This window comes from Histomonas meleagridis (genome assembly GCF_020186115.1).
Source record: "Histomonas meleagridis strain 2922-C6/04-10x chromosome Unknown contig_9, whole genome shotgun sequence".
In the NCBI taxonomy this organism is placed as follows: Eukaryota; Parabasalia; order Tritrichomonadida; family Dientamoebidae; genus Histomonas; species Histomonas meleagridis.
In genome coordinates this window covers 1,076,293-1,148,381 of record NW_027150923.1, presented here as the reverse complement: position 1 = coordinate 1,148,381, position 72,089 = coordinate 1,076,293, and the positions used below count along the sequence as shown (strand labels likewise).

Genomic DNA, 72,089 nt, shown 5'->3' with positions numbered 1-72,089 from the left:
GACGACGTGTGGCCGCGTAATATCTTTTGTTTGTTTTCGCTGATCGAATATGCCTTAAGTACACTTTCGTCAGATGCGGTGAACAAGTAGTTGTTAGTGAATACTATCGAGTTAATCTTATGCTCGTGAAGTTGTATTTTCTTTAGAAACGACTTTTGTTTAATGTCATACAAATATATTGTTCCATTCTCATAACCAGTTGCAACGTATTTGAGGTCATTAGAGAATGATGTATAGGTAGAATTTGAACTTTCGTTCTCAAATGAGCATATTTTGGTTAATGTCGGAAATTCACATATTGATGTATTGCCATTAGAATTTAATGTAATTAATGAACTATCATTTGAGAACCCAATGTAGTTACATTTCTTGATTTGTAACGTTCGTTCAATAGATCCGTCATGAAGATTTATGATGGTGATTTTGGAACGATAGCAGCAGATGAGATGTGAACTGTCATTTGAAAAGCGTATCGTCAAAACCGGCAAATTCAACGCTGTTTTGAACTTAACCGATTGGTCCGAAAATTTCAATACTTCAAGTAGACCTTCGGTTATGATCGATAGGTAGCGACCGTTTGGAGAGAACTTGACAATTTGAATTTGTTTGTTCCGTTGTATCGTTGTCAAAAGTTTGACGTCTAACGGTTTCGAGATGTTGTAATGTGGAATCAAAGAAGCAAATGTCCAATGGAAAGGTTTCTTAAGCTCTTCTTCTTCTTCGTCTTCATCATCGCTTGATTTGTCATTCAGTTCTTCTTCTTCTTCTTCAGTTACATATTCATACTCATAATCACTACTATCAAATTCGGTACTATTTTCGGAATATTCGGAATATGAAACCTTTGGTAAGTCACCGCCATAAGGTGTGTTAAGTATCAATTTAAAAGGTCTAATTATTTCATCATAAAATTTATTGTATTGTGCAAATAATTGTGTTGACTCTGAATCATGTGTTAAGATAATGATTTTATATAAGAATCCCCAAAACGTTGCATTTAAAGTTGATCGCTTTGAGTATAAATCAATTATTTTTTCGCGAATCTGAAGTTTTTCGACAATCGAAGTATCAATAGAAAATATCTCCTTGAATAAGGTATAAAAAGAATGATGTAATGAGGTGTTACTGGGCCGTAAAATAAATTGGTCGAATAACTTCCAGGTGAAGTCAGTAACGTCTTTTGTGGCGGTTGAATGGTTTCGTTTGATGTGAATTATGATCAACGAGATAGCGATTGATTTGGATTCGAGGAATGGTGTGTCCGAAACAACGAAGCTACAAAGATCATTAAAATGTTTATGAAGATGAACAAATAATGGAAATGTATTTTGTTTTTCATTATAATATTTGCAAAGATCAAGCATAAGCCTAAGTGCTGGCCCACTCTTGATAAGGAAGATATGATCAAGAAGTTGTTTGAGTGTGGGCTCATCTTCAAACGCATCTAATAACCGTGAACCCATTTTAGAAGCAGTAACAATGTTGGATAAAAGTTGATAGTAATAATCGTTAGAAGGTGCTTTTTCAATAAAATATGCCGTGGCTTTCGAATCAATTAAAAAATTTGATATTTCTTGTAACGGATTTCGTGTTAAATATTTTAAAAGATCAAACATTGAAATATATGATATGTATCTCGTTAATTTGGGAATCAATTGATGTTTATCTGGATATGATACTAAAGTTAATCCATTTGTTGATTTTATCAAAAACTCGAAAATCGCACAAAAAGTGTTGGTCATAATCAAGGTCATTTCTTTTTCTGGTGAAAGGTAATCGTTGAGCTGCTTTAAGAATGTTTGACTCATTGCTAATTGAGAAGAAAATAATGGAGATTGAGTTGTGAACAAAAATACTGCTGTTTCTCTTGCTTCCCCATCAACCTCTCCAGGGTTTCCGAATGCTATTGCTAAAATTTCTGAAATGTGTTGAAATAAAAATTTATTTAGCATACTGTTTTGTTTTCGAAATGCATTTTTTACAGCCTTATTTTTGAGTACTTTTGTGACATCGCCATCAGAAGTAACAAGTGATTCGAGCTGTTTTAAATCGTCTGCAAAGCCATCCATTTAGAAGACTCTGTTTTGTGAGCGATAACCGCCAAGGCGGGAGATCGCTGCTACGATCAATCCACTTTTTGAACAAATGATTCAAGAAACCCATTGAATGCATTTCTGGTGTTTACACATTTTCATTTTATCAGTGGTTCAAATTTCCAAACCACAATTTTTCAAATTCTCAATAAATTTATCATACTATCCCATTATACACATATAGACATATCATTATTGAATATTATACAATATACAAATAGTAATATGCTTAAATTTTTTCTGGAATTTGTACATATGTTTTAACAATCCCAATAAAAATGTTAATCACTGATTGCATAAAAAAAATAAAATTATTATTAATATTCATTTATTTATGTGGTAAAATCCTATATATTCGATTCTGATTAAAGAGATATGCCGATAAACCGATAACTTTAATTTAATAGAAAAAACCGATTGATTTTCAAAACATAACCTCAAGCGATACATATTGTATTGAATAAGTTACTTAAAAGTGTCCGGATCACATCATGATGCAGCATATCGAACCTCTTTGAGGTCATCTGCAAATAGATCCACTGCAACATCAGAAAAGTTCGCTCCATTATATATTGATACTTTATTTAGAGGTTCTTCTATATCTTCATTAGCTGCTATTTCTTCTTTAATATTAAAATTTTTTGTTTCTTATTTTTAATATTTTTCTCAGTAAAGCAGCTAAAAGTGTTGCTGTAATAATTATTACAACACAAGCGCCGCATAGAATTATTGCAATGAACACTGTTACTTTTAGTGTTAACTGTTCATTTTGATTAAGGCAATGGTGGCTTGGAGTGGAAAATGTTTGCATGAATGATATTGTATGAACAAATGAAATGCAAAAAACGCTTTATTTTAAATATATTGAAGAATTTAACAGCTATAAAATGCAGAACTTCTGATGTTTTCACCTGAAGATGGATACAATTTATTAATTTATAACACGGATGAATTTCATTGTTTCCAGTCGTTGCTACATTTTCACCATGTTATTTGCTTTGTCCCCAATGTTGGTATAAATATAAGTTGCCTTTAAATCAATCATATGGCATGAAAAAGTACAAAAATAAAATGTTTTTGAATCATTGTTTCTATAATTAAATTTGAGCTATAAAAAATAATTGAACTTGTTGATATTAAACCAAACGAAAAAGAAATTGTAAATGAATTTAATCTTGTAAATGTATTCGATTGCGAAAATGGATTCGAAGCGAAATTAAGTCGAATACTAAAGATTTTCCCCATGTTATTTGCTTTGTCAACTGGAGCAACATGAAGATAACTTTGATAAACAAAATCTTTTGTTGTAAATTTAAGAGTAGTATTATGTGCTATGTTTACCAAAGATTCATGATCACATTTAGAATTATCATTTATCAAAATATCTGATTGAGAATGAGTATTACTTTGACTGGATGTAATTGATTGAGAGAATGTAGTACTTTTGTAAATGTGTGTGTTGGCCACTATTGGTTTGACGTTTAATAAGCAAGTAAACATTTGTTTTATTTTAATAATCGTCTGATGTCATAGCATATTGTGTGCCTATGTTATAGAATTTACATTGACCAATTACAGGTTTTTTATAAACCTTAAAATAAATACATTTAAGTTCATTGCAATGTTGAAATGCATAACTTCCAATTGAAGGAATTTTAATTTGGAATAATAATATTATGCAATTATGTAAGGTTCTTCAATAGTAGAAATTTATTCATCAATATTAATTTTTTCTAATTTAGAATTTTACATAAATAAAGAAGGATTTAAATCATATTAATGATATTTTAAAAACAAATAAAATAAATAAAATGATAATATACAAACATTTATTAAATTAATTTTTTTTAGTTCTTTCAGAAGAATACGAGGTACGACTTAATCTTTTTGGTATCAAAATTTTTCTATTTCTATTTTTTTGTTTTCTAGGAGAGTTTTCAGATATTTCGTTTAAAGGGAAAATATCAAATGTATCATTTTTTTGGATCTCATTTTTTACTGTTTTGTTATTTATATTTGTGAAACCACCACCGAGTGTTATAATGTCCGGTTCAGTCATGAAGAACATTACGTTATTCGATGAAACATTTTTTGTCATTTTTTTATTTTTAAAACCGAAATAATTTGATTTTCTTTTTGTAATTTTATCTCTAATTTGATAATTATTATTATTAATTTCCTTTAAAATTTTTTGGTTTTCTTCAATTTCTTTATTCATTTCTTGAATTTTCTTTTCTTTTTCCATTAAATCATTTTTATACGTTTGGATATTCCTTTGAAAGTTTTTATACTCATTAAAACCATTTGGAATTATTTGTTTTTTCTTGTTTTCAAGTTGTTTTTCAAGATCATTTTTTATTTCTTTTAGTTTTATTAACTTTTTATGTGCTACATCGATTTTCGAATAAATTCTTGATAAGTATCGAAGCCTTTTAACATATTCAGGATCAACAGCTTTTAACATTTCCCAACGATGTATATTTCTTGGCAAAGAAGTTTCTTTTATTAAAATTGCGTTTTTATATATTTCTTGGTTGTTTAAATTGATCAAATTTTTATGTTCTAATTCCATAATATTTAACTTTTCGACTTTTAATTGTAATTCTTTATTTAGTTCTAATAAATCTTTTATTTCTTTATTATATTTCGAGATTTCATTACATTTTTGTTCATATTGTAATTTACATTTCTTTATTATGTTTATTAATGATATGATTTCGCTATGAAGATTTTGTATTTCTTTCTTCCGATCGATTAAATTCCCATTAAAAACATTACGTATGGAAATTGTTGATATATATTCCTTTTTTTGATTAGCAAAATCGACTTTATTTTCATGTAATACACGATGTAATAATTGATGTTGTGTTTCGAGGCTTGAAATTGAATGATTTGTTTTGGATAATAATTCTTTAAGTTCATTTGAACTTGTTGTTAAAAATAATATTTCTTGGCGAATACTTTTGGAATTAAAATGATTATCAATTGATTTCATTTCTTTTTCTTTTATGTTTTGTGTTATTTCATCGATTTGTTGTGTCAAATCTTTTATTTGATAATTTAATTCTTTGTTTTCTTTTTCAAGTTGATTTAGTTTTAATTTTATTTCGTTTTTCTCTTTGCGAATTTGTTCAACAAATAAATTTTGTTTTTGAACTTTCTTTTGTAACTTCTTTAAATATTTTGTATCATTATGATTCTTTTCATCATATGTTTGCTTTTCATCTGTTGCTAATTGTGAATGCGCATTGATTTGAATAATGTCAAGTGTCTTTCGCTCTATTTCACTTTCTAATGATTTTAATTTAACTTTTTGTCCTTGTAAATATTCTTTTTCGAGTTTGGAATTATGTGAAATGTTTTTCCCATCTAAAATTATATCTTCTGTTTGAAGTTTATTGTTTTTTAATTCGAGTTTCTCATTTTCATATGATTTTTGTGAATTATATAAGATACGAATTTTATGTGTCCTTTGATCTTCTCCAATAGTTTTCTCATTTTGTAATTTTTTAAATTCATTTTGTAAATCACGTACTTTAATCTGTAGATTCTTCTTTTCTTGCTGTGTTTTTTCTAATTTACTTTGAATGGATTGTAAAATAGATGTGTTTTGCTCAATAAAAGAATTTTCTTCATCAAGCTTTTGTGTAAAGATGTCAAATTCATTTTGACATAATTCAATGTCTCGATTAACTTTTTCAATAACATCGTTAATTGTTTTTGATGAGTGAATAAGTTGATCTCTTTGCTTGATTTTATTATCAATACTTTGTTTTGCATGCTTACCTTTGAGAGAAACATCAACAATTTGATGGTCAAGTTCAATGCTTGTCTTTCTTTTCTGACAAATTGTTAAATCTTGATTTTTGATCAAATTTGATTTTTCTTTTATTGTTTTGTGCTCACTGGTTATTTCTGGCTCACACGTTTGAATTGATTTTCTGTTTTCTTTTATTTCCTTCTGTGCTTTAGAAATCAGAGATTGATTTTCTGATATTTGTTGTGTATATTTTTCTGAAAAATTACGACATTTTTCAATTTCTTCTTTATTATGATTTAATGCTTTCTTTTTTTCAGCGATGCTTTGTTTCATATTTGAAATTTCATTGTTACAGCTTTGACATTCTGATTTTAAATTTGCGACATCTTGTATAATTGTGCCAACAGAGTCTTCTTCACCATAACAAAAAGCATCACCACTACCAATTTGATTTGATAAAGTAGTTATTGTTGCTCGTAAATTATTTACAATTTCTCTTGATTTTTTTTCTGACCCTTGAATAGATTGGATTACTGACTTTGCATTTTCATATTCACTTTTATACTTTTTTAATGTTTCAGAATCTGTTTGTGCAACTTTAAGAATTGTTGAAATTTTATATGAATTAGCTAATATTACTGCATTTTTTTCTTGTGATATCTGAAGGAGTTCTTGATTTTTTTGATATGCATCATAAAAAAATGAAAGTGATTTATCAAATTGATTTTTAAGATGTAAAAATGATGGATTTTTTTCAAAAACTTCATCAACTCTAGATGCTGCAGCTCTTACCTCTTCAAATTGTAATAATTCTGAATCAAAATTGATTTGATTTTTCTTCGCATCCATAAAGATTAACGGATTGAGTTGAATACTTTACAAAATTTTATCTGCTTCTCTGTTTCTTCTTTTATAAAATGGTTATTAATCTACATCCTGTATAAGAAACACTTGGGAACAAGAAGTTTTAAGAATTTTTCATATCAAATTTTCTAAATTAAAAATATTAGATTTAATTTATTTGAAATTTCGTTGCATTAGATCACTCGTTCTTAAAGAGGCACTGTCACTAGGTACAGTAATCTTGGAAAAATTCATTAAGAAACTGGGTTTATCTAAATTATTAAGTCTTTAGAAGAATGAAATGTTATGTGAAAAATTCTTTAAGGATGAGCAGAAGACTTCAGTCACAAAATTCTAAAAGAGCAAAGAGCACAGAAATTAATGAAGACGAGCAACTTCCAGAAAGTGGAAATGATACTTTTACACTGAACTCATCCACTTATATTGGCGATTGGAAAAGATTTGATGGCGTTGTTAAAAGACACGGGTATGGTAAATACACAGAACCCGATTTCTCTTATGAGGGAGGGTTCGAAGAAGATTTATTTAGTGGGCATGGAATTTTAAAATATCATGATTTTTTATATGAAGGAGATTTTTTAAAAGGCGAAATGACAGGAAAAGGTGAAGCTGTATTTGAAGATGGATCCAAATATAAGGGAGAATGGTACAATAGTAGAATGCATGGAATTGGTACATTCATTACCATTGATGGCAGCAAATGGACAGGCTCGTGGTGTCATGGAAACTCAACATGTCCAATATTTCCACAAGTACAAGAAGAGGAAGAAGATATTAAATCATTAGATGAATCTGAAGAAATCAATTCCGATTCAATTAACTCAATTCCAATATGATATTTCGCAAACATTTTTAAAATTTGTTAAATAATTTGTGAGTAAAAAATTTTTCTTATTCAATCATATTCTTTGTAATCGATTAAAAAAATTACTGATAATTCAATTTAGGTTGAAACAGTTTCAGCGATTATTTATTTATAAAAATTTCTGATAGGTTTGTCTTCATTCAAATTTTAGAGGACTAAAGTGTTATCAAAATTAATCAATGGTCAAACAATTGCATCCATCACACACCAAGCATAGTTTTATAGCAACTCAAACACAAATCCACACTTATTGATCTTATTAAATAATTTTTAACCAATTAAAAAAAAGTTAAAACCAATTTCATATTTATTGATTCCACTCCCAACCACAATGCCTCCAATAATTCTTAATTATTGATGGTTCAAAATTTGTGCATAATTCGCGGAATGCAATTTCTTTGGCTTCAGTGGTCGATGTATCTTTTTTTGTTAAACGATTTTTCAAAGTTGAGAAAAAAGAATTATCACATACACTGGCAAATTTCGCTCCTTGTGGAGGAAAGTGAAATACCTTAGTGTTGTACTTATTTTCAAGTTCATTAATAATATTCTGGTTAATATGACTTCTGAGTCTATTTATCAATAAGACATTCTTTTGAGCGCCATTAATAACTCCAAAATGTTTTATCCAGTCTTCCATTTGAGTTAATCCCATACCAGATACACCTTTACTAATTATTATCTTTTGACCATTTTTTATTTGTGTTTTTTGTGGTATATGTTGGATGATATATGGATCAACAATTCCACTTGCTGAAATTGTAACTACTCCCGTATCTCTACGATGATTTCCAAGTGAAATTACTCCTGAGTCCATAGTTGAAGGATCACAAGATGTTCTTTGAACAACATTCCCGTTTCATAAGCCAGTTTCATCCATTGCATGAATACGACTTAAAGGAATGTTATTGGAATGGACATCAATATTGTTGGACTTCTCTTCCAAAAGAATTCACTATTTCTAGAAGTGTTTTTCTAATTTCTTTGTTGTTCCTCAGCTGGACTCTTCTGCTTGGCCATCCATGCCTCTGCCAAAACAAAGATATCCAAGACCTAGAACAATTTGTCTCTCTTCATTTTGTAATTATTTCTATAATTTCTCTTGTAACTTGTATGGTTACGGCGAGATGTTTTTCCCTCATTTCTTTGGCAATTTGAATAACTTCTAATTCTTCATGGTCACTTAAAACTTTATTTCGCCTTGGGTGCTGCTGCCTCTGCTTTTGTACTATTGGTAACATGTCGCTATTCATCCATCGATATGTTGTACTAGGTGGCAGAGGTGAATATGCCATTATTTGGTTTACAGTACTTATGTTAGCAATACAAGATAATGATATTTATCTTATTAAATTACTTCTTGAACAAAAAGGAATTGATATTAATGCTAAAGATATTCATATGTTTTGTTTAAAATTTATTTTAATAATTTTATATTTCAAAATAATATTTGGAAATTATTTAAATTATTTAAAACAGCGCTGATGAATGCATCTGAAAATGGTTATACAGAAATAGTCAAATTACTTCTTGAACAAAAAGGAATTGATATTAATGCTAAAAGTATTTATTTGTTTTATTTAGAAATTATTTATATGATTTTGGAATATTTAATCATAATATTGAAAAATTATTCAAATTATTTTTGACAGCTCTTATGATTGCAATTAAAAATGGTGATACAGAAATAGTTAAATTACTTTCTAAACAAGAAGGAATTAATGTTAATGCTAAGGATGATATTTGTATATTTTATCAAATGTTTCAAAATAATATTTGGAAATTATTTAAAACATTTGAAACTATACTTATGAAAGCATCAAAATATTGTAAATTAAATATAATTCAATCACTCCTTAAGCACCAAGGAATCGATGTTAATGCTCAAGATATTTATTTGTTTTATTTAAAATTTATTTAAATAATTTCATATTTTAAAATAATATTTGGAAATTATTTAAAATATTTCGAACAGCATTTATGTTAGCATCAGAAAATGGTAAATTAAAAACAACTGCATTCCTTCTTAAACAAAAAGAAATTGATGTTAATGCTAAAGATATTTATTTTTATTATTACAAATTTATTTCAAGAATTTTGTATTTCAAAATAATATTTGGAAATTATTAAGATTATTTAGAACAGCACTTATTATAGCATCTAAAAATGGTTATACAGAAATAGTTAAATTACTTCTTAAACAAAAAAGAATTGATATTAATGCTCAAGATATTTATAAATATTATTTTATATATGTTTTAATAATTTTGGTCAATTTCAAAATAATATTTGGAAATTATTTAAGTTATATGAAAATGCACTTATGAAGGCATCTGACAAAGGTTGTGCAGAAATTTTTTTACTTCTTAAATAAGATGGAAATGATTTTAATAAAAAAAAATTATTTTGTTTATGCTTTATTATAATAATTTTATGTTTCTGGATAAGGAAAAACTTGATGTTTACTTCGTGTATATTTTCGTTTTCAAAAATCAAAAGGATCAACCACTGCCATTGAGCCAAATAGTATTCTCGAAAATATATGTTCACATTACTATTTAATTCTTCATCATCATTTGTCTAAAAATACACAAGGGGCTCAGTTATTTCGGCATTTTATAATGGTCATATATAAATAGTTAAATTACTTCATAAACAAGAAGGAATTGATATTAATAATATCATTAAACGAAAAAAATTCAGAAAATTTGCAAAAAATTGTTATTTTTAAAATATGAAAAGCATACCCCCCTACTACGGTACCTAGGGGTGCACGGGCTTTTTCAGTGAAATACGATCACAAGCGCACGAGTGGGTTGAAATGTTATTGAATAGTTTACATCAAAATTGAATGATTTTTTTGATTAGCTATAAATATATTTTCCTTTAAATATTTTCATGAAGCTTTCACTCAAATTCACAGGTGCAATTGGAATATATTTGGGAACAGTACGTTCTTGAGTTGGAGCCTTTGATAATGATCATTATCTTATCTCTCAAATGTAGAACCCCCTGTAAATCAGTTTTGAACGAAGTCTGTCAAAAAGTATACACAAAAAGTGGGTGATGGGATCAAATTTGAAATAAAATAGAACTGCCACAAAAAATGTTTTCAATTAAGGGGTTCATTGAAAGGTTTTGAATTTGAAAATACTTACCAAGTGACGGTTATTATTCGAACAAAAAATATATAAAAGCTCTCGATGAAATCTTTCCCTCTTGAGCCTTCTCAATATCAGCTAATGCACAAAATAGGAGTAGGGTCAAAATCTGATGTTTACGCAGCTCGCTGTCTTACAAATAACATTGTAGTTGCCGTAAAGATAATAGATATGGATGTTTTCCAAATAGACTTTGAAAAACTAAGGAAAGAAGTAACTTTTTGGGCAACTTCAGAACATCAAAATATGGTTCCATATTATGGTTCTTTTGTGGTTGACACAAAAATATGGATATTAACTGAATACATGGATGGTGGTTCATGTCGTGATATTCTTCAGTATGCCTTTGTTAATGGGTTTAAAGATGAAGTTTTAATTGCTACCATTCTTGAAAATGTGTTACAATTTCTCAAATATTTTCACTCAAATCACCAAATTCATCGCGATATAAGACCAGGAAGTATTCTTTTAACCAACACCGGAGAGATTAAAGTTGGAAATCTTGGTGTAGCCGGATGTCTAATTCAAGATGGTCAACGAAAGCGTGCTCGTTTCACGCAAGTAACATCCTGCTGCTACTCTGCCCCAGAGATGCTCAGGGAGAACAAAGGATACTCTGAAAGTGTTGATATATGGAGTTTAGGGATGACTGCAATTGAACTTGCAACAGGCAAACCACCCTACAGTGAACTTCGCCAACTCGAGCAGGTCAAAGCTATAGTCCAAGGAGAGCTTCCATCGATACCCAATACGATATCATCATCATTCACCAGTTTCATTAAAGCGTGCATACAATACGACCCCAAGAAGAGGGCCACTGCATCAGAGTTATTACAGCACAAATTTATAAAACTGGCGAAGGACAAAAAATATATATCAACGACATTGATGTCACAGTTACTCCCTTTAGACAGAAGATTCGCGATTATCAATGGCGGAGGGCAAAGCGATGCACCGAAACATGCAACGCCACCGCCACAATTCGTTTTTGAATTTCCATCTGACGATGAGGAAAAAAGTCAAGACGAAAGATCAACAGAACATACTTCACAACAGGAACACGACCCAAACGTGGTGCAATTTGGGCGATTTACTGTTTCGATAAATCAGAATAAATAAAAATAAAATAAAGCACTAACGTCCGTTAATTAGCACATGATAATTTTATAATAAAAGTCAATAAATATATTTGAAATATTTATATAGTTTTGTTGTGGTATTATCACAGATTTGATATTAGAATTTCTCTTAATGAAATAATTTTCGCACAAATGTTTTTTTTTAATAAATATTGATCCCATTCAAAAAGTTATCAAAACTTTAAGAGGTTTTCCGACCAAATAAGCATTCATAAGTTTATCAAAAAGTCGTGGCTTTTTGTATAGTATACATACTATCGTTGGTTGAAATAACCGTCACCCTTACAATTGATTTGAAATTTTTATCGACAGCGACAGAATACGTTATTTGAAGTTGAGGCAACTTTTTCATCAAAATTCGATAAAATTGTATACAATTTGATCGGCACGACACAACAATGTAAACTGGCATTTTTTCAGAACATTTTGATAGAATTAACAATATTGTTTTTCGTGGTTTGGAACTCACTTCACATTTGAGTGATGCTTGTTTCAGAAAGAAATGAACAAGAATTCACTAAAGAAGAACAGCGTCGTTTCATTGATTCTCTTGACTTGTTTGTTATCTTAGATAAAAATATACATAAAGGAGAATTCTGTATTGATAAAGGAATCATCAAATACACAGGACAAATCGTTGCAATGAAAAGAGCCTTAACAGGAGATTCATATAAATCACTTGTTAATGAATTCAAGACGTTATGTAAATTATCACATCCAGCAGTCCAATCATTGGTTGGTTTTTATCCCAATCCTGATTACAAAAAGGCAGTTCTTATTACCCCGTTTTATATTAATGGTACTTTACGTAACATCATTAATTCACCTCCTTCAGAATTGAATTTACTCACAAAAACTATAATTATCTTTGGAATTGCTACTGGCTTAAACTATCTTCATGAGAAAGGTATAATACATCATGATCTTAAAGTTGATAATATTCTCATTGATGATAACTTTCATCCAATTATTACAGGTTTTGGTGATTCACATAAAAATCCTAAAGGAGAACTAATGTTCACACTTCCATATATTGCACCTGAAGTTTTATCAGGAGGACAATATACACCAAAAACTGATGTATATTCATTTGGGCTTCTTGTAAATGAAATTTTTTCTGGATCTCCTCCTTATAAAGGTTTGAGTGATCAACAAATTAATGAGAACATAATGGATGGTAATCCTCCTCAAATAGCATCTGAAATGCCGGATTTATTCAAAAAAATACTTATGAAATGCATTAATAAGGATCCAAGTAAAAGGCCAAAATCAAAGGATATATTTAAGAAGATAAAGAATGGCCTTGATGATTTAAAAGTTAATAGATCAGTTCTTGACACATATAAAAATCAATTATTGGATTCAGCATTATGTCCATTAAATAATTTTATTATTCCAACACCTTTAATTGAACTTCCTGGAAAACCACACCCATGGAATGAAAAAGGAACTTATCCAATATTATTAGATGTATTTGAGTCTGTTTTAAAAAAAGCAGGAGATAGACCAATTGTTTTGGTGATGCTCTTTGGTCCATATCAATCAGGAAAATCTACATTTCTTCGGACACTTACAGGAAACGCAGCATTTTATGCAGGAAAGGGTATAAAAAGTCAAACACAAGGAATTTTAATTGATGGTCCATATATTGTTTCTGATTTAATTAATAGGCTTGATGATGACTATCGTCAACTTAAAGAAAATGTAATTCACTTGATATTGATAAGGATACGGCAATTTTTTTCATTGATTCACAAGGTATTGGCGATGAAGATTATGAATTTAATCTTAAACCAGTATTGGATAAAGTTAATGCAGTATTTACATCAATAACAACAATATGTCTTACTGTATCTAATTTCAATGATAAAGTTGATGATATGAAAACAATATTAACAACAATTCGTCGTGCACAACTTTCTTCATCTTTTCCATTATCAAAAGTTTATTTTCTTGTGAAAAAATATCAAGACCTAAAAAATGTTTTGCATTTAATGGATCCTGAAGAATATAAAGAAAATATTTCAGAATTTACAAAATTATGGTGGAATGAGCATAATATTGCAAAAAACCTTTATAGGCCAGATTCATTAATGCCATTGCCACTAGGAGATGTTGAACATAATTATCCTGGTTATGTTAATACAGTGTACCAAAGTTTATATTATATTTTAAGTTCCATACCTAATGTAAAATTTGTTCCCTCTCAATACATACAAGCACTGACATATAGTTCTTGTCCATTATTTGATCCATACTTTATGAACTTTATGGATCTTGTTTTGAAATTTGAAAACAAAAAAATACCAAATACACTTGAATCATCGCTTAGGCATTGTTGTGCGTGTTGTATGCTTCTTAATGCAGTTATTATAATAGAAATGAATTCAAATTTTGAATCTAAAAATCCAGAAGATATCATAAAGAAATTAGAAATATTAATTAGTTTTTATGTAAATATTATATTACCATACATTTTAGGGAAAGATGAAATACCATTCTTTGACTTTAACCAATATGTATGGGAAATTAAAAGTGATATGCGTTCATATGTTAATGCAAATAAAGCAGAATGGCAAAATACAATGTCACATCAAAAGTTTTTCGCCAATAAAAGATGGTATATTACAGGTGCATACACAGCAATAGCCATGACAATTCCTTTTATTCCAGTTATTGGGGATATTGCATTATTTGTATTTGTTGGATCATATGTTTTAGGAATAAAATTAGAAAGCAATAATATTTTGTCAGTATATAAAAAACTTGAAAATGATTTAACAACAACCTTTTATCCTTATATTTGGGAAAGAAACATTAGAGAAAGAAAATTTAGCGTAATTGATATGAATAGATTTACAAAAAGATTAGTTAAAAGTGATCAGCCTTTATATGTATTTTATGATCAACCGAATCATGATTCAACACTTCTTTTTCAATCTTTAACAGGTATAAAACTTGATGCAAAAGATGATAAATATATGATACTTCATGAAAATGTTACTTTGTCAAAAGTGATAACAAGATTTGAACGCTATGCCAAAAAACGAACATCTACACTTCCTTCACAAATAAGTTTCATCTATGCTAAAGGCATTAATGAAGAAGAACTTCGCAAGATCGAATCTACACAAGGAGAAAACACAATTTTTATTACGTCCTTTAAAGAAGGTGAGCGTTTAACAGTCTTACCGAAAAATGTACAAATGTTAAATGCTTTTATATTATCAGATAATTGTTTTCATTGGGGGGTAAATAAATTATTTTATAAGAAGGAAATGTGGCGCGTAAATAACTATTATAATGGAATCAATCGAAAATCTGTTCAATTTTTGCCAATTTATGCATCTGATTATCAATTTGATAAATATGGACCTCGATGCGTTACATCAATTAAATACGGGTGCAGATATATACTCAAGGATCCCAACTTAGTCTTGAAAAGTGATGAAATCAGTGAATTTGAAACAAATACACTGAAATATGAGCCAAATGAATAAAATGATTATCAATTCCTTTTTTTAATGTGTATGCAAGTAACGTTAACAACAAGCAAGAATAACATAACAAGAATTCATTTGAGTAATTATGAATAAATTTAAAAGCCTGAACTATACACAATTCAACGTGAAAATGCATCAGGTTCAACTTTAAAAAATGCTTTTTTATCTTTGGTAACATGTACTAACAATTTAGCATTGCATAAAAATCAAATTTAATATGTTTATGTTACATTATTATTATCAGCATTTGGATATAATTATTTTAATCATCAAATGATTACTTTAAAAATAATATTTTTTTTATTTTCCTACAAGTGTAACCTAAAAGAAAATGGAAAAAATTTATTTTTGCAATTTTGATGATCACAAAAAAAAATCTTAAAAAAATGCAAACCTTTTAACGATTAGACTTAGCAATGCGCTCGAGTTCATCCTTCTTACGAACAGCATAGCTGTCATTTGTATTTCCAGATGCAGCAATGAGTTCATCAGCGAGGCATTCTGCGATTGTCTTAGATGAACGGAAAGCAGACTTGCGTGCTCCTTCTGTGATGAGGGCGAGAGATTGGTTGATACGACGGAGTGGAGAAACATCGCATGCTTGACGACGAACTGTACCGCCAACACCAATACGTGTTGAATCTTCGCGGGCGCCACAGTATTGAACAGCCTTAACAAAGACAACAAGTGGGTTTTCGCCTGTGACTAAATTGATAAGATCAAATGCTTGGCGAACGATGCGAATTGCCATAAGCTTCTTGCCTGCGTTACGGCCGTGGCACATGAGGTAACAAACAAAACGCTCAACAAGTGGGCAGTTTACCTTGTGGAATTGTTGGTGTTGATAACGTCCTGCTGTATGTGGAAGAATGACTTGTTGCTTTTCGTGGACAGAAATGTAGTCAACGAGGGCTTTGTCGAGTTGTTCAAAATCAATATCGGAATAGGACCACTTTCCGAAGAGTTTTACGTCTTGCATTAGAAAGGCCACAGTCCCATTCAATTAAGGCGGGCAAAATTACCCCTTTAACCGTTATAATTTTGGGGTGGTCCAACTACATATAACTGGAAAAAACGGTAGTATCGGTTTCACTTTTTGAACGTGATTTTATTATAACCGATCGAAAAGTGCCATTGATTTTCAGAAACCAGTTGTACAATTGCTGATTGATATGTATAATTTATTTAAATTGCCATCATTTTACATATTTGCACTTATGATAAAAATCAACAAAACACAAAATATGATATTTTTAAGTTTCATTAAAAATATTTCATTTTCTTATCGCTATATAATTTAATAAATACATAATTAAAAAAAAAATAATGATAAGAAAAAGAAATATACATATATTAGATTATTATATTTATTCATATATATTACATAATTTATATTTTAAAAATAATTATTATCATTATTTTCATCATCAACATTTTCTTCACAAAATGATTTTTTGTTCTTGTGCGAGTAATAAGTATAATAAGAATTGTTAAAATTACAATTACTACAATTCCTACGCATACTCCAATGATAATAAATTTATTCGAATTATCATTTGTATCATTTTCATTTTGATTAAAGATTGTATAAAAACCTGAATAATATGAATAATAATAAGAATAATACACAATTGTATATTGATATGAAATTATTAAAGTATTAATATACGAATAATGTGAACCAAATAAAGAAATTGTTATTGTATTTGTGAAAGTAATATTATAAATAATTGTTTGTGTAATTGATTCTGATAATATTAATATTCGCATATATGTTTCATCGAATTGTCTTGAAGGTATAAATGAGTTTGATTGTGTAAATGTATTTGATCCAGAAAATGAATTACTTTGCGAATATGTATTTGATTGCGAATATGAATTTGATTTTATAAATGTATTTGACTAAGAAAATGTATGCGTTGACCATGGATATTGATCACATTCTTCAATGGATGAACCTTTTAACACTGAAAGAGATCCAAATGCTGCATCTTCATAAGAAACTGATGTCATCACATATTTTGCTGGTGAACTTGAAAATGCATTTGAACTTATACTTGTTGGTGATTTATTACCTTTGAAATAAATACAACTCAAATTGTAACAATATTGAAATGCATAATTTCCGATTGTCATAACTTTTTTACCAAATATAATTGTTTTTAATTTAGAACAGTAACTAAATGCAAAATCTCCAATTGAAGTAACTGAATTTGGAATTGTGATATTAGCCAATGATGAACAATCAGAAAATGCGTAACTTTCAATTGATATAACTGAATCTGGAATTTTAATATCAATTAATGATGAACAATAATAAAATGAATAACTTCCAATTGATGTAACTAAATTTGGAATTTTAATATTGATTAATAATTGACAATAATGAAATGTATGACTTCCAATTGCTGTTACTGAACTTGATATTTCAAATGTATTATTCGTGATTCCTGTTGGATAAAAAATAATTGTTATCTTTGCTTTATTATAAAGAATTCCATTGTTATCATTAATATAATAATTATTTCTATCAGATACTTCATTAAATTGAAGTGATGTACAAAACAAAAATGCACTCGAATCAATTAAAGTAACTGCTTTTGGAATTGTAATATTTTTTAATAATGAAATTGATCGAAATGCAGAAGTATCAATTGTTGTTACACTTTCACCAATTTTTATTGTTTCTAAATTATAACATTCTTCGAATTCATTCACCCCGATAGGTGTAACTGTATCACCAATAATAACTGTAATTAGTTAATTCCAAATATAAAAAGCACCATACTCGAATTCCTCAACACCACTTAAAATTATAAGATGTTGTGTCTGGCTTTTATATGTGCTTCTCCCTGAATATTCACTTGATGTGGAAATAGTAAGCGTTGAAGTTGTTGGGCTGTTTCAAACGACTGAACAAAAAATAAAATAAATAAAAATAGATAAATTTTGTTTTTGATGATGTTTTTTTCCTTAATATTTTGCTTAAGTTTTGCTAGATGAACTTGTGTACTTTTTAATAACAAAACAATAAAAATAACAAACAAATTAGAGCTTTTTATAATACCTATTAAAAAAGAAAAAATATTTAAAAATAGATGAATATAATTATTAAAGATATTTGAAAAACTTATAAGAAAATCAGTAACTTGCTAAAAAGACTGCGTAGTAGAATTCTTGATTATAATGAGAGTTTCTTTTTTGAAATTAGGTTGAATATATATTCGATATGAAAATTTGAACCAACAAATTGTAGGTTGGTGCTAAAAGTGATATGTATTTCAAAAAATATGTGCGGAATGGATTTATCAAATGTGATAACGCGAAGGCACTCATGTTAACTCGCCCAGAAGATTTGAATCTACAGGAAACCGTATTTATAATGAACCTCTGGATTTGACATTATTTTTAAAAGATAACATGTTTATTGAATTGATTTTAATCGTATTAATTCAAAATGTAGTACTTTTTGTAAATTAAATAGTTTATATATTTTCAGATATGACGATAGATCACATCACATCATACTTTATGGAACCTATTGGATTATGCAAGAAAAAAAATCATAAAAATATTTTTGCTTTATGTTAAACTATCGATCTGTTGTTGAATTTTTTCGATTTCCTGGTAAAACTTGGAAAGTCCTTCGTGATCAAATTGAATGGAAATAGGCTTCTCGTTATTAAGATTGAGATCCAGGAGCATGACCGGATCACGCGTTATACCAATATTTTGCTCCGCTGTTTTTAGGTTGAGTCGCCATGAAGTGCTTTCAAGTGTTGTACCAGATATTGTTCTTTGTTTAAGCGTTTCTATTAAGTTATCACCTTCTGCGTCCCACACCGCACTAAAACATTCAGCAGTTGATTCACTTGCACCACATTGAGTGGCATAAATTTGAGTCTTTTCAGAATCAAATGAAAAACATGCTGCTTGTTGTAGAACATACAAACAAGATGAAAACATGGCATCAAATTCAGTTGGTGTCATTTCAAATTGTTCGAGTAAGATTTGAACTTCATCTTCAGAAAACGGCGATGGATTTTGAGTTTCAAGCGCAATAGCAAGCCTTCGAAGAATTTGTGCAAATTGTCTAGGTTGGATCTTTTCTGGAATTTTTAGAGCAGCTTGAAGCTGAGAATTTGATTGTTCACTCATATTGCACCAACCGTTACTGGCACTTTTTATCCCATGCAATAGATGATTTAATATTATAAGTGACCAATACATGTGGTAACAAAGAAATAACAATATCACATGCAATTGTTTACAGGTATTTAATAAAATATATGTGGTTAGTTCGATAGTAATTTATTTCTATCATTTTTGAATTTGTGGGGGATGGAAAAAATTGAAAATTATTTTATATTAGAATAGATACAATATTTTAAATTATTTTATTAAAAAACAAAAAAATACCTTCCTTTTCATCACTAAAATCACAGGGGGAATTAGGGTCGATATATTCCTGGATTTCGACTTTTTGATGAATGAATAAAATTTTAATTACCTGTGTGAGCACCAAAAGACATTGATCAAAAAAGAATTTAAATAATTATTTTATTTTCAAACATACTATATTAAGCAAATGAAATTGTTTTTGACAAGCGTCATCTAATCATCAAGCAAATCCAAAATATCGGCTTCGATATCGACTTCTGGTCCTACTTGTGAGTCTTCAGCCTTTTCTTGTGGCAGTGGGGTTGGAATTGCAACTTGTTGAACCATATGATTTTCAGGAGGAACGATTTCTGTTGTATCCTCTTCATCTCTTGGTTCGGTTTCATTTCCTTGGAAGTCGTCATTACCAACAAACCTGTCATAACCCTTTTTATCATCAACAAAATTTCTACAAATCTTCTTTGTTCCTGGAAACTGATCAATTTTCCAACACATGTCACCGAAATCAGCAGGAAATATATGATAAAGCCATTGTTGGTAATATCTCATCATAATTGCTAAACCTTCTTTTCCTTCAAGTGGGTTAACTTCATCGAATTTGTCAAAAAGTCTCATTAATTTTTCAAGTCCAATTTTTGGATCGTTTAAAAGATTTGCATCAAATTTTGGTCTTACTTTCCTTTTTTTTGCAACTGCAGGAACCCCATCTTCTTTTTCGTCACCTTTTTCCTCTTCTTTTTCGTTATCGTTTGGTTCTTTTTCCATAGGAATTGGAAATTTGGCTATAGCGCAATTTTATTACAAAAAAAGAAAAATCCCGCAAAATAAAAAGTGACAGACCGATACACCACAAGAGCTTCTAACTAATGCTCAAAAGCTCGAAGTAATGAACATATACGCTTATGCCCAACATCATTTGGAAAACTAGTACGCTGGGGTATTGTATATTTGAGTGACATATTATCATATTTAGAACATGTTATCATTTTTGTTGAAAACATCAATTGTTTTAGACCAAAATTTGATGTGGCCAATAAGAAATGTTAAACAAAAGACTTTAAAATGAGAGATAACTTTATTTCTCAAACGATATTGTTTGATTAAAAGTTCCAATATTTCCTAAGAACTTGTAAGAAGTCATTATATACTTTTTCGATTGGTTGGTTGGCGTTGATTGTTTCAAGCATTCCTTCTTTTTGGTATCTTTCCAAAACAGGGAGAGTTTCCTTTTTATAGTTTGCAATACGTGTTGGGATCACATTGTCATTATCATCAGCGCGGCCTGAGTTTGCTCCACGACTACGAAGTCTTTCAATGAGAACTTCATCAGGAGCATCAAGCATCAAACAAGCTGCAGCTTTCCCAACTTGTTCACGGAACTTGTCATCCTGCAATAATGAACGAGGGAATCCATCAAGGAGGAAGTACTGACTTTCTGATGAAATTATTGCGTTTTTAAGTGTATCCACGAGAAGTTCTGGTGGAACGAGTTGCCCAGCATTTATTATTTCAGCAATTCGCTTGCCGTTTTGTGAATTTGGGTTTGCTGCCTCAGCACGAAGAAGATCTCCTGCAGAAGCATATCCAAACTTGAATTCTTTTGATGCAGCGATAGCCTGAGTTCCTTTTCCACTTCCAGGTCCGCCTAAGACAAATATGACGCTCTTTCCTTCAATATTCATGTATCAATTTGGTCAACTGTTTGAGTAAAACGGATAACATGCACGTTTACATTTTTTTGAAAACAAATTTTGACAAAACCTCCGAAAGGGGTTATTTGCCAAGTATTCAAAAAGTTATTCAACACTTGCTGCTTCTATGAAATTAATTAATTATTATAATTATTATTATAACTAATTTCATGAAATGCAAAAATTGTAAAATTTTGTTCTATTTTCTGTGTTAAAACAATTTTAACATCGAACTTTATCTTTATCTTTTACCACTTACCTTGTTTTTTACATAATGTAACAAAGTTTTTGAAAAAAATTTATGATTTTTTTAAAACAAAATTTATTCATAGTAAATATTTATATTGTTTGTTGATGCAATAAACTTGAAATTGAAGCAATTGTGAGTCTCATCAATTTTTGTGCTTCAACTAGAAATTGATCTTGTACAGGAACCTCTGTATTTGCTACTGCAGCCTGGAAAAAAGCGTGGTTCATCATTTTGAAATATGCCAATGCTAATTGGTAATTTGTTTTGAATATATCGTAGCCATTGGAATTAGCCAATCCGCCAAACCAAATCTTAAATATTTCACCGTATCCTTCATTTTTTGCAACAACATGTGCGAAAATTGGAGATTGGAGTGCCAAAAAGAAATTTAAATCAATTTGATTTGGATCTGTGAAAAAGCCTTGAACCATTACAGATAACTTTGAAACAAAAGCTAGGCCGAATTTAGTTTGTAGAGCTGTCGAAATTGCTGTAAGAAATAAATCAAGTCTTTTTTGAACATCTTGAAAAAGGAAATGTGAAAAAACTTGAAGTATAAGATCAATACATGCATTTATTGTGTTCTCATTTTGTGCATTTTGTAATGAAATTATTGTGAGCTTAATTAAATCATGCTGTTGACTTATTTCAAAATTTTCTATTTTCGACAATAGATCTTGGAAGATGTTGCATGCCTCTGATGAATCAGAACATGCTTCAATTTTTTTTATGAAGTTCTCACAATATGAGCGAGCTTCCTCCATCAGTGTCACTTTTCATAAATTTGTTTCATCACTTCACAAGAAAAGTGGCATGCGTTAGTTTAAGAGTTGAGCTTCTTTATTTCATTTTTTAGTAATGAGTCGCATAAAAAACAATATCCCCCGGGGGATCTGTTTATTAATTTTCAATTTAAAAAAGCATACAAAAAATACATCATTTCTTTGGTGCACATAATTATTTAACAATAGTACTATACATTTTATCTAATATTTCATTGGGGTTCAGAATGCAAGAAAGTGGTAAATATAGGTGATCATTATCTACACAAAAAGTGAGTTTCAATTGACCAAAGCGGTTCGAATGATTCAGCCTCGGGAACCAAATCAAGTAAACAATTCAAATCTAAAATTAGACCTTGTATATGCACCTCAACGATGCAAGAAAGTTCAATCTTTTGGCTTATATCGAACAAACGTTATCAGAACAGAACCTACTAAAAGATTTGTTCTTAGCATCTCGTATTATAATGTTTGGTGGTTTAATTCCTGTTGATGAATTGGTTAATCATAAAGACTTCAGACCTTTAAATCTAAGAAGAGATGATATTTGCAGAGCTGTTTCCACATCTAGACGGGTACAACTATTTGAATCTCCAGAACAAGGAATACCTTCTTCTTTATATCCTGGCTTTACAATTAATGGTCAAGTATTAGTTTGTCCAAACGTTGACTCGGTAAACGAGTTTAAACAATTCATAGAAAAAATATGTGGCAATACTAAAGATATATTGTTATCATTAGAAAAGAAAAATGATAATTGCACCATCACATTCAAAGAAACAGTCCAATGTTTCGCATTTTGGCGGGCTTTACAATGGGTTCCCTATAAAGGAAAATTTATTACTCCAAATATGACGATATTTGTTGAACCACAGAAGTCAAATATTCAACGAAATAAAAACAAGTCACGTCAAAAGAGTGCTCCCCAGAGCCCACAGAGAACAAAAACAAATAATCGAAAGAATCAAAATACGAAGCGGAATAATTCAAAGAATTACCACCACAATTTTAACAACAACAATGAAACTAACAAACCTACGTATAAGCTAGATGATGATAATTTCCCAAGTCTCTCAAAGATATCGAAATAATTTTGCAAAGTTAAATTCATCAAATGGAAATTTGCTCGTTATTCAAACCGTTATATGATGTTGAAAAAGTTCTTTCAGTACGGCTTCAACTGCAAACGAACTAAGTCAATCTTCGGATTGAAAAAATTGAATTTCGGTTACAAAAACAATAAAAAAATTAATTAATTTTACATAATCCTTGAAGAAGAATTGTATTTCTGAAAGGTAAAAAGAGTTTTATAAAAGATCACATTTGAATTTTTTGGTTCTTCTGTTTTCTGATCGATTTGAACGAGATTTTGATTCTTGTGGAACTTTTTGCTCTGGTACTGGAGATGGCGGCTGTTGTGGCTGTGCAGGCTGTAACTGCGGTTGTGGCTCAGGTTCAGATTCTGGTTCAAGTATTGAATCTAATACTGTCTTAAAAACAAGATCGACATTATCGTGATTTGACGACGAACATTCGACGTAAGAATATGCAGAGATTCTGGACTTAACTTCTTCTCCTTGTGCTGTAGAAACTGCTTGTTCATTATTTTGTAGATCCTTTTTGAGGCCAACAAGAACATAAGGAACATTTTGATGACTGTTTCGAATTTCCTGTATCCACTTTGATTCCACCCGTGAAAGTGAATTACGGTCGGCCAAAGAAAAACAAATAATAAAAACATCAACATTAGTACAAGTTGTTCGACGTATTTCATCATATATATCATCGCCATTTGTGTCAAATATTTCTAATTTGACAGGGTCTTGATTATATAAAAGATTTTTGTAATAATTATTGATTGAGTATGGAATATAGTCTTTTGGAAACCAGCCACTGCAAAATGTTACAAGCAAGCTTGATTTCCCAACTGTATCATCTCCAAGGACAAAACACTTGATTTTTCGCATGTTTGTACCCAGTTGAAGTAATGCGTTCAAAAGTGCAATTATTCGAAACACAAACGTTTAAACCGCCATTTTGAATTAAAGACGATTATATTCCATACAAACTAATCAAAAGTTGAAATGTTACATAAAAAAAATTAATTCTAACTTATATGATCATCGAAACATTACCTAGAACTCAAAGTCATATGTTTTTTGAAAAATTGATTTAACAATAAAAAAAATTTTTTGTACAAAAGAATTAACTCCAATCATAACAATTATCGTAAATAAAACCGTTTTTCAGAAATAGTTTTTTGAACATTTCTCTGTAAGAAGAGTACTCTGGTTCAGCATCAAATTGAAGACTTGATACTCTTTGGAGAAAAATCGAAAACTCACTCGGCAAACCGTCGCATAACCTATCGTAGTTATCAATTTTTGCCTCAATTTTCATTTTTGTGATAGCATTCAATTTTTCTTCTTTTGATGCGATGCTTTGCCAAGGCAAATTTCCCTTCAAGAAATACACCAAAACATAACCAAGGGATTCAAGATCATCGCGTCTCGAAAGTGTATACCCAAGAAGGCTATTAATTGACATGAATCGAGCAGTTCCCATTATTGAAAAACTATCAGTTTGAGGGAAACATAAACCTGTTTGTAAATTTTTATATGGGAATGAAAGCCCGAAATCAATTAAATATATTGTGTTACGATTATGTCCTCTTCCAATAAGAAAATTTGCTGGCTTGATATCGGAATGAATAAATCCTTTAGAATGAATAAATTGAATTCTTCTTAGCGCTTGATCTGCAATCATAAGAACAGTTTTTAATGAAAATATATTGTTATTTTTTTGAAAATAATAATCTAATGATTCATTTAAGCAATCAATTAAAATTCCATAACAATCCAAATACTCACCATACCAATGAATTTGTGGAAATCCAATTTCTCCATTAAGTATTCTGTAAATTTTCGATTCGTTTAATAATTGTGGGTTTTCTGATTTTTTCTTTTCGAGTTTTAAAGCATATATATTGTAGTTTTTATCTTCGCATTTGAAAATCTCACCAAATGAGCCTGTTCCGATTTTCTTGATGATTTTGAAATGATGTCCGTTAATCATTACAGGTGGCCGTTAAAGAAAATTTTGGTCAACCAAAACAAAAAATGGAAGCCGAAACATCAAATGACATGCAGACAACAGAAAATGAGGCTGACCAAAAATTTGAAGACTTGGAATTATGTGAAATCCTTCAGATAAATATTAAAAATATGGGATTTTCAAAAATGATGCCTATTCAAGCACAAGCAATTCCTTTAATGCTTAATGGTTCTGATGTGTTAGCTGCTGCAAAAACAGGGAGTGGTAAAACTCTTGCATTTCTTATTCCAATGATTAATTTTATGATAAAAAATAACATTCAAAGAAAGGATGGAATTATTGGCTTAATTATTGCACCAGTTCATGAGCTTGCAGTTCAAACATATGAAGTTGCTCAAAATTTACTTAAAGGCACAGAAATTTTTACAGGAATGGCAATAGGAGGTACATCCAAGAAGAAAGAAATCAAAGAATATGAAAGTGGTGTTAATCTTCTTATTGCCACACCAGGTCGTCTTGTTGATCATATTCTTGGCACCAAAGGGTTTCAATTAAATAATCTTAAAATTCTTGTTATAGACGAAGCAGATCGAATACTTGAAGCAGGTTTCCGTTCACAACTTGACGAGATTATTGCTAATCTTCCCAAAGCTCGACAAACGGCACTTTTCAGTGCCACACAAACGCAAGATGTTGAAGCTCTTGCAGCAGTTTCTTTTCAGCAAGGCACTCCTATCTATGTTGGCGTTGATGATTCAAGTTCCTCTTCAACAGCAACAAACCTTACGCAGTCGTATGTAATTGTTCCTCCTGATAAACGTCTTCTTCTCCTTGTCACTTTTCTGAAGAAGAATCACAAAAAGAAAATTATGGTATTTTTTTCAACACGCGCCTCTGTTAAATTCCACCATATGTTTTTTGGGGAATTAAAGATTAAAACGCTTGCAATTCATGGCGATCAATCTCAACAAAAACGAATTGATGCATTTAATCAATTCCGTCAACAAAAATCCGGGATAATGTTATGTACAGATGTTGCAGCACGTGGTCTTGATATCCCTGCTGTTGATTGGGTTGTACAATATGATCCACCAACATCCGAAAGAGAATATATTCATCGAGTCGGAAGATCTGCACGCGCAGGAGCTGAAGGACAAGCGCTTCTCTTTCTTATGGAGAATGAAAAACCATTTCTTAAGATACTTGAAGACGCTAAAGTCCCATTAAAGAAACTTCCGATGCCAACGAAGAAAATTATTTCGATTAATTTGTTGATCGAGAATTTGATGACGACAAATCGAAAGTTAATGAAAAACGCAAAAGAAGGACTGAAGTCTTATTTGATGAGTTACGAAAGTCATCCATTGACACAATGCTTTAATGTGAAGAAGTTGGACATCGAAGGAGTCGCAAAATCATTCGGATTTAATGAAATGCCATATTTGGATATAAGAGTCGTAGGCGCAAAGGAAGATGATGGCGCTTGGATAAAGAGAGAGAAAGCAAAAAGAGCAAAAGCTAATAAATAAAGTTTAGAATGTATGAAACGATTTTATGTTTAAAATAAAAAACAGTAAAAAAAGTGTTAATGTGCTTTGATCTTTTCATTATGTGGAGATGAATTTGTAGCGTTTTTAAACTGTTGGTCAATTTCTTTATATGAAAATTAACTAAACGACTCTCGTTATTATTTGGATTAAGGTCTAATTCCATATTAGAAATTAAGACATGTCACATGGATCTATTGTAAGAACTATACATTTTACTCATTCTTGTAAATATATTTGAAATGACATACTTATAAACGAATATTCTAAATTGGACGTTAAAATGATAAAAACAAGTTCAAAATAATATTTGGAAATTATATAAATTATTTTATACAGCACTTATTTTAGCGTCTGCAAATTGTCATACAGAAATAGTCAAATTACTTCTTGAACAAGAAGATATTGATGTTAATGCTAAAAATATTTATTTATTTTATTTTGGATTTATTTTAATAATTTTATATTTCAATATAATATTTGGAAATTATTTAAATTATTTAATACAGCACTTATTTATGCATCTCGATATGGTTATACAGAAATAGTTAAATTACTAAATGAAAAAGGCGCTAATTAAAATTTTTAATATTAATTTGTTCCATTGCCACATCATAAATTGTATAAATGTTCATTCAAATTACTTATCTTTTCGCATGTTGGAGTTTTTTTCATGAACAAATAACTATTGATTTCATTGTGTTTGTTGTTCTTGTAATTGTCTCTGTATTTATTCGGTTTTCGCTTTATTGGCCATATTCTTTTTTCTTATTCTTTCCCAACTTTTCCATTTCATCATCCAATCTCTCTCTGAGCAAATTAATTCGTTTTTTTGTGCTTTTTCACGCATTTTAACAATATTTGATTAAAGGACATCTGATTGATTTGACTTACATAAAATAATTCCAGTAAATTCTTTCCCTCAATTGTGCACTGCTAACAACAAGATTGATCTTTAGCTTTGAAAAGCAGCCACTTTCACAGGATCAGCCAGTGACGCCCACACATCCCCATTGCAAGATGATGCGCAAATTAATTATTGAAATGGGTATCAATAAAAATAAGACAAAAGACCCAAAAAAATAATCCATGCAGACAGATTTTGCTCATTTTATTTTGATGATCCGTTTCATGTTGCCGCAGATGAAGATGTTAATTCTCCCATTTTTAATAAAATATATTTTATATATATATATATATATATATATATATATTATCTCCGAAATATATCTCCGAAAAAGGAAAGCAAATGACTTGTGAGGTACGATTATATTCAACTGTAAAAGTAAATAATTGGATCATGTCGTGCTTTCCATTTTTTGGAACCAGTTTATGTTTCTTCAAGTATAATTTCAAGAAAAAAATTTAATATGATATTAAAAATAAATAAAATCATGTATAAATCATTAGAATTTTATTTTTATTACCATGTGCTTGAAAAAATGTCAAAAAAAAAAAAATAAATATTTGAGATGATCGCATAAATTATTGATATTTTCCCATTTCCGAAGTTTAAAATAATTTTGTTAATTTACATTTGGAGAAAAAGAATAATTTATTTTCAATAATAAACACAACTTTTTTCTTATGTTTGTTTTCGAAAAATTCCTATATTCTTGCAGTCCTTTATATGTTTGAATTATTTTCGCATAAAAAATAAAAAGAAATGACTCCAATTTTTTACACTATTTAAAACAAAAACAATATTAGCAAAGAAAAAATACTTACACCAAAAGCAATTGCTATAGTTTTTGAAGTAGATCTTAATGGAAATGAACTTGATATAATATTTGAATTTGTGATTGATTGAGTAAATGGATGCGTTGGCCATGGACCACAATTTTCGATTGTCGTTCCTTTTGATACATTAAGTTTACCAAATTTTGTTGAATTATATGAATCTAATGTCATTACACATTTGATAGGAGCACCATCAAATGCATTACCACTTACATTAGGTTCTGAGTGACCATAATAATAAAGACAATTTAGAGATTTACAATTGTTAAATGCAGCTCTCTCAATTGAAACCACATTTTCACCAAGAATAACAACCGATAAATAATAACAACCATCAAAAAGAGCTGTACTGATAATAGTTAATGAACTTGGTAATTCGATATTTGAAAGAGAAAAACAATTGGCAAATGCTTGCTGACCAATTTTAGTTAATTTATTTCCGAAAATTACATTTGATAATTTAATGCATTTAGAAAAACAATTTTCTTTAATTATAGAAAGTGAATTTGGGAATTTAATTTTTTCAAGTGAAGAACATTGAGCAAATGAAAATTCTCTAATTTCAGTTAATTTTTCATTAAAAATAACCTCTGATAAAGCTTCGCAACTATAAAATGCATAATCATTAATTGTAGTTAAATTTTCTCCCAAAATAATTTGTGAAAGTTTATCACAGTTAGAAAATGCAGATAAACCAATAGTAGTTACAGAATTTGATAAATTAATATTTTTTAGTGATGAACATTGATTAAATGAGTTCTCACTGATTTCAATTAGATTTTCATTAAAAATAACTATCGCTAATTTAGCACACATCTGAAATGCAGCTTCTGCAATTGTGGTAACATTTTCACCAAAAGTAACATTTGATAAATTTTTGCAACTATCAAATGCATGCTTGCCAATTAAAGCTACTGAGTTACCAATTTTAACAGATGCTAGATTACTCCAACCATAAAATGTTTTCTCTGGTATTATCGTAATTTCACCCTCTATAATTAAAAATAATGCTTCTTTTGCGTATTCTTTTACATTTTCTAAATCTCTTTGTGTTTGTAATGTTAGTGTTTTTGTTTTATTATCAAATATTTCAAATGTTCGAATTATATAAAAGTAAAACATTAAAGAAATCATTCTCATTAGTATGAAAATTAAATAACAATGATCATTACTTATATCTGAAAAAACGAGACACAAAACTAAAGTAAATAATACAAGACACTGTCTAAACATTAGTTTTTGAATATAATATCACATAATTCTCAATAATGAGGCCATTCACTGAAATCAGTTTATCAAAAGGTTGAAACATTTTTTGAATTAAAAAATCTATATTTTGCATTTAACTAAAAACAAAAAATAACCATTGAATAAAATTGACATTTACTAAAGTTTGATCGTCACTGATAAACCATTCAAAAAAGGCCATCGATCATTTTTTGATTTGATTCATTTAAATAAACATTAAATAAGCTAAAATCAATATTTTGACAACAATTAAACCTTTAGAAAAATAAATTCAATTGTTTACATAAATTGAACATATTTTCTAATGTTTACATATGTTCAATTTAAAAGTTTCTTGCGAACTTTATTTAATCCAATCAAGCTATCGTTTATGCGATCATTTGCTGCAACACTTCACCAGACAGATATTCGTCAGTTAGCTTCTCCAGCCTTTCATCCGACAAGAACAATTCGAATTCATTTTCGAATCCGACTCCTTCGTTACCCAAAAAGTCGACGTACACCGAATGCAGGTTGCATCCGTATAACTTTCCGTTGTTCATTTTTATTATTAATTGTATTTTCGAGTGTTGAACATTTAAGTTCATGAAAAGGTATAATTGTTCTTGCGACAATGAAATGGCGAAAAGTAATTGTTTTTTATTCGACACAACTCCGTTCTGTAAGTTAACGAAGTAAAATTCACTTGAAGACATTATTTCGCGTGAAAGATTATACGGCTCTTTCGCGAAATGCAGATAATTCTTTGGTAACTTCATTAACTTAAATGGTTCGAATTCATATTCATTTCCATCGAAATCGAATTTGTAATAATTACAAAGGTTTTCATTTGTTAAAATTAATTTCCAATCATTAAATGTTTCATTGTTATAATTCTTTCCCAAAACGAAATATTCGAAAATTTTCACTTGACGTAAAAATAAATTTAATTCTTTGCCTTTAAGTTTTGTTGCGATTTCATTAACAATTTCATTAAATTTATTTTCGTCTTTAATTACATTAAATACAAAATGATAAATATTCGACTTTTCATTATCAACAAATTCGTTTTGGTTATTTAAGTAAATTGTTTTTAAGTTTAAATATAAATTTCGTGCTAATAAATAATATTTTCGATTATTTAAAACTAAAGGATTCGCACGTAATCGTAACTCATAAATAATTATCAAACTACTTAACGATGCAATTATGTATTCGCATTTAATGAATTGTGAAATAATTTCTTTAAATGAATTTGTTATTTCAGTAATTAATGGATTACTTAAATCATTTCGATCATCAAGTTTAGGAAGAAACATATTACGAATGTATCTATCAATAGGACATTGATTGTTTTCACATAAACATTCTTTATGTGCTAAATGTGTACATATAGTGAAACATGGAGAACATTTAATAGTGTTATTAAGATAAATATCGTTATCAAATGGAACACGTGAATTATATACATAAATTGGATAACATAATATTTCATCTTCTTGATTTGTTGATCTACAAATGCAACAAGTTTCTTTAGTTGTTAAATCATTAGTTTCATCAAATTCATTTTCATTATCTTTTTCAAATGTTTGTAATTTGGAATTAAAGTTTTGCATAATTTTAGCTTTAAGATTTAACATTTTATTATTATTTTCAGTTTTGTTTGCGTTATTGTTTGTTTTGGATTGTGAATTAGTTATGTTCATTTTGGAAAGAGCAATTTGTCCAATAGTTCCAAGGTCATTAATTAAATCTATGAATGACTTTGGTTGATAAGATTTAAATTCGAATTTTTGGTATAAAATATTTTCGAAGTTATTATTATTTTTAATATAATTAATTAATTCTTCAATTGAATCAATTTTTATAATTTCATTATTTAATGTTAAATTATTTTTTTGTGTAATTTGTGATGCATTAATAAGTAAATTTAATATTAATTGATTTGTTTCTTGTGAGTTTTTACATAAAAGTATATAATATTCAATCGCTAAAAGTGTTGGCGTAGTTAACAATGATATTAAATCCATTCCAAATGGTTCTTTAATGAATTCTTTAAATGGCATTAATTCATTTGGATATTTTTTAATATATTTCGAATATTTCGATAACGTTTTATTAACTTGATAAAATGGTGTTAATGGATCCCATAAAGATTTCGATTTTAATTCAAACAAAACTCCATTTAAAGAATTCGTTGGATTAGAAATTTCATTTAAATGTGATTTAATTTTTGTTGTATCTTTAACTTTTTGTGATTGAAATACTTTGTTTAATGGTTTAAATAATTTCGGCTTAAGTAATAACTTTCCAATTAATCTTTGATTAATTTCTTCATCGATATTACGAGTGATATAAATTCGGTCGAATATTAACGTCGATATAAAATGAATGAAATCGAAATATATCAAATTATTTGTTTCATTAACTTTTTCATCAAATATACCAAAGTTATGAGCAATTAAATTAATTAATTTCTCTTTATCATGAATAAAACCAGAACAAATTTGCATAAGTGAAAACAAATCAGAATAACTTTTATCAACTCTTTGATAAAATATAAATATTTTATACCCAAAACAACTACTTAAGTATTGATTAAATAAAAAATATGTTGAAATCAAAATTCTTTGTGTATTTAATGATGTTAATAACAAAAAATTATCGACATCTTCAACAGAATTATTTAAAACTGTTTTCATATTTTCATTTTGTGTTAATAACAATGATGTTATAAAATAATATGGTGCTAAATATAATGAAATCGAACATCCATCAAATAATGAATGCTTAAAAATCGGCTTTTGAAGCATTTTATCGAATTCTTGTTCAACATAAATTTTATTTAAATATTTTTCCATTTTTTTCAACACATTTCCAATGTTCAAATTCTCACATTTCTTAAACCCATCACAAGTCACAGCTATACCTAAAGAATAAAAAGAATAAGTTAAAAAGTCATTTTCTTGTGAATCCTCATTAATGTTTGTATAAAAAATCACATTTTCCTTTAAAAAAACATCAATCAAATTATCGACAAATCTTTGTTTGTCATTTAATTCTTTCGCTTCGATAAGGATTCGAAAGAAATTAAAAATGGTATCAGAGTTATTGCTGACAATTCTCTTACATATTTCTGGTTGAAGCACATATTCCAATTGTAATTCTTGATAAGTCGAATATAAGTCGATATAAAATTGGCACCAATCAAAATTATATCGTTGAATGCATTCAAGGATAACTTTCTTAGATAAATAATGAAACGCAGACCATAACAATAACTCCATTTTTTCATGTGGCCCACCATTAACAACCATTTCATGGTTGATCTTAATTAACTTCAAATAATTTTGCAAATACGCATGGCCATATGTAACCTTAAACATGGAATCATTGGTACAACGGCCAAGAAGCTCAGAAAGTGCTTCTACTGCCGCATATTCCGAGGTAATGCATGAATTAATTAAATCAGAAAAAATGTTGTAGCGTGAAAGTGATGTAACTATCATACGACGGAAGTTATCGCCAATGGAACAAAACTGAAGAAACCATTTGATAAGTAATACACTTCCAGATGGATTGGTTTGAAGAAGATTAGGAAGTTGGGTTGCGGATAAATCAAAAATCCGTTGAAGAAGTGGAGATATGGAAACTTCTAACTCTGATAATGGACTTGAGGTCTCATTATGACGATGAATATTACAAGTACCAGATGGCTTCCAAAGATCTGAATCACCGCAATCACAGTTACCTACAAATCTTGTGTGAACTTCAATTGTATGACCTTCATGATTTCCATTTAAATAACATTGGAGACAAATACAACTATTACTTTCAAGGCCACAGTCAACACAACGAATAGAAATTTGGTCTTTTTGCCATGTGGTTTGACATTTGTAAGTAGGTGTGGAATCTTTTAGATTTTTAACAAGATCATTAAAATCAGAAATTTTCGCTTGTTTACAAAGAAGAGATTCAAACTCTTGGATTGTGTCTTGAGTGCTTTCTTTGAAACTTAGTGTTTCTTCGTTTGTCATCTATATTTTTAAATGACAAAATATGCTGACAGATTTTAAAGAAATTTCGTAAAGGAAAGTGCCAAAATTGCTTTTGGCAAAAATTCGACCAGAAATTACGGTTGGTGAGTTCACATCCAAGATAAAGAAAGCTTTTTTTCAAGCTTTTTAAATAAAGACTATGTTAAATCATACAAAAATTACAATAAATAAAATTTATTTATGAAAAAAAAAATTACAAACATGAAATACTTATCAACAACCTATTGTCACCAAAAATTGATAAATTTTCCAAAATATCAAAATTCTTAAAAATGATGTTGAAAATAACATAACATTGTTTCAAATACCAGAAGTCGAATCTCGGAAAGAACTTTTGGCTAAAGCAATAAAAAACGAATTAATTTGCTCAGAGAGACATTGGATGATGAAATGGAAAAGTTGGGAAAGAATAAGAAAAAAGAATATGGCCAATAAGCGAGAATCGAATAAATACAGAGACAATTACAAGAACAACAAACACAATGAAATCAATAGTTATTTGTTCATGAAAAAAACTCCAACATGCGAAAAGATAAGTAATTTGAATGAACATTTATACAATTTATGATGTGGAAATGGAACAAATTAATATTAAAAATTTTAATTAGCGCTTTTTTCATTTAGTAATTTAACTATTTCTGTATAACCATATCGAGATGCATGCATAAGTGCTGTTTCAAATATTTTAAATAATTTCCAAATATTATATTGAAATATAAAATTATTAAAATAAATATTAAACAAAATAAACAAATATTTTTAGCATTAACATCAATTCCTTCTTGTTCAAGAAGTAATTTGATTATTTCTGTATGATCATTTGCAGACGCTAAAATAAGTGCTGTATAAAATAATTTAAATAATCTCCAATTATTATATTGAAATATAAAATTATTAAAATAAATATTAAACAAAATAAACAAATATTTTTAGCATTAACATCAATTTCATCTTGTTCAAGAAGTAATTTGGCTATTTCTGTATGACCCATCCAAGATGCTTTCATTAGTGCTGTATAAAATAATTTAAATAATTTCCGAATATTATTTTGAAGTCCAAAATTATTAAAATAAATTATTTCAAATAATACAAATAAATACCTTTAGCATTAATATCAATTCCTTTTTGTTTAAGAAGTAATTTAACTATTTCGGTATGACCATTTGTAGATGCTATAATAAGTGCTGTCCAAAATAATTTAAATAATTTCCGAATATTATTTCGAAATATCAAATTATTAAAATAAATTTTAAATAAAACAAATAAATATCTTTAGCATTAATATCAATTCCTTTTTGTGTGAGAAATAACTTAAAAATTTCTAAGTTGCCATAAATAGAAGCGAAAATTAATGCCGTTCTAAGTAATTCGAATAATTTTTTTATATGAAGATTAAATTCTAAAACATTGTAACGAACATCAGATTGAATAAATAAATATCAGCATCATTAATAACAATTCCATTTTGTTTAAGAAGTAATTTAACTATTTCTATACTCCCATATATAGTTGCATACATTAGTGCTGTTTTAATGATTTTAAATAATTTCCATATGTTCATTTGGAATATTAAATCATTTAAATAAACATCAAACAAAAAAAATAAATATTTTGAGAATTAATATCAATTCCTTTTTGCTCAAGAAGTAATTGAACTATTTCTATATTACTATTAAAAGATGCTTTTATAAGTGATGTATTAAATAATATAAATAATTTCCAAATATTATTTATAAAATATGAAATTATTCAAACTTACAACAAATAAATCAAATAAATATCTTCAGAATTAATATCAATTCCAGTTTGTTCGAGAATATATTTAACAAGTTCAATATTACCTGATTCCACACCAAAAATTAATATATTTTTTGGAATTTTTGTATTTTTGAGAAAATATTTAATAAGATATAAGTTTCCAATCTTTGCTGTTTCATTAATAATATCAGCATTAATTTTCTTTCCTCTTACTAACATTGAAAGAACTTCATAATTTCCGCTTTTAATACAATAAACTATCAAATCATTGTCTGATTTTTCTTCGAATTTATTTTCATAAAAATATTTAAAGATTTCATTTTGATGATATTTAATTGCTGTTTCATATGCACCTTCAAATGATGAATGATTTTGTTCACATAAATGAATGATTTCTTCATTTCCACCTGCAACTGCATATTTACCTGTGTTTTCTACATTTGCATTATTTATAAGTAAATGTTTAAAACATTTAATTGATCCAAAAAATGCTGCATAATCAATTAATGAAATATTATCTTGATTAATAAATGAACATCTTTCATAAAGTGATGGTTCAATTCTTTGATTAAAATCAAAATCATTTTGTGATGATATTTCTTGAAGTTTTTCGATTTCATCATTTCGAATTATTTTCGCAATTTCATTCGGATTAACTCCTTCTTTAATTAATTTCTTACGAAGTTCCCAATCATTCCTTGAAAGTTTTCTATAATTATCAATAAAATATATTTGAAATTTTTTTTGTTTTTTGTTTTCTTTTTTCGCTCTGTAATGTGAAAAATATTTTGATTTAATGCTTTTAATAATATTTTTATGTATTAAATTACATTCAATCATTTTACCAATTAGATAATATGCTTCTTGTGAATTGATTTCATAAATATATTTATAAAAAAATTCAATGATTTTTGGAATGTTTTTATATATTTCTTCTTCTCTTTGTATTGATTGTAAATAATTAACATAAATAGTACTTTCTTTATGTTGTGAAATAAACGCAAAGTAAACTAAATTACATATAATATAATTAAATGAATATGGAAATGTTAAATCAAATAATTTCATTGTTTGTTGTGTTGAATGAACAAGATTATCTTCTGTTAAACTAAATATTAATTGTTCGAAAGAAATAAGTTCTTCTAGACAAATGGTTTGACTTTCAAAATCAGTGTTTTCTCTTTTTAAATTATTTGTTGTTGGGGAAGAACTATCAACGTTGATCATTTATGGTTAAATAACACTTTTTCATTTACAACAAAATTTCAATAGTTTATTAAATCACAAGCTTTTCGTTTTTTTTTTTTTTCTTTTTCATTTGAAAACTGTAATCAAATGAGTCGTAAAAATCCGAATCACTAGTGATAGGTGTGGACACTACTTCCATTAATATTTAGCTGAAATAATTTGAATTATTTTTTTAATTTTAATACTATCCTTTTTACATAATAAAAATTGTTAAATTTCATCAAAATTGATAGAACCACATAGAATAATTGAAAAAATATTAAAAAGCCATGGCAAAAATCAAATCCGATGTAAAAAAGAAAATGATCGATTTTCATATTCAAATTTGAATGAACCTTTCATTTCATTAGAATATTTTCTTGAAGGATTAGATGCTAATATCATTACACAGAATCAAATATTTATGTGAATTTGAATATTTTTTGTTTTGTAACATTTGAAATTATGTAAAAACTGGTTTTCGTCATATTTGATATCGTACAAATAAATTTGATTCTCGTAATACGTTAATTGAAGACCGTTAAGACAACATTTTGTTTGTTCGCTTGCATTATAACCAAATGGAAAGGAACAATAATGAATCAATTTTTCATAATTCTTCACGTAAATGGGGACAAACATTAGAATCGCTTGAAGAAACCATATTTGGTTTAAATGAAGATAATGTTATCGATTCAGTTGAAACAACATTAAATTTTTATTATGATGAAATTTCGCCATCATTTAATTATGCTATTTCACGATTGATTTATTCGTCATATCTTTCACAAATGAACGATTTTAATATTTTTTTTAATTATATGGAAAAAGTTGAAACTAATGAAAAAGAAACCAATAAAACTGATCATGAATTATTTAATACATTTGCACAATTCATTCTTCGATTAAAAACGCAAGAATCATATTATCTTGTTGAAAAAATGATAAAATTAAACAAAATTTTACCAAATTTTGTTATTAATAAAGATACATATATTTTTGCACATCGTTTTAATATGAAAAATTTTAATGATTTTTATAGTTATTTCAGTGACAATCATGAAGAACTATCAAAGAATGATTGGGAACTCCATAAAAAATTTATTGAAGAAGGAGTTAATCAAAGTGAAATCTCAAAAATAATTCGAAATGATGAAATCGAAAAACTTCAAGAAATATCATCACAAAATGATTTTGATTTTAATCAAAAAATCAAACCATCACTTTATGAGAGATGTTCATTTATTAATCATTATAATGTTACATTAATTGATTATGCAGCATTTTTTGGATCAGTTAAATGTTTCAAATATTTACTTATGAACAATGCAAAAGTAGAAAACACAGGTAAATATGCAGTTGCAGGTGGAAATGAAGAAATCATTCATTTATGTGAACAAAATCATTCATCATTTATAGGCGCATTTGAAGCTGCTATCATGTTTCATCGAAATGATATATTTCATTATTTTTATGATAATAACTTTCTTAAATATTCGATTAATGAAATTGGAGAGTTATTTTTGTTTCCGAAAAATGATATCGTTAATTTTAAATTGTTTAATTTCATATTAGAAAACAAAGAGGTTGATATTTATACTAAAAATAATTTTTTGTTTTATTTAAAATTTATTTTAATATCATGAAATTTTAAAATAAAATTTGAAAATTATTAAAATGATTTCAAACTGCACTTATTTATGCATCACAAAAAGGTTATGTCGATATTGCTCAATTACTTCTTGAACAAGAAGGAATTGATATCAATGCTAAAGATATTTATTTGTTTTATTTAAAATTTATTTTAATAATTTTATGTTCCAAAATGATATTTGGAAATTGTTTAAACTATTTAATACAGCACTTTTGTATGCTACTAAAAATGGATATACAGAAATGGCTAAATTACTTCTTGAACAAAAAGGAATCGATGTTAATGCTAAAGATATTTATCCGTTTTATTTACAATTTATTTTAATAATTTGATGTTTCAAAATAATATTTGAAAATTGTTTTAACTATTTAATACAGCATTTTTGTATGCATCTAAAAATGGATCTACAGAAATAGTTAAATTACTACTTGAACAAAAAGGAATTGATATTAATGCTAAAGATATTTGATTATTTTGTGTAATATTTATTTAGATAATTTAAAATTCCAAAATAACATTTGGAAATTATTTAAATTATTTTATAGTGCTCTTATATCTGCAGCTAAAAATGGTTATATAGAAACAGTTAAATTACTTCTTGAACAAGAAGGAATTGATTTTAATGCTAAAACTATTTATTTGTTTTGTTTAAAATGTATTTTAATAATTTTCTATATCAAAATAATATTTGGAATTTATTAATGCTAATTCAAACAGCGCTTTTCCATGCTTCAGAAAAAGGTTATACAGAAATAGTTAAATTACTTCTTCAACAAAATGGAATTGTTTATAATAATACAGATATTTACTTGCTTTATTTTATGTTTATATAAACAACATTGGATTTCAAATTTAAATTTGATAATTATTTAGATTATTTAATACAGCATTTTTGAAAGCAGTCGAAAACGGTCATTTCGAAATAGTTAATTTACTTCTTGAGCAAAATGGAATTGACATTAATATGAAAGGTGTTTATTAGTATTATGTATTGTTTCTATTAATAATTATTTATTTTAAAATCATATTTGAAAATTACTTAAAATATTTAAAACGGCACTTATATTTGCATCAGAACAAAATCAAATTAAAATAGTTAAATTACTTCTTAAACAAAAAGGAATTGATATTAATGCAAAAGATGTTTATTAAATTTGTTTGTAGTTCATTTAAATTATGTTTAATTTCGAAATAATATTTGAAAATTATTTTTAATATTTGAAACAGCACTTATGAAAGCATCTAAAAATGGTTATTTTAAAATAGTTGAACTACTTCTTAATCAAAATGGAATTGATATTAATGCTAAGAATATTTCATCATTTTTATTATTATTGATTTTAAACATATGAAGTATCAAAATATCACATAAAAATTAAACTCAATATTTAGAACAGCAATTATTCTTGCAAATATGAAATCACATAATGATGTTAAGGATTTACTTCTTAAGCAAAATGGAATTGATATTAATGCAAAAGATATTTCTTCATATTATTTTTTGTTTATTCTGATCGTTTGATATTTTATCATATATTTTGGAATTCGTTTTAAATATTTCATAGCGCAAACAGTAAAAATTAAAGGAAAATTTCGCAATTACTTAAATGTCACTTTATATTAAGAAACATTTAAATAAATCAAAATCATTAACTTTAATTTATTAAATAAGAATGAGTCTCTTCAGTATAGGATATGTTTTATTAGATCTGAGAGATGTGTCTATCAAACAAAACAAAATTTTATTTGTGCAATTGTTTCAAAATTGTATCAAATTCCAAATTGTAAATTCACAAACATCATAGTTTTTGCCTATGTCGTTCTATTCAAATAATTGACATTTACATCAAAGTGGCTATATTAATTACGTGGGTAAAACTTAAAATGAACAGAGAGGAATGGATATAAGTGATAAAATGAAATAAAAGAAAATATAAAATATAATTCTAAATAATGTAATAGAGAGATTTTTCAACTTTCTGATTCAAAATGAAATTGATTATCTATCATAAAAAAATTAAAATTAAAATAATTCAGTATTTAACGAAGAGCATTAACAACAACTATGAATATTTTTGGGTTTACAAATTAAAATTATAAATGTGTATTGATTTATTAACAAAAATATTTTTTCTGTGACCACCTTTTGGTACTCTCTAAAAGATGGCAAACACACAATTTACTGATACTTTCCAATGTACAATTGAACACCAATCCCAAAAATCGAAAAATTTCAAATTAATTTTTTTTATTCTCATCAAAAAATCACTAAAAACGATTCTATCAAAAAAATTTTTTTAAATTGAATAAAAGTTGCACTTTTTGATATAAAATTTTGAGCGTAATCCAAAAATTGGAACTTTTATTAATAAAAGTGACTGATTTCAACAGCTTTATACAATTAACAGATCGATTCAATTAACCAAATTTTCAGAGGAAACGGTTGGCGGTAGTTTTTCCAACAATGCTTCTTCACCTGAAGATAATTGAGGCGAAAGATTTACCTCCTTTAGATGCCAATGGCGGATGCGATGGATATTGTGTACTAAAAATGGGCAATCAAAAAGCAAAAACCAGAACAATTGACAATTCATTAAATCCAAAATGGAGAAATGAATTTCACTTCCGTATTACAAACTATGAAACAGACATTCTTAACATCGAAGTTTTTGATTACGACAAAGTCGGTAAAGATGACAAAATCGGTTATTATCAAATTTCACCAAAATACTTAGTTCCAGGCGAAGTCACCGAAAGTTGGGTTGATCTATGTAAGATAGCAAAGACTCCTCGATTTCCAAAGCTTCACATTGTTACTCATCTTTCAGATGAAAACGATACTCCGTTTGTTCGCCGTCCATTCTCAGTATTTCTTACATATGTTCGTGTCATTGAAGCAGTTTTAGAACCGAAGTCTACAAATAAGTTATATTGTGAAGTCACTACAGACAACAAAAACTTCCAAAACACAGCGGTAGCTAAGCCTACTGACAAATATCTTTTTGAAGAAGAGTTTTGTTTCTGCACACCAAAATGGGAAGATGTCGCGTTAACGTTCAACTTGAAGGAAAACGAAAAAACCGTCACATCAAAGACGACCGTTAATCTAAGTTCACTTGAATTTAACAAAGTCAAAAAGGACTGGTTCGACTTAGTTAACAAAGATGGGACTAAGAATGGAAAGATTCGATTAGCCATTCATGTACTTACACCAAATGATATTCCATTTTCAAATGAAGAATTTGATCCATTACCTAAAGCTGAAACATTACAAGTTTATATCCGAGTAATAGCAGCGAAAGGTCTTAAAGCGTTAGATGTCGGTGGGACATCAGATCCATATTGTGTATTATATAATATCATTGATGAGAAAAACAAAAAGAAGACACGAATCATCAATAAGAACTTAAACCCACGTTGGAACGAACTGTTTTGCTTCGACATACCAAACATTGGAGAATCACAAATTGTATTTTCAGTATATGATCATGATATTGTTGGCAAAGATGACTTAATTGGCAAACATACAATCGCTGCAACTGATATGGGCTATGGCCAAGTTATCGATCAATGGATACCGTTAAAGAATGGGCGATTTGAATGCGGCTCATTACGTGTCATGTATCATGTCACATGTCCCGGCGCAATACCGTTTACTAATACGCCATTTTCTGTATATAATTTATACGTAAATGTACTTGAAGGTGCAGACGTAGCTAAAATGGATTTGTTTGGTAAATCAGATCCGTTTTGTAAGGTCAAACTTAACTTTGATAAGATGTGGAATAAGACAATGGTAATCGATAATACATTTTGGCCTGTTTGGAATAATCGATTTCAATTTGTCGGATATGACTTATCGAAAGATAAATTACAAATACAATTACTCGACAAAGATGTAACAACAGAGAAATTAATTGGTACAAATGAAATAAGTTTGGAGCCACTTGTCGATGGACAAACTAAAGAATATTGGCTCGATATGATACCAGCGAAAGGTTTAGACTACGCAGGTAAAGTCCATGTCTTTGTACAGGCGTTACCAGTTGGTGTGCAGCCATTCCAAGACGTTGTCTTTGTACCATTGAATCCATCACAGTACTACTTATATAAGCGGAGGTCCAAGAAAGCGAAAATTAATAATTCAAATGGAAGTCAAAGTAATTCATCTTCTTCTTCAGATAAAAAGAAGTCAAAAGATCAATTGAAGCCATTCGACAAAGGATATACACTTTATGTTAATGTAATGAATGCAATTAATTTACCTGCAATGGATTCTAATGGTTATAGTGATGGATATTGTATATTATCTATTAAAGGTCGAAAAGGAGAAAAGAAGACGTCAATCATTGATAGTGATTTAGATCCAGTTTGGAATGAATCATTTTCATTAAATGTATTAAGTTTAAGTTCTGATGTCTTAAAAGTTATTGTTAAAGATCATGACATAGTTGGCAAAGATGACTTAATTGGAACAGTTGAAGTACCTGTTAAATATTTAAAACCAGGTGAACCACAAGACTTAGAGTTTAATATCATTGGACCTAAGTGTCAAATGCATGGTAAGTTATATATGAAATTACATTTAGCACGTAAAGAAGATAAACCATTTGAACGAAATCCATTTACATATCGAATATTAAATGTTCGAGTTATGGAAGGTAAAAATTGTGGTGAAGCATCATATTTCAGAATGCAATTTGAAAATGATTTAACATGTCAAAGTACTGCAGTTCGATCAGAGAATAAATGGTATGAAGAATTACATTTCCCATTTTGGCAACCATCAGAGAAGTTCAAAATATCATTATATTCTTTAAAGAAGAAAGAGAAAGAAGTTTCAACAATATTAATACCTAATGATTTCCAATTAAATCAAATTGTGGAAAAAGTAATTGAATTCCCTAAGACGAAAATTTCTATAAAATTAATATTCAATGTGAATGAATATGGTAAAACAGCATTTGAATCATTACCTCCATTAAAGCCTATTGAAAGTGTTAGTGATAAAGTTACATTAAATATTCGAATTATTGAAGCAACAGATGTCCCATCGATGGATCCGAATGGTAAAAGTGATCCATATTGTAAAATTAAGTTATTACATCGTAAAGAAAAGCCATTAAAGACACGTATTATTAAGAAGACATTAACACCTGTATGGTATCAAGATTTCCATATTGAAATCAAAAGTTTACGTACTGATGTTGTTAAAATTTCATTAATTGATTATGATGCTATAGGATCAGATGATAAAATTGGTTATATCGAAATTCCTGTTTCTACATTAGAATATGGTCATATTATTGATCAATGGTTTAATTTTACACCTTATAAAGGAGTTAAGAAAGGAGGAATTGTTCATATGATATTACATTTAGCTAATAAGAATCAAGTTGCATTTCAAGAAAATCCATTTATACCTAAAGCATTAAATTTATTAGTAATTGATGCTAAAGATTTACCTAAAATGGATATAGGTTCATTAAGTGATCCTTATTGTTTAATATCAACAACTAATGATGTAAAACCAATTAAAACTCAAATCAAATATAATACTTTAACTCCTTCATGGGATGAATATCATCAATTATTAATTACTGATTATGATTCAGATAACTTAAAGATATTAGTTAGAGATTATGATAAAGTTCGAGATGATGATATTGGTACAATTAATATTCCTTTAAAGGAATTTAAATCTGGTTTTGTATATAATAAATGGTTTAATATTACACCAGTTAAAGGTGTAAAGAAAGGAGGACAAATCCATTTACAAATTCATGTGGATAATATTGGAGTTGAACCATTTTCTGGTGAATTTGTACCTCCACCTCCTTTACCAGCAGGAGATAAACTTGAAATACAAATCCATTTAATTCAAGCATTTGATATACCTTCAGTAGATGCTAATGGTAAAGCGGATCCTTATGTAAAAATATCATTTATAGGTCGAGAAAAGAATGCAATTAAAAGTCGACGAATTGATAATACATTAACACCACGTTGGGATGAACAATTACGTATGAATATTATAAGTTATGGATCTGATATATTACGTTTAGAACTTTATGATTTCGATTCAGTAGGTAAAGATGATCGAATTTCATTTTTAGATATCCCTTTATCAACTATACCACCAGGTATTACACAATATGGTAATTTTAATTTAACTCCTTTACATGGACATAGTAAAGGTGGTGTATTAGAAATGAAATATCAAATTACTGCTCCTGGTCAAGTACCTTATGTTGATGCACCATTTATTCCTTATCAATTAAATGTTCGTTTAGTTAATGTAGAAAATTGTCAAGTTAAAGATAAAGAAATTGATTCAATGTTTTCATTAAAACTTAAGAATGATACAAATTCACAAAAGAGTTCTATTAAACATAAGTTATTAAATACAACTTATAACCAAGACTTTTATTTCTTGGTAACAGATCCTAAAGAAGATATATTAGTAATTGATCAATTAAATACTTATAAGAATAAAAATAATTTAATTGGTAATGGAGAATTCCCTTTAAAGTCATTAGAATATGGTAAAACTATTGATAAAACTCTAACATTAACTAATAAAGGTAACTTAAAGTTTTATGCTCAATTATCAGCACCAAATCAAATGCCATTTTCAGATATTGGTTTACCTCCACCTGTTAATGATTATATGACACTTTATGTTAAATTAATAGATGCTAATGGTATTCCAGGTATGGATAATAGTGGTTTAAGTGATCCATATTGTAAAATTAAGTTAAAGAAAAGGAAAAATGAAAAGAAGACTGAAATTAAATATAAAACACTTACTCCAATATGGAATCAAGAATTTGAATTCCAAATTAAAAGTTATGCAACAGATACATTTGTATTAAATATGTATGATTATGATAAATTTGGTAAAGATGATAAAATAGGTAAATTAGAATTACCTATTATAAGTTTAACTCCAGGTTTCCCAGAAGATAAATATTATCCACTTCGAATGAATGTTAGAAGTCCTAAACCTACAATGGTACATTTAATGATTCATTTAGCTGCACCAGGTAAACCTAAATTTGTTAATGAACAATTTAAACCAGATGTATTAAATCTATGTATATGTGAAGCTATTGATATTCCTAAGACTGATAATGTAGGGAAAACTGATCCTTATTGTTTATTTAATTTAACTAATGATATCCGTCAAAATAAAACTAATGTTTTAGATAATACATTAACACCACAATGGTTTGGTAATTATAAATTATTAATCACTGATTATAATAATGATAAATTAAATATTATAATGAAAGATGAAGGTAATTTAAAGGATACAACTTTTGCTTCATTAGAATTACCATTAAATCAATTTAAATTAGGTCATGTATATGATGAATGGTTTAATTTAACACCTGAAAAACAATATAAAAATGGTGGTAAATTAAGATTAAAGATTCATATTGATAAACAAGAAGTTCCTGAATTTCAAGGTATTATAGAACCAAAGCCTCCTCTTCCTCCTTGTCAATCAATGGAATTATGTATTAAGTTATTAGAAGCTCAAGATTTACCTATATGTGATGTTACTGGTAGTGATGCTTATTGTGTTATGGAATTCATTGGTCAAGATAATCAACAAAAATCTCGTATTATTGATAATTCTCTTAATCCTAAATGGAATCAAGAATTTCGATTTAAAGTATTAAGTTTGAATTCAGATGAATTTAAACTTTCGATTTGGGATTATGATAAATTATCAAAAGATGATTTAATTTCGACAACAACATTCTTATTAAGAAGTTTAGAATTCGGTAAAGTTTATGATAAATGGTTCGATATGATGCCTTATAAAGGTAATAAAGGTGGAAAACTTCATATGATATATCAATTAGTTAATATTAATGAAGTTCCATTTATCGAGAAATTATTTATACCTTATGAAGTTCATTTTCGTTTATCAGAATTTATAGAATTTGAAAGGCTAAATGATTATTATTGTGAAATATCAGTAGAAAATGAAATTAAATGTACATATTCAAATGTATCTAATAATGGTATCTTTTATTATGAAAATAAATTCTTATTAACTGATCCTAATACAGATAAAATTAAAATTTTGTTATATGAACATTATAATAATGAAAAAGTTATAATGTCTAAACCTATAGCTAAAGGTTATGTGACATTAAATGAATTCCAATTAAATCAATTATCAGAGAAAACAATTGAAATTAAAGGAGATAATATTAATGTTAAAGCTAAAGTTTTAATTAATATATTACCAGTTAATACCCAATTTTCATTTAATTTACCAACTATAATACCATTTGTTAATGCAAATAAAAGATATTTCAATATATATATTAAAGAAGCACGTAATTTACCACGTAATGATATTGGTAAAAAGAATTCTACTGATGCATATGTTAAATTATATCCATTAAATTCTACTAAAGAAGGTATTAAAGGTAAGAAACGTAATAAGAATAAACGTTATTTAGGTATGACTAGAGTTATCCCACGGAATTTAAATCCAGTCTTTAATCAAATCTTTCATATTCCAATTGAAAGTATTGGTACTGATATCATTAAATTAATAATTTATGATCATGATAAAGTATCACGTGATGATAAATTAGAAACATTTAAATTCAAAGTTAATGAAATGGGTAATGGAATAATTAAAGAACGATGGTTAAAAGTTAAAAATGGTGAATTACATGTCATTATACATGTATCAGATTTTAATCAACCAGCTTTTGTAGAACATATCTTTAATATTTATCCTATTAATGTATTTGTACATGATGCTTATGATATTACAAAATTAGATGTAATAACATGTTGTAAAGTTCTTTTGAAAAATGATATTAGCAAATGTAAAACTAATAAATACCCTGTTGCAACTACTACACCACAATGGAAAGAAAAGTTTAGACTTTTCTTAAATAATTATAATGAAGATAAATTAATTGTACAAATTTATCATACAGGTCATTGTTCTTCTCAATGTGAACTCCCATTAAATAAGTTTGAACCTAATTATGTTTATGATGAAGATTATGAATTAATTAAAGACAATAAGAATCAAGGAAGAGTTCATTTGTTAATTCATATTGATACATTAGGTAAAAATCCATTTGATGCACCACCTAAATTTGATAAATTCATACCAAAGAGTCCAAAGATAATGTTTAACTTACATGTAATAGAAATTAAAGAATTACATCCTAATCCTGAACAATTTCATCCTTCATTAAAAGTTAAATTAAGGTTAAATGGTCATAAGAAGACTAAACAAAAGACACGAGTTGTAAAAAGTGCTGAACCATTTTATAATCAATATTTCCAATTTAAACCTAAAAGTTTGAACACTGATACATTACAAATTCGAGTAAGAAATGCTTCAACTTTAGAATATATAACATATGGTTATATAACATTAAGGAATATTCAATTTGGTTCTGTAGTTGATGATTGGTATCAATTAAATCCTAGAAGATATCCTTCACCTGAAGGTGATATAGTTCTTATACCTAAAATACATCTTAGATATCAAATTACTGAACCTAATGCTGAACCATTTATACCTAAATTATTTGTACCGAAGATATTACATTTCCATTTATCAAGTTTAATTGAACCAAAACAAACTAAGAATGACATGTTCTTTAATGTCCAACTTGAAAAAGATATATATCCAGTATCTACAATAAATCAAAATCAACAAATTTGGGAAGAAAACTTCCAATTAATATTAACTAATCCACTTAAAGATAAATTATTATTAACTGCATATGAAATTCCTAATATTATTAAAGAAAAAATTACTCCTAAGAAAGTATTTGATACTAAAATATCATTAGATAAAATGATACAAGGTCAAATCACTGATTTAACTAATGATAAAGTGAAATGTTTTGGTCAAATATTAAATTATGGTGAAGAAGCATTTGTAAATCAACAATTTAATAAGGCACCAATACCACAAATATATGAACAATTAATGTTACATATTCATTTAGTTGAAGCTATTAATTTACCATTTTGTGATGTTAATTTATTAAGTGATCCATATTGTGAAATTAAAATTAAACATCGGAAAGGATCTAAAATATATTCTCCTTATATTCGTAAGACATTAAATCCTAAATGGAATTATGTGACTCATATTCCAATCCAATGTTTAGATGATGATATTGTTAAATTTACAATTAGAGATTATGATGTAATTACTTCAGATGAAAAAATGGGTGAAATTAATGTACCAATTAAATCATTAAATATTGGTCAAGTCGAAGATAAATGGTATGACTTAAATGGTTTCAGTAAAGTTCATATAGTATTACATGTAACTGGTCCTGGATCAATACCATTTGTACCACAGCCTTTAGAATTATATCAATTACATCTTAAAGTTAATGAAGCAACATTAGAAAAACGTGTTTCTGATGTAGTATCTAAATATGATCCTTATGTAGTCGCTAAACTTAATGGAATATTATTACGTAATGTTAAGACTCGTTATCTTTCTGATACTTCTGCACCTCAATGGTATGAAACATTTACAATTCTTTTGAATTATCCTCAAACAGATAATTTAACAATTCAATTAAAGGATTATAATCCTGGTAAAGATAAAGAAATATCAAAACGTGACTTCAAATTAAATGAATTCCAAATTGGTAAAACTTATTCTGATTGGTATACATTAGATAATAATAAAGATAAAATTCATCTTCGATTACAAATTGTACCTTATGGAGTAGAACCATTCTTAGACTTTAAAGAAGAACATATTAAATTAATGAATTCTAAGACTACATTATATATTAATATAATCGAAGCATTTAATTTGGCTGCTATGGATGCTGCTGGTAATGAATCTGATGCATATTGTGTCATTGAAACATTATCTGGTAAAAAGTTTAAGACAAGAATGATTGATAATTCAAAGAATCCAAAATGGAATCAATACTTCAATATTGATGTGTTAGGTTATGACACCGATTCAATCAAAATTTCGGTTTACGATCATGACACTGCTTCAAGAGATGATTTGATCGGTTTCATTGAAATGCCCATGAAAAGTTTCAAATGTGGTATTCCTGAAGATAAAGTGTATGACTTGATCCCAGCTAAAAATGTAACGAAACCAGGTCAATTACATTTGGTGACTCATTTGGCTGCACCTGGAAAGATGTCATTTGTTGAAGATCCTTTCATTCCTTTGGTATTAAATGTCAGAGCTATCACTCTGAATCCATTAAAGAATGTAAGTGAGCCTTATTTGACGGTACAAGTCAAAGGAGATGTGACTCCGCAATGCTCTGCAATAAGGAATGCCATTTCGGATGATTTCCATATATTAATGACAACAACCGATAACAAGCTTTTGATGTGTTTGATGTCACATTCAAAAACCTCCAGTGATAAAAAAGTGACGGATCCTAATGAAACAGACTTAAATGGACTTGAATTAAATAATATTTATGAGAAAGAAATAAGCTTTGGTGAAATAGGATCAGTTAAAATACAATATCAAATAACTCAATTTGGTATAAATGAACCATTTAATAATATGCCATTAATGCCTTCAGAAGGTGAACAAATGCAAGTACATATTAGAGTACTTGAAGGCTCTAGAATCATAATGAAGAAGAATAGAATGTCATATTGTATTATATCATTAAGGAAACAAAAGAAATCACAGAAATTAATGACAAGAATTGCTTCAAATGGATTATGGAATGATATTTTAACATTAAATGTTATCAGCTTAAATACTGATGAAATTAAAATACAATTAATGGAACATAGACCTGATAAGAAAGATAAAAAGATCGCTAAAACTTTCGTTCCACTTATAAATATTAAATATGGATCTATTATCGACAATAGATACCAATTCACATCAAACAAAGGTGAAATTCACCTCATAGCTAATTTGGCCGCACCGCTACAAAAACCGTTTACCGATCAACCAACGGAACCGTTAACTGTTCAAGTTATCGTTGCGGAGGCCGTTAACTGTCCAAATGTTGATAAAGTATCTAAAAATGATACTTATTGTAGAATTCAACTTGAGAATGATATAAGATATCAAAAGTCAACTGTGAAAGATGATTCATCAACACCACAATGGTTCGAAAGTTATGATTTATATCTGACTGATCAACAAAAAGATAATCTCGTAATAAGGCTTGCAGATAAGAACATTAAGTTTGATAAAGAATTTGGAGAAGTAACAATTCCGTTAAAGGATCTTCAAGTCGGAGTTCCAATTACAAATTGGTATCAGATGAAACCACTTTCAGGTTTTAAGAAAGGCGGCGTTTTGAATGCTACAGTGGTGGTGCTTCCATTTGGTGCGCCGAAATTAGAACCATTAAAGATGGTGTTCGATTCGATACCTAATGAATTAGTTAAATCGAAAGAAAATAGTAAGTAAACGAATTTTTAACTTTATTTTTCTTAGATGTTATTCTTAAATGATGGTAAAATCGTTTAGAAACCATTTTAATAATTATTTCAACATGAACACGAATTTTATGTATTTCAAGAACGAAATTTCTTTTTATTTTCTTAGTTAAATCGAAAAGATTGAATAAAGAATTCTAAAAAAAAAAACAAAACAAAAATCAATGCATTTAAACATATGTATGATAAAATTGGAGTGAATTTACTTTTTACTTCTCAAAATGTACAAAAGAACAAAATCATTTAAAAATTAAAATGAATTATATCCATTGATCATTCTCATTGTGAACAATTTCACGAAATTCTTCATTAATAAATTCAATTTGCTGTTGTTTCGTTGTTGAACTTTTCGATGTTTCTGTTTTAGAACTAGAATTCGAATCCAAATTTCGTGTTCGATTTCGTCGAAATAAAAATATAATCATTCCAATGATAATAAGAATTATTAATATTGAACAACAAATAACACCAATTATTACATTTTTTGTGATTTTGTTATCATTCTCTATTGTTTCATTTTCAAATTTACTAAAGAAATGACCATAATATATATAATAAGTCGAATATTGATAAATTATATATTCATATGAAATAAAATTCGAATAAATGTAAAAATATGTTGAATTAAAGAATGTGACACTCATTGTATTCGTAAAAATTGATCTTAAAATCATTGTTTGTGTAATCGAATATTTTGAAATTAAAGTTTTAATGAAAGTTACACCAGATTGCAAATCTCCAATTGTTGTTGTTGGTAACTCAGTGATTATTGTTGACTTTTCATATTCTGGTGTTATTGTTTCAGTATGTGTTAATGAGAGAGTATTAGTTAATGTATTTGTAATCGTTAATGAACTTGATGGAACAAATGTAAATGAAGTTTCCAACATATAAGTCTCGTCAAGTAATGAAATTTGTGTTATTGATGGTGTAAATGTATGTGACAAAGTAATAGAATTTGCAAGTGTTAGTGATGGAACTGGAGAATAAGTCATTGATTGAACATATAATATTGAATCTGTTAAAGAATCAGTTTGGGTGAAAACTTGAGTTGGCACTAATACGTTTGAATAAGTAGATGTGGAAGTGGAGTAATATGACGTTATGGTTACCCTGAAAGTGAATGTAATTGTTACAGAAGTAAGCATTAGAACAGGATCACTCACTGCAGTAAATGTTTTCGAGTATGAAAATGAGGTGGTTACAATCCTTGTGCTCGTTCTTGTTCTTGTTTGAATACGCGTTTGCGAGTTGACATATGAGATATATGAGTATGGAACAGATGTTGTAACTTGAACATTTGTAGGTGATTGCGTCATTGACTCGACAAATGACGTTGTATACGTTTGTATTAATATATTTGATGGAGTGAGAGATGGAGAGATTGTAGGAGAATTTGTTGGTATGTCATAATATGATAATGTAAGTTTATTGGAATATGTGATTGATGGGGAACTTGTGGGTATGTTTGTGTTAATTTCTGTATATGAAAGAGAATTTGTATACGTTAGAGAAAGTTCAGCATTCGATCCTAATTCATCAACTCCACCTTCAATTATAAGATGTTGTGCTTGACTTTTATATTTATCTCTTTCTGAATATTCTATTGAAGAAGAAATTGTAAGTGTTGAAGTTGTTAGATTAAATGTTTCAAATGATTGTATAAAAAAGAAAATAAATAAAAATGGAAAAATTGTGTTTTTAATGATTTCTTTTGTAGATTGTTTCTTTTGCTTTTTGATAATGTTTCCTTTATATTTTAATAGATAAATAGTTAACTTGTCAAAAAACGTAAAGAAAATGATGTTAAACAAATTTCTAATTTTTTTCGTTACATTAAAAATAAAAAAGAAAAGAACTAAAATTAAATCAGAAAATGAGAGGAAATAGTAAAAAAAGTCAATGAAAATATGAATCGAAAAGAGTTTTATATAATAGTTATTCATATCTAAAAAATTTTCAAGATATTTATATGAAAAAATGTTCAAATCGAAATTTGTTTTAAATAATTGATGATAAATAACATAAACAACATTTGATTGATATAATATAGAAGCATTTGTTTTATGTAATAATAAAGTTTGCTTTATTTCATTGTTTTTATTTCGACAAACCTTAATTAAATGATCAAGTGATTCATATAAACAAACGAACAACTGAAGTAAGAGAATTTCATGTTCCATTTTTACTTTATAATCAAAAATAAAATACGTTGAATTAACATTAGTTTCGTAATGAAGTAAAAAATAAATTACAGATAACATAATAAAAATTGAAACATGTTGAGATGAAAATGTAAATATTTTCACTAAACTTGGAAAAAAATTTTGATATAAATATGTTTTGATGAAATAAAGTGCCTGTGGTGAAGAATAAAATGATTTATGAAAACATATATTCAATTTTTTCTCTGTAAATAATGAGCAAAAATTGAAGTTTAAAGAAATATTCTGTTCAGTATAATTATATTTCGTCGAATTATAATTAAAAAGGTGATTGAGATCATATAAGAAATATGGAATGATAATTTTTTGATTCAAAGTATATTTTATATGAATTTTTTGGCAAATTTGTTCCTAAGAATTGTGTTCAAAATATTTAAAATATACTTTATGTCTCAATCTTAATATATGCCATCACTTTTGTGGCAAAAAGTTATCTTAAAATTTCATTTTTTAATTGAAAATTTCAATACCATAGAAAATTTTAACATAACAGTCAATCTCAACAGAATTAAAAATATATCAAAATAAACGAATGAAGGCGATTATCAATGCTCCAAAGGAATTAATTACAACAGAGTAAATATGAAATATCAAAAATAGCAGAAGATAATTCAAAAACAATAATCATTGAAATTTCTATCTTTAAAAACAGTATGCTTATGAAGGAATATATGGAATCAATTGAATGATATAAACATTTTGAAAATATTTGTCTCATTCATTGAGTTATACGATGTTTTTTCATTCGTTTGAATCTATCGTTGGGAAACATTTCTTTTGCCACTATAAAAATACAAAAACATTTTACCTGCATTATAAAAACTCGGATAAAAACAATAGATAAATAATAAAAAAATAAAAATTATATAAAATTGTTTTTAAAAAATTAATTTGGTCAAAATTGTATCAAATGATGGTAATGTTTTCATACAACTATTTGAAACAGCTATAACAATTAGAAAGAGTAAAACAACTTTCCGCCTATTTTACAAACAGTTCAAATCATTGGCGACTAAGTGGACGGATCTGATTTATTGAGTTTATTTGTTTTGTTTAACACCTGATTTATTGAGTTTGGATTGGCGAAAGTATTTAAGTTTTGATTTATTCGAATTTGATGTTGTACGGTTGAGACGATCGTCTTCTCTGGTTTATGAACGTCATTTCGGCATCAGAGAATCAAATTTCAATTTCAGGTCATTGCCACAGCACAACGCCCATGAAGTTAACAAGCATTAGGAATTGAACAAAATCAAGCGAAATTAAAAAGGATTTTTTAAATCTATTGAGTAAATTAAAAATGAATTTAATGAAAAAAAATCTAATTTAAAAATCATTTATTATTCCTTTAATATCGATTATTTAGAATGAATCTGCGATATCTTATATTATACTAAAATTAAAAAAAATTACCATTTTTTAAAAAATTCAAAAGCCTAACCCAGAAAAGATTGCATTTAACATTTTAGTGCAATATTTCTAATTACAGCATGCATGGTATTAATAATTATTGTTATATTTAAAAATAAAAAATCTACAGAACCAATTTTTATAAATTTTTATTTCTTTTGATGGTGGCGAATACAAACGAAGAAGATTCCACCGATAAAATATTTTGAAAAAGTGACGCAAATATTTTGAAATAAAGTTTTGAAATAAAGAAAGTATCAAGGAATGACAAACACAGAATCCCAGACCATACAAAGCCAACCATGTATATCAACAACTCAAATGCGATGCGTTGAGGATCTGTGCTATCATGAGCTTGAACAAACCCCACCTTTCTCACTATTAATTGATCCAAGATATTTTTATACAGCACAAATAAATGGTATCAAACCAAGTGAATTATTTTTCTTTGATACAATCAAAAAAGCACCAACACAAATTCCAATAATTATTGATTTCATTGCTTTTGAAAGATCAACCATGAAAAAACTCAACAATCTTTTGAAGATCATTGATTCCATTACAGTCTCTGTTTACGAGCCATTAAAGAATAATTTTATCCCCACAATAAACCAATTACTTGTTGAGCATGCAACTTATCTTCAAACCTTAGAAAAAGTCATGAACGATAACGAACAAGGCAACTTTTTGATAAATGTCATAGAAAAATTGACTGCTCCAAAGTCATTAATCGATGTTCACAAGGATTACACTATTCACTTCCTCCGGTTCGAAAACACGATAATCTCATTCTCTATAGAAACCCCACAAAATCCGCTTATCACTAATGACAATGATTTAGTTATTCATTATTTCAAAATCCCATTTTCCTGGGAAGAGAAAATCTGTGAAACCATACGTGACATCAAGAAATTTGTCCCTGACCTTCCAGAAAGTAATGTCCAATCCTTAACCGAATTCCAGATTCAAGTCGAAAATCTTTCAGCTTCAATCGACTCCATTCCCAAGCTCGAGCAAATCAGTCGAATGTTCATCCGCGAGCCACTTCCAATCGTACGGGCAGGTCGTCGATTCCTTCGCGAAGGACGCGCAATGAAACAATGCCGAAAAGTTATCTCTGAACGACACATCATCCTATTTTCGGACTACTTCATCTATGCGCAGCCTAAAGGCGGCATGCTAATGATTCCAAGTGTATATAACTTATCATATCTTCGAGTTGATCCGAAAGGATATAACAATATGTCATCAATATACTTTTATGCGCCGCAAAAGAGCTTCATTTTATACTTCCAGACAAAAGAAGAAAGGGATTCATGGCATAAGGAGTTAACAGATGCGATTAGTAATGCGCAAATTAATGGGAAAAATGTCTACGAAGAAGCTCCGATTTGGGTTCCGGATATTGTATCTGACATATGTATGAGGTGTGGAGCACAGTTAGGGTTCTTTAACAGGAAACATCACTGTCGAGTATGTGGGAAAATAATGTGCAGTGAATGTGTGTCCAAAAGGTTCGTCATCAAAAGGATTTCTCAAATGCCATCGAAGGTTTGTTTCGAGTGCTATGATAAGTTGGTTGAGAAAAACAATAATAATAATGAAAATGATGAAGACGTAATTAGAGACATCGATCAGGTGGCAAGCTATAACGAGTTCTCTTCTGATTATACTTCGGACGCAGCGGACGAGGATTATGAAAGCGAAGGATAAATATAGAGGTTGTTTGTGTTCGCTAAAATTTTATAAACTGATGCAAAAAGTGTAGTACGATACGTCCCTATCGTTCTGGAATTGTAATGTTATTTGGTCTTATTCCATCAAAAGCGAACATTTTACGTGTAAAATATTCAATGTTTTTATCGTTTTTACTCGTTTATTGAATAGTTTACTTGATAAATTGGTTTTTCTGGTTCTTGTTCAGTTCCTGTAACTAAGCCGGCCTGACTGTTCAGAAAGGAAGAGGCGCAAGTTCCCATTTATTTTCGAAGATCAATTTTGACAAACTGTCTCTATCTTTGGTGTTGGGATTTGAATAAAACCGTTATTGTATGTTCGGTTTGGGCGGTTGAATATGAATGATATCATTGAAAAATTGAATTGTTTACGTTGTGTAAAATGGAATGAAGATCGTCGAACTTGATTCGCACCCTTTGATTCAAGCGTTCAGTAATATTGCAAACGAGAGTATCACAAGCAATCCTTCTACTGTGTATTATCTTTTGCTACCTCCAGAATATAATATGGGGAATTTGACTGATCCGTTATTATATTTGTTTTATGAAGAGGCTTCAAATATTAATATACTAAAACAATACGGTGGTGGGAAATATGTTCTTAAGCAGGAGAATAAAACATTAATTCCTGTTGAGGGATTTGACCATCAAATTAGTTTCGAAATTTTACAAACTACATCTTGTACAACGCCAAGTGGTTTCACATTTGAACTAACTGAAGTTGCTGCTAACCCATTTATTCCTTCACCTATTCCACCATTATGCTATGAAATCAAAGAAGGGTTTGAAAAGCCAGAAAATGCTTTTGAATTCTTGGAAACCAGAATAAGATCTCCTAAGCTTCCATCAGTCCTTCAAGAACTTAAAGCGAAAGCTTCAAAAACAGTAATAACTGTCGAAAATCGATATAAAGTTATTGATATGATGCACTCTTACATGGACGAGATCAGTGAGATTGTATTTAATGTTGTACCTTTCCAGTTTATTCCTACCAGATTTAAATTGAAAACAAATTTCATCATATTTTATGCAGTTGCCAATCTTTTCCATTCACAGCTCCTTTATGTTTATCATGAAGCACTTGAGAAAGAAAATCGCGAAGCACAAAAAGCAATTCGCACGCCAACTCAATCAAAAGGCGATCCATCAAAATTGAATGAAGCCGCATCGTCTTTACGGTTTTTGTATACAATGAAAAGTGTCGACTCGGGTTTGAAAATGTTGGTTGATTTCTTTGAAGGAGTATTAAAGTCACTTCCTGATGGTGAAGCTTCTGCAGATGATATTCTTCCAGCAGTTTGCGATGGAATGGCAAGATGCGTAAAATTATCTTCTCACATTGTATCAAGCTTCCAATACTTGGCTGACATATGGCAATCTGAAGGATTGGACCAGAAGATAACATACATGTTGGTAACATGTTCAATTGGGGCATCACATTTAGCAGAAGGGCCAGAAAAGCCGTCAGCTCCAAAAATTGATGAAAGTCAAAAACAAACAGAAGACACAATAGAAATGCTGGAAAGTATTTTAAACGATATTTAATTGGGTTTATCAAAATGTGTAAATAGCGTATTTCGATATTGTTTTCAAAGATTGTAATTTATAAAAAACTAATATACTTTTTGTTATGTATCTTCGAGGTGATAATAAATTTTATTTTAGAGAAGTTAAACAGTCGTTTTTGCGATTTTGAGGTGTTTGCACTTTTCGAATTTCTTGGAATTGACGACGTTTATTTTACAACCGCTGTTTGCATTCAAAAATTGTTGTTCGACCAATTGTTTGAGAAGTTTATATTTAAAGAAAATTTTCTTTAAAAGACAAAACTTGAAAGTTACATCATTTTTTAAAAGATGAATAGCATTTTACAAATCAATGCTTATAGGAGCCTCATCAATCTAGACCAACCATACGAAAGGTATCAAGGTGATTATAAAAATCAAGAAGAAATGGTGAATGAACTTACAATGTTGTTCCAATTATTGAAAAATGAATGTGGATATGATTATTATCCTCCAAACTTCACCGACTCAAAAACAGTAATGCAGTTTCTAAAGCCGTTCTTAAATATGAGGGAACCATCTCCACTTTCAGAAAAATTATATTCATTAATTGACCATTTTTTATCTCATCTCAGTCACCAAAAAGAAATTGTTGATGCAAACTTAATCCCAAACGTTAAACAATCTTATCCAAAAACACATATTAATAATTCTGAAATTATAACATTATGGAGAGGTGATATCACATGTCTCAAAATTGATGCCATTGTAAACGCCGCCAATTCTCAATTACTTGGCTGTTTTCAACCATCACATCTCTGTATCGATAATGTAATTCATACATATGCTGGGCCACGCCTTCGTGATGATTGCTACAAAATAATGACTGCACAAGGATTTGAAGAACCAACGGGAAATGCCAAGATAACACGTGCTTATAACTTGCCGTCTAAATTTGTGATTCATACAGTTGGACCAATTTATGAAAATTCGAGAAAGAACAAGTGTAAAAAGATGTTGGAAAGCTGCTATATTAGATCTTTAGAAGTTGCATCATCAGTTGAGGGTGTAAAATCGATTGCGTTTTGTTGCATTTCAACAGGTATTTTTGGATACCCTCAAAAAGATGCTGCAGAGGTTGCAATAGATACTGTTGACAAATGGTTAACAAATAATCCAGGAAAGTTCGAAAAAGTTGTATTCAATGTTTTCACAGAGAAAGATTTTCTGATCTATAAGTCCATTCTTTCTGGGAATTAATTTGAATAAATGAAATATTAACGATTTTTTAGCATTTTTAATAAGATATTTAGTTCAATAGCAGATTAGTTATAACTAACGATGCAAAAATATTTTTGTAATTGTTTAATTTCATGAAAATAACTTGCAGATACATTAAACAATATTAGATTTAAAAAAAATTTAGAATTATTATTTAGTGATTGTTTAATGACCTAATGGCAATCTGTATACATACGAGATGCCAGAATTAATGCTATCTATAGCTTTTCTTAGTGGAGAATTGTTATTTGGAAAGATTCTTTCGAAGAAATTTTTGATCAAATCCCATACAGATTTGCTAATAGGATCTACACTATAGTTGAATTGAACTATCCAAACAAAATAGATGACAAAAGTGAGGACCCCAAGTGGAAAACGTGTAAATATTTGAATAAAATAGATTACCATATTAATAATTTCCATTATAACCGGAACAGTAAGTATCATTGGGTTGTCGGTTAAATCATGGATTCCTTTAACAGTTTGTGGATCGTAATCGCCTGAAAGAGGAATAAGAACATCAAGTGAATATTTGATGAAACCATGCCCATAGTAAAAAACATATATCAGGACATAGAACAAGGATGGTCTATAAAGAACGAAATAATTGTAGATTGCAAATGTTAAATAATGAAAATCAGCTAATTTGTAAAATTCTTTTCTAGAAGTAGCATCGGAAGTAACAATATCGAAAAATAATAAGCAATGGTGAATAATTGTAAAAATGAAGAATAATCTTTCAAATTCAAAATTAAATTGATGAATAGCATAAGAAGTTAAAAGAAGAACTGTAAAAATTAAGTTTGCAAGCATTAAAATTTTTGCGGCATGAAAGGTAACCCTCTTAGGATGATCAATTGGCTTGACTTCTGGGCTTAGGTCAGGGTCAAACTTCATTTAATAGGGTTTTTTCAATACTTTATATCATTAACACGGAAAAAAGTTCCTTTGCTCTCTAACCGAAAAATGTAATCAAATATTCTGGGTTTCAAACCTTTCTGACACTTATCGGCTGTAATCCAAATAAAAAATGAACTGTTTCTGAAATTAACGGCCACCTATTTTAAAAACTTTATTCATTCAAAAAGTCGGAGATAATAATTCCAAATTTAACAAATGAACAAATTTTGTATTTCAAAAACAATCACAAATGACCCGGAGTGCTGGTATATTTGGTGGATATGAAGCGTCTTCAAGAAAAATTTTAAATCGCATTCGTTCTAAAATAAAAGTGACAAATTCATATCTATACAAATAGATAAAGTTACTTCATATCAAGAACAATTCTTGGTTGAAAATATAATTTTTAAATTTTTAGAGGCAGAAGAAGAATTATGATAATTTTAAAAAAGCAGTTGCAGAAATATAAGAAGAAGAGAGTTTATATCTAGGTCAAAAGAAGATAATCAGATTTAATGTGTAGATAAAATGCTTGACCAATTTTTGTTTGAATATTAATTTCTAATACAGCCATTAGAAATGGTTTTAAGAAATCTTTAGACTTAAATAGGGAGGACCCCCAGCATCCAGGAATGGCCGACGAAAGATATACGATAGAGTTTTTTTGAACATGTTCAAAAAAACTCTATCGTAAAGAATTGAATAGTGAATTATCGGATAGATCTAATATAAAGTAATGAAAAAGATCAAAAATATTTTGACTCATCGACTTTTTAGATAAATTTTAATCGTTAAATATTTTGTTAGTTATATGTAAACTATGCAAAAAGTGGTGATATATCGACATATCATTAATTTCAGCAACGAACTGTTTTTGTATTTCCGCTTTTATTTTTTAAGTAATTTAATTATTGTTGTATTGTTGTTTTGAATTGCAAGATTGAGTGCTGTATCAAACAATTTAAATAATTTCCAAATATTATTTTGAAATATCAAATTATTAAAATAAATTTTAAACAAAACAAATAAATGTCTTTAGCATTAATATCAATTCCTTCTTGTTCAAGAAGTAATTTAACTATTTCTGTATGACCTTTATAAGATGCATGTATAAGTGCTGTTTCAAATATTTTAAATAATTTCCAAATATTATATTGAAATCTCAAATTGTTTAAATAAATACTAAATAAAACAAATAAATATCTTTAGCATTGATATCAATTCCTTCTTGTTCAAGAAGCAATTTCACTATTTCTATACTACCTATTAAAGATGCATGTATAAGTGCTGTTTGAAATGATTTAAGAAAACTTTAAACATTATTGAGGAAAATAAAATTATTCAAACTAATTCCATATAAATTAAAAGAAAGTTTTTAGCATTAATATCAATTCCTTTATGTTCAAGTAGTAATTTAACTATTTCTATATAAACCTTACTACATACTATCATAAGTATTGAAGAAATGGATTTGAAAAAATTCCAATTATTATTATGGAATACAAATATATTAAAATAAATTATAGCAAATTGATTAAATAAGTATCTTTAGCATTAATATCAATTCCTTTTTGTTCAAGTAACAATTTAACTATTTCTATGTAACCATTTTCAGATGCTTTCATAAGTGCTGATCTAAATAAATCAAATAATTTTTAAATATTATTTTGGAATATAAAACATCTGAAAAAAATTAAAAATATAAAATTAAAACATCACCTTGTGCATTGATATCAATTCCATCTTTTTCAAGAAGCAATTTAACTATTTCTGTATCACCATTTTGAGATGCATATATAAGTGCTGTACGACATAATTTGCTTAATTTCCAAATCATATTTTGAGACATAATATAATTAATTATGATATTAAATGAAACAAACAAATATCTTTTGCATTGAAATCAATATTTTCTTGTTTAAGAAGTAATTTAACGATTTCTATATCACTATTTTCTGCTGCGTATAGAAGAGCTGTTTTAAATAATTATTTATAAGCCCAAATTTAATTTTAAAACATAATAATATTTGAAAAAAAAATAATTAAAACAAACAAATATCTTTGGCATTTACATCAATTTCTTTTTGTTCAACAAGTAATTTTACCACTTTTATATTCCCCTTTTTAGATGCAAACATAAGTGGTGTTGTAAATTATTTGAATATTTATTAAATACTATTTTGGAATATAATATTATTAAAATTAATATCAAATAAAACGTATAAATATCTTTAACATTTATATCAACTCCTTCTTGTTCAAGAAAAAACTTGACTATTTTTGAATCACCACATTTAGATGCAATCATTAAAGATGTTTGAAATATATTTATTAACTTCCAAATATTATTTTAAAATATCATTTAATAAAAATAAATTGCAAGTAATTCATTAACATCAATTTTTCCAAGTTTAAAAAAGTATTCAACAAGTTCAACGTTTTGAGACTTTATACACAAATCAAAAATATTTTCAAAATTATATGGACCAAAAAGACTTATCATCAGAAATAAGTTACCAGATAATATTATGGCATGAATGATTGTGTTTGATTTAATTAAGTTTGCTTTTTCGATTAAAAATGAAAGAATTTGATATGAATTATTTAAGACACATTTAACTCCTAATTTTTCTAAACTATAAATTTTTCCTAATTTGTTTTCATAAAGATATTGGAAAATATCATTTCGATGGAATTCAATTGCTGTTTCATATGCACCTTCAAATGGTGAATGATTTTGTTCACATAAATGAATGATTTCAAGATTTCCGCCTGCGACTGCATATTTAAATGTGTGGTAAATATCTGCATCATTCATAAGTAAATATTTAAAACATTTAACAGCAGAAAAAAATGCTGCATAATCAATTAATGTAACATTTTCTTGATTAATAAATGAATATCTTTCATAAAGTGATGGTTTAATTTTTTGATTAAAATCAAAATTTAGTTGCGATGATATTTCTTGAAGTTTTTCTATTTCATCATTTCGAATTATTTTTGCAATTTCATTTGGATTATGTCCTTTTTTAACATATTTTTTGTGAAGTTTCCAATCATTCTTTGATAGTTTTTCATAATTTTCAAAGAAACAATTATCTAATGGATCACTATTTACAGATTTATTTTCTTCTCCTGTTGCATATTTTTCACGTAACTTAAAGTAAAAATTTGAAAAGTAATTTTTATTAATTAAATGAATTTTTTTAAATTTTTTATGTATAACATAATATTCTGATTGTTTACGAAAATTGTTTTCATATTTAACTAGAATTTCAATAATTTTGGGATTATTTATTTCACCTTTACTAATTTTCATGAGATGGATAAAATATAAACTTAATTTCCTTGATAAAGTATCAAAATCAATTAATTTTTCTTCAAACATTTTTTCTAATAAATAATTTGATTCTTGTGAATCAAAATAAAGAAGAAATTCCTGGAAAATTTTAATTATGTGATACTTGCATTTCTTTTTATATTTCGTTTCTAATTTTTTTAAAAACATAAAATAAATGTGATAATCTTTCATCTGTGAAATAAATGACGAATAAATTAATCTGCAAACAATTGTGAAAATAGTATACACATAATTTTCACCAAATAAATTAAAGATTGCTTGTGCTGATTCTCTAATGTTTTCATTGTCCAAATTGAAGATTATTTCCTCAAGTGATTTCATATTTGATAAATCTCCATATTTTTTCATTGATTGCAATTCCAAAATTTTTTGGTTTCCAAAATTTGAGGGTATCGAATTTATGTCAAAAAAAAATTATCAAAAATTCATATTTTTAAAAAAAATCCTTTTTGCCAAGATGGGTATTCCAAGGTTCAGGAAAAAGAGCTTGAAAGAAGTCCAGGGAGACCGGTTTCGTTACTGGTTTCATTAATATGTCATCCCAAAGTTAAACCGGAAGATCAACAGTGAAATGGGAAGGACATCATGTTCACTGAGATCATATTTGTGATGCACAAACTTTCTTCAATATTTTGTAAAAAGTTAATATCTACTTTGTTTTGTACTGTGAGGTGGTGTTGTGCGTAGTTTCTGAGCTGTTCTGGATGGGTATCATCCGGCCGGTACGCAATCTGATTTTATAATGATGGTTTTAAATTGAGACGCGAGACTAGCTATGGTACCATGTAATCTACTCCAGGTAAGCTTTCTAAACCTGCAACCTGGGGTTAAAGAATCTGATCTAAAAAAGGAAAAAAAATGGTCCCGCAGGGATTGTTTACTCATCAAGACTTACAATGGGCTAAGTCTCATGTTCTTAGAGCTTGCGATAAGCAACTACCACTAGTGCTTAAATTGTTTTGTCCTTCCTAAAAAGACGAATCCAAGCAATATTCGCTGCATTGCTTGAGATAAACCTGTGAAAAAGCAAGTGTCAAACGGTTTACTTGAAAATGTACTTTTCAGTACATCTTCACATTAAACTGTGGGATTTTGTTGGATTAATTCAGGGTTAATGTTTAGATTTTCGTTACTTTCGATAATTTGGTTGTTTTCTTTGTGTTTATGATTTAACATATTCCAATATATTAAAGCTGATCCTCTGATAGCATTATATGATAATGATCTTGCACATTTCTTTGTTTGCCTTAAATCATTGTTTAGTAGCGCTTTAATATTATTAAAAGTTTTCTTAGGTATAGCGCCAAGAGAACTAATAATAATTGGATAAAACTTAATGTTTAATTGAGTTTTATCTCTAAGATCATCACATAAATTTTGGTATTTTTGAGTTTTAGTATTTATACAATAATCTAAAGAAGATATTGTTTCATCATTTAAACTCTTTAAATCACCATAAGGAACACTTACTTCGATTATAGTTAATTGATTTTTAATATTATCTACGAACCAAATATCCGGCATCAATCTACTATTTTCAGGTTCTAGAGGACGCATATTTGGTAATTTAATCGTAGTGGATCTGTGAAATAATAGATTTTGATTAGTAATTTTATCAATTGAATTAATGACTTCTTCGACAATGTAATTATGTCTAATTTTGTAATAAGATTTCCTTGGTAGGCAACCATTTAACCGATGTTTTAGATTATCATTACCATTGTTACATATTGTGCATTTTGGCGTTTCCTTACCATGAGCTAGAATTTCACCAGTAGGTAAATTATTGCATCTAGCATTTATTGCAAATTTTATAATGTTATCATTAGCCTTTGTCATTAAAGGGTTTAAGAAGAATGAGCTACACGGGGATTTAATTAAAGTATTAAATGTATGTCCTTTAAGTGGCATCGAAGTTAAGTTTTTTGTCCACCTATTACTGAACATTTTGTTTAATGATTCTAATAGAGATTTCGAATTAGCAATATTATTATAATTTTCTTCTAATATCAAATCTCTTAACTTAAATGTATTTTCATCTTCTTCCTCTTTAATTTCAATTTTTAATTTTTTAATTGCCTTAATAGCTTTTATACAAAGTGATTGAGTTCCTTGTTTCATATTATTTACGTTTCAGTTGAAAAAATACAGAATTTTCATCATCTTCATTGATCTTCCTAAATTCGCTTTCACATTTAGTTGTTTCTTTAAAAAAGGTTAGAAGGCTTTGATTAGACCAATCATTTAGCTCGGAGAAAGTGTTAATATTCAGGGCTCTTGCTCTTTCTATTAAATCTTGAATACCTAAACCACCATTTTTCCAATTAGTATGAAATATTGCAATTGGTGTAGCTATAGCTTGAAGATGTTGATTTAAGGTATTCCTGATTTCTTTGTTAATAAGTTCTAACTCTTTTATCCTACAGTTACTACAAGTTAATTCATAATCTAGGGCTGGGATGATAAATCTTTTAATAGCATCAATCTTTTGATTTAGTCTTAATTGGGACATGCCAATTAATTTTATTTTATTTTTAATGTCTTTGATTAAAGTATCTGAATGAAGCATTTTTGTTACATGAGATCTGGCTATTGGTGTACCTAAATATTCTTTTAACGTTAATAATTTAATTTTAGGGATCTCTTGGTTATTTAATTTAAAACTAGCGTTAGAAGATACTCTTCTATTATTATCTAATAAATATGAATATAAACCACATTTTTTAACATTAATTTTAAGTTTTGCATAATTACAAAAATTGTCTACAATTTCTAGAATATTCTTCATACCATTCTCCGATTTACTAATCAGAAGAATATCATCTGCGTAAGCTTGAATATCTATTCAATTAACTCCTTCATTTTTATGTCTAGAATTGACCATTCTCAATAGAGGGTCTATTGCTATATCAAATAGTAGAGGGGAGATTGGACAACCTTGTTTAACACCTTTTCTAAGGATGATTTTATTTGATTTAAATTCCATTGTTTGGATAATATTCGAGGAATCAGTATAACAATTTTTAAGAATTTTAATAAAAGTTTTATCGAAACCTAGATGTTTTAAATTGTTGAATATTAATTTATGTGGAATTTCACCAAAAGCATTTGATAGATCAATAGAAGTTATGTAAATATCTTCTTTTGTTTTACTAACGTAATTAATAAGTTCTTGAACTGTAGCTGTATGTTGTAAGCACCCATTATAACCATTGATGAAGCCTTTTTGGTAATTGGAGATGATATTTAATTTCGAATTAAGTTGTTGTAGGGCAAAAGCAAATTGCATCATGATGATCCTATAACTGGTTGTAGTAATTGTAATTGGCCTCCAATTACTACAGTTTTTAGGATCATCATGCTTGTAAATTAAAACTACTTTGGAAGTTTTCCAATGAGTTGGAAAACATTTAGTATTTTTAATAGCTTTTAGGATGACTTTAAAATATTTTGAAGCCCATTTTGGGCATGCAGAAAATACTGCATTAGATAAACCATCTAAACCATGAGCTGAGCTTAACTTTCTTGTTTTAATAATTGATTTTAAATGTTTTCTATTCATTACATTTAACCAAAATAGGTCTAAATCCTCTTCGTTAATCAGTTTCAAAGGGTTCCAGATAGAATCTGCATCCTCCTGGAAATCTGAAATTTTAGACCAAGTATCATTAAAATATCTTTCTGTATCTTTTTGTGAAATATTATAGCAAGGAAAGAGATTGGGGAATATGTTTCTTTCTAAACATTTTTTAGGGTCATCATTATAAAGTTTTTGTATCTTAATAATTTGTTCCTTTCTTCTGTCATTTTTATTTCGATTAATTCTAGTAATATAAAAAATTTAGCCAGTTAATTAGATTATCAAACCAATCATCTTGTTGGTTTTCCAAATTATTAAGACTAGCAGCAGATCTAGTGCCAAATGTGTTTGTGTATAATTTCATCATTTGAGTTTTGAGAGATTGTTAAGAGCTGTTCTTTAATTTTTGTCATATTGTTGTTCCATGTATCATCTCTTAATTTAATATCTATATTTTTGAGTTGTTTGAATTCTAGAAGTAATAATGTTAGATCGGATGAGTTCTTTAGAGCTTTTTCTTCTGATTCTCTTTTTTTAATTCTCTCATAGAGCCTTTGATTTATTTTATTCTTATCAATTTGCTTAATTTTGAATTTCTTCTTTAGGAATTTAAAAAGAACATGTTCACATTTTAATAAAGCTCCTTCAAAATAATGAAATTGATCTTTGTCATAAGGTAAGTATCTCCTTATGATTGGGTAGATCTTATTCTCGAATAATTCATTTAAATCTTTGGATAATTTCTTTTTTTGGGAGTATGTAACTTTCGGTAGAGTTAATATACCTTGATCAATAAGAATATCATATTTGTTGTACCATTTTTTTTTTTTTTTTTTTTCAGTGTTTAAAGAGTTGTTAATTACTTCATTTTCATTATGTTCTTGAAGATCTTGTTGAGTATTTTGTTGGGGAATTTCGTTAGAATCTTCTTGAGTATTTATTTCAGGGTTAGTATTTCTATTTATAGAATTTTCATTATCAGAGTTATCTGAGAACATCTCATTCCAGTTAACTTCTATTAAGTCCTCCTCATCATTAGAAGAGTTATCTGAGTCGATTTCATTTAATAAATTTGATTTTAATTGTGCTGCCAAAATGTAAGATTCTGCTCCTTGGGTTCTAGCTTCTTGATGCGCTTGAGAAATATGTATTGAAAGTGCATGTTTATCTCTATTGATACAATCTAGTTCTTTACAAATAACAATATTTTGTGTGTTAGTAAAATAGGATAAATCTTTAATGTTAAGATTTTTTCTACAAATATAGATTAATTGAGCCCAAATTACTCCGAATTCTTTAATTAACAATGATGCATCATGGTGATATTTTGCTAAATGATTTCTGAATGGATCTCTTTTATCTGAAATATAATCACATAATAAACAAAAAGAAAGGTCTAAAGTTTGTATCTTTAGTTTTCCAAATAATCTTCTTATTATGTATTGCTTCAATTAATAAACATATTTCACTATCTAAATTATTTTCATTATGTTTCTCTAATAGGTGTTTCTTTCTGCTGTTAGCATGTTTAGGTGATAAACAATTTGGGTGTGTACATGCAAACATTCCAGTTGATGGAAATTGTTTTTTGACAATCAGTTGGATAAGTAAAGAAGTATAATTAGATCTATATAATAGCTCGTCTTCATTCATTTCTTTTAATTCTTCAATTAGTTTGTCTAATTCTGTTCTATTATTAATATTAGCAATTTTGTCTTCTATATATATAATATGTTGCTGATTATTATTGAAAACAAAATCTTGTTGATCATCTTGTTGATTATTCTGATTATTAATGTTGTTATGGTCATTATTAATTATAATATTTATTGTATTTTGGGGTTGTTCATTTTGTTGAATGTTATTGTTAGGTTGATTTTGTGTATTGTTATTTTGATTTTTGAATATTCATAATGGAATTTGTGGTTACCTTCAATAAGTTGGTTAAAAATATATTGTACATTTTCCATAAATTTATTAAATAAATGATTTTGTGGGTTACGGTTCTCAGTTTGATGAGTTAGAACGTGGACTATAGCCAAGTCTGCAATCTCTCGATTTTCTTTTTGTTCCAAAATGAAATTTCGATTAATTTCCATTAATTCTTGGTTATAAGTCATAATTTTATCTAAATGTTCTTTATAAAGGTTTGATTGTGCTATTAATTCTGAATTTTTAAAAGTAATTAACGAATTAATATTTTCACTCCATTTATCAATTAGAGTGTTATTATTTTCAAATATTTTAGTTAAGTTCGATGAATTTAAAACTTGAGCTTCTTTAAAAACTGAAATTATAAGATTATGATTTTTATTAATATTATCTACAATGTTCTGATTTTGATTCTGTAGTAATGCTTTATAATCATCATTTGGATTTAGTTTGATTTTAATTAAATTTTTGGATTAAATCTTTATTAAATATGTTTTGATTGGAGACGAAATTTTCAATTAGGTCAGTAGTATTTTTATTCTCATTGATCTTGGTATTTTCAATGTTTTTAATTTGATAGATTATATTATTCATAATTTCATTTTGTAACTCTAATTTATTCTGTAAATTAAATATTTTGATATCTTGTTCTTGTTGTAATTTTAGGAATTGGTCAAAAGTTACCTGATGATAGTTTTCCATTGTTGCTAAGGCGTAGTGTATGCTATTTAGTAAATTTTTGATCGAAAGTTTGATTTATGTAAAAATTAAATTCGAGATTATTGTTTATGATTGGATTTTGGACACTATTTTGTGCAGGAACTACCGGATTCTCTGTTTCTGGGTTTCTTAAGTAGTTTAAATCAAAGTTGTTTTGCATTAGTAGATCAATAAAATTGTCTTCAAAAATCCGAGGTGAAATACCTGAATTCGATATGCTAATGATATAGAATGCAAACATGAGACCCATTCTTCTGAATAATAAATTAATGTTTGGAGATGTTAATAAATATTTATTACGTAACTCTATTGGGACAAAGTGTCTTTCATTATTAAGATTGAAGGTGAATTTGTAGGGTTTCGTAAGTAGTAAGTTAGAGAATTCGTATAGTTGAATGACCGCATTTTTAACAAATTCCTGCAGATACGCACTTTTTCCTAGTGATAAAATGTAATAGTCGATAAAGAGTAAAGTTAGTAAATTTGAGAGATCTTGTAGTTGGTGGTCGACTAAATTCTTAAAATGACACTCAAAATTGACTAGGTCTGTTTGGATGTTGGGTGTCGAAAAATCAGGAAAAAGAGCTTGAAAGAAGTCCAGGGAGACCGGTTTCGTAATTGGTTTCATTAATATGTTATCCCATAGTTCAAACGGAAAGATCAACAGTGAAATGGGAAGGACATCATATTCACCGAGATCATATTTGGTGATGCTCAAATTTTCTTCAATATTTTGTAAAAAATTAATATCTATCTTGTTTTGTGTTGTAAGGTGGTGTCGTGCGTAGTTTCTGAGCTGTTCTGGGTGGGTGTCTTCCGGCCGATATGCAATTTGTAAAATGAAAGTTTTGAGTTGAGACGCGAGACTAGTACCGTTGTGCTCTACTCCAGGTAAGCTTTCTAAATCTGCAACCTGGGGTAAAAATAAGCTCGATTTAAAAAATGAAAAAAACATGGTCCCGCAGGGAATGTTTATTCATCAAGACTTACAATGAGCTAAGTCTAATGTTCTTTAAGCTTGTGATAAGCAACTACAACTAGTGCTTAGATTGTTTTGTCCTTCCAAAAAAAACGAATCCAAGCAATATTCGCTGCATTGCTTGAGATAAACCTGTGAAAAAGCAATTGTCAGACGGTTTTCTTGAAAATGTACTTTTCAGTACATTTTCAAATTAAACTGCGGGATTTTGTTGGATTAATTCAGGGTTAATGTTTAGATTTTCGTTACTTTCGATAATTTGGTTGTTTTCTTTGTGTTTATGATTTAACATATTCCAATATATTAAAGCTGATCCTCTGATAGCATTATATGATAATGATCTTGCACATTTCTTTGTTTGCCTTAAATCATTGTTTAGTAGCGCTTTAATATTATTAAAAGTTTTCTTAGGTATAGCGCCAAGAGAACTAATAATAATTGGATAAAACTTAATGTTTAATTGAGTTTTATCTCTAAGATCATCACATAAATTTTGGTATTTTTGAGTTTTAGTATTTATACAATAATCTAAAGAAGATATTGTTTCATCATTTAAACTCTTTAAATCACCATAAGGAACACTTACTTCGATTATAGTTAATTGATTTTTAATATTATCTACGAACCAAATATCCGGCATTAATCTACTATTTTCAGGTTCTAGAGGACGCATATTTGGTAATTTAATCGTAGTGGATCTGTGAAATAATAGATTTTGATTAGTAATTTTATCAATTGAATTAATGACTTCTTCGACTATGTAATTGTGTCTAATTTTGTAAGAAGATTTCCTTGGTAGGCAAGCGTTTAGACGATGTTTCAGATTATCATTACCATTATTACATATTGTACATTTGGGCGTTTCCTTACCATGAGCTGTAATTTCGCCAGTAGGTAAATTATTGCACCTAGCATTTATTGCAAATTTTACAATGTTATCATTAGCCTTTGTCATTAAAGGGTTTAAGAAGAATGAGCTACACGGGGATTTAATTAAAGTATTAAATGTATGTCCTTTAAGTGGCATCGAAGTTAAGTTTTTTGTCCACCTATTATTGAACATTTTATTTAATGATTCTAATAGAGATTTCGAATTAGCAATATTATTATAATTTTCTTCTAATATCAAATCTCTTAACTTAAATGTATTTTCATCTTCTTCCTCTTTAATTTCAATTTTTAATTTTTTAATTGCCTTAATAGCTTTTATACAAAGTGATTGAG

The 72,089-nt window shown here is 28.2% G+C and overlaps 14 protein-coding genes across 14 annotated transcripts in view; 8 read left to right on the top strand and 6 right to left on the bottom strand.

Annotated features, from left to right (window-relative positions):
• GO595_009537 (AChain A, Tako8) overlaps window positions 1-1,616 on the bottom strand; it is a gene marked incomplete at both ends in the record, with an annotated part of 1,839 nt that extends 223 nt beyond the window's left edge. The window contains one exon of the mRNA XM_067923233.1: window positions 1-1,616. This exon is cut by the window's left edge and continues 223 nt beyond it. Within this exon, the coding sequence (XP_067770539.1) occupies window positions 1-1,616 (1,616 nt within the window).
• Window positions 1,617-7,022: 5,406 nt separating this feature from the next.
• On the top strand, window positions 7,023-7,553 carry GO595_009536 (putative MORN repeat-containing protein; the record flags this gene model as incomplete). Its single annotated transcript, XM_067923232.1, has 1 exon — window positions 7,023-7,553. One exon carries the CDS (start codon window positions 7,023-7,025, stop codon window positions 7,551-7,553), a length of 531 nt encoding a protein of 176 aa, XP_067770538.1.
• Window positions 7,554-10,785: 3,232 nt separating this feature from the next.
• On the top strand, window positions 10,786-11,862 carry GO595_009535 (STE family protein kinase; the record flags this gene model as incomplete). Its single annotated transcript, XM_067923231.1, has 1 exon — window positions 10,786-11,862. The coding sequence occupies one exon, from the start codon at window positions 10,786-10,788 to the stop codon at window positions 11,860-11,862; it is 1,077 nt and encodes a 358-aa protein (XP_067770537.1).
• Window positions 11,863-12,365: 503 nt separating this feature from the next.
• GO595_009534 (putative serine/threonine-protein kinase/receptor) lies at window positions 12,366-13,715 on the top strand (the record flags this gene model as incomplete). Its single annotated transcript, XM_067923230.1, has 1 exon — window positions 12,366-13,715. One exon carries the CDS (start codon window positions 12,366-12,368, stop codon window positions 13,713-13,715), a length of 1,350 nt encoding a protein of 449 aa, XP_067770536.1.
• Window positions 13,716-15,782: 2,067 nt separating this feature from the next.
• On the bottom strand, window positions 15,783-16,364 carry GO595_009533 (40S ribosomal protein S5; the record flags this gene model as incomplete). Its single annotated transcript, XM_067923229.1, has 1 exon — window positions 15,783-16,364. One exon carries the CDS (start codon window positions 16,362-16,364, stop codon window positions 15,783-15,785), a length of 582 nt encoding a protein of 193 aa, XP_067770535.1.
• A 2,603-nt stretch (window positions 16,365-18,967) lies between these two features.
• GO595_009532 (COMM domain-containing protein 10) lies at window positions 18,968-19,543 on the bottom strand (the record flags this gene model as incomplete). Its single annotated transcript, XM_067923228.1, has 1 exon — window positions 18,968-19,543. The coding sequence occupies one exon, from the start codon at window positions 19,541-19,543 to the stop codon at window positions 18,968-18,970; it is 576 nt and encodes a 191-aa protein (XP_067770534.1).
• A 456-nt stretch (window positions 19,544-19,999) lies between these two features.
• On the bottom strand, window positions 20,000-20,551 carry GO595_009531 (uncharacterized protein; the record flags this gene model as incomplete). The annotated part of the gene is made up of 1 exon (XM_067923227.1): window positions 20,000-20,551. One exon carries the CDS (start codon window positions 20,549-20,551, stop codon window positions 20,000-20,002), a length of 552 nt encoding a protein of 183 aa, XP_067770533.1.
• Window positions 20,552-20,886: 335 nt separating this feature from the next.
• On the bottom strand, window positions 20,887-21,468 carry GO595_009530 (Adenylate kinase family protein; the record flags this gene model as incomplete). The annotated part of the gene is made up of 1 exon (XM_067923226.1): window positions 20,887-21,468. One exon carries the CDS (start codon window positions 21,466-21,468, stop codon window positions 20,887-20,889), a length of 582 nt encoding a protein of 193 aa, XP_067770532.1.
• Window positions 21,469-23,816: 2,348 nt separating this feature from the next.
• On the bottom strand, window positions 23,817-24,476 carry GO595_009529 (rac-like GTP-binding protein RAC2; the record flags this gene model as incomplete). Its single annotated transcript, XM_067923225.1, has 1 exon — window positions 23,817-24,476. One exon carries the CDS (start codon window positions 24,474-24,476, stop codon window positions 23,817-23,819), a length of 660 nt encoding a protein of 219 aa, XP_067770531.1.
• A 1,152-nt stretch (window positions 24,477-25,628) lies between these two features.
• GO595_009528 (ATP-dependent RNA helicase HAS1) lies at window positions 25,629-27,092 on the top strand (the record flags this gene model as incomplete). Its single annotated transcript, XM_067923224.1, has 1 exon — window positions 25,629-27,092. One exon carries the CDS (start codon window positions 25,629-25,631, stop codon window positions 27,090-27,092), a length of 1,464 nt encoding a protein of 487 aa, XP_067770530.1.
• A 14,146-nt stretch (window positions 27,093-41,238) lies between these two features.
• On the top strand, window positions 41,239-51,207 carry GO595_009527 (C2 domain containing protein; the record flags this gene model as incomplete). The annotated part of the gene is made up of 1 exon (XM_067923222.1): window positions 41,239-51,207. One exon carries the CDS (start codon window positions 41,239-41,241, stop codon window positions 51,205-51,207), a length of 9,969 nt encoding a protein of 3,322 aa, XP_067770529.1.
• Window positions 51,208-55,135: 3,928 nt separating this feature from the next.
• GO595_009526 (FYVE zinc finger family protein) lies at window positions 55,136-56,584 on the top strand (the record flags this gene model as incomplete). The annotated part of the gene is made up of 1 exon (XM_067923221.1): window positions 55,136-56,584. The coding sequence occupies one exon, from the start codon at window positions 55,136-55,138 to the stop codon at window positions 56,582-56,584; it is 1,449 nt and encodes a 482-aa protein (XP_067770528.1).
• Window positions 56,585-57,114: 530 nt separating this feature from the next.
• GO595_009525 (uncharacterized protein) lies at window positions 57,115-58,152 on the top strand (the record flags this gene model as incomplete). The annotated part of the gene is made up of 1 exon (XM_067923220.1): window positions 57,115-58,152. One exon carries the CDS (start codon window positions 57,115-57,117, stop codon window positions 58,150-58,152), a length of 1,038 nt encoding a protein of 345 aa, XP_067770527.1.
• A 500-nt stretch (window positions 58,153-58,652) lies between these two features.
• Window positions 58,653-59,372, top strand: GO595_009524 (protein-ADP-ribose hydrolase; the record flags this gene model as incomplete). The annotated part of the gene is made up of 1 exon (XM_067923219.1): window positions 58,653-59,372. One exon carries the CDS (start codon window positions 58,653-58,655, stop codon window positions 59,370-59,372), a length of 720 nt encoding a protein of 239 aa, XP_067770526.1.
• Between the last annotated feature and the right edge of the window lie 12,717 nt (window positions 59,373-72,089).